This window comes from Engystomops pustulosus, chromosome 6 (genome assembly GCF_040894005.1).
Source record: "Engystomops pustulosus chromosome 6, aEngPut4.maternal, whole genome shotgun sequence".
Taxonomy (NCBI): domain Eukaryota; kingdom Metazoa; phylum Chordata; class Amphibia; order Anura; family Leptodactylidae; genus Engystomops; species Engystomops pustulosus.
In genome coordinates this window covers 178,173,863-178,245,951 of record NC_092416.1, presented here as the reverse complement: position 1 = coordinate 178,245,951, position 72,089 = coordinate 178,173,863, and the positions used below count along the sequence as shown (strand labels likewise).

The 72,089-nt window shown below is 44.0% G+C and overlaps 3 protein-coding genes across 3 annotated transcripts in view; all 3 read left to right on the top strand.

Annotated features, from left to right (window-relative positions):
• The window catches only part of LOC140065094 (uncharacterized), a 20,720-nt gene extending 69 nt beyond the window's left edge, over nt 1–20,651 (top strand). The window contains exons 1-7 of the mRNA XM_072112582.1: nt 1–399; nt 10,186–10,283; nt 11,214–11,525; nt 11,972–12,262; nt 13,974–14,087; nt 19,045–19,080; nt 19,999–20,651. The exon at nt 1–399 is cut by the window's left edge and continues 69 nt beyond it. Coding sequence (XP_071968683.1) covers nt 10,217–10,283; nt 11,214–11,525; nt 11,972–12,262; nt 13,974–14,087; nt 19,045–19,080; nt 19,999–20,057 — 879 coding nt within the window. The 5' untranslated portion in view covers nt 1–399; nt 10,186–10,216 and the 3' untranslated portion in view covers nt 20,058–20,651. The remainder of the gene's footprint in view (nt 400–10,185; nt 10,284–11,213; nt 11,526–11,971; nt 12,263–13,973; nt 14,088–19,044; nt 19,081–19,998) is intronic.
• Nucleotides 20,652–32,806: 12,155 nt separating this feature from the next.
• On the top strand, nt 32,807–50,817 carry LOC140066188 (uncharacterized). Its single transcript, XM_072113724.1, has 7 exons — nt 32,807–33,066; nt 40,366–40,456; nt 41,808–42,119; nt 44,293–44,571; nt 45,937–46,059; nt 47,149–47,183; nt 48,567–50,817. Exons 2-7 carry the CDS (start codon nt 40,396–40,398, stop codon nt 48,642–48,644), a joined length of 888 nt encoding a protein of 295 aa, XP_071969825.1. The 5' UTR covers nt 32,807–33,066; nt 40,366–40,395; the 3' UTR covers nt 48,645–50,817.
• A 1,020-nt stretch (nt 50,818–51,837) lies between these two features.
• On the top strand, nt 51,838–64,919 carry LOC140065226 (uncharacterized). The gene is made up of 6 exons (XM_072112828.1): nt 51,838–51,925; nt 57,830–58,084; nt 58,616–58,639; nt 58,722–58,990; nt 60,908–60,996; nt 64,006–64,919. The coding sequence occupies exons 1-5, from the start codon at nt 51,838–51,840 to the stop codon at nt 60,989–60,991; spliced, it is 720 nt and encodes a 239-aa protein (XP_071968929.1). The 3' UTR covers nt 60,992–60,996; nt 64,006–64,919.
• Nucleotides 64,920–72,089: the final 7,170 nt, after the last annotated feature.

The following is a 72,089-nucleotide window of genomic DNA, read 5'->3' as shown; positions in this document are numbered from 1 at the left end:
TTCTGTGTACTGGATTTCTGGACTTGGATTATTGTGAATTGAAGTTAGGAAGGAATTTCTTTTCAAAGGGGAGAAGAATTTCACTGAGGCTGATTTTTCCTCCCCCCCAGCATCACAGGAAACAGGCAGAACTGGATGGACGTGTGCCCTCGCTAGGGGTAAGTATGTTATTATTGTGCTGCAATAGACCTCCAGCAGCTGCCAACATGAAAGTGAAAGCATCTCCATGTATTACGAGCCGCCTCCTGCTATAACACCCCGAGGACTTTGGATTGCAGAGCATTCCCTCCCTGCAGATCTCACAGCCGGGACCCTCTAACCCTGGTGTGAGCCCCCCGTCACCTCTCCGCTGGTCACACACACCTCCAGGGTGCGGGAAGAGAACACAACGATCCTCAGGTAATCTGCTCATCTATAGCACATGCATGCTATTGTCCCCTGTTATCAGCCAGTCTGCATGTTTCGTATGTGACGGGTTAACGTGTTTTTAAGGTTATAAATTTGATCCGTATACAAAGGGTTATTTCTGAAGAGATCACATGAAACCTGCAAAGAGGTTCATGGTATCTGTGTCCTGGATGGTAGTGTTACCAGAGCTACACGTGTTATAGATGTTATACGACTTGTGCTTACTACATATTTGTCATTCAGGAGCCCGGGCAAGTAGAGTGAGAGGTTAATAATGTTCATAATGTGTGCAGAGAAGCTTTCCCCAGAGAAGATAGACATTACATGTAGAATTATTGGCTCAACCTCCTGCATGAGCTACATTATATTTTTCATCAGAAAAAGAGATAAATCCTGTATTGTATTCCAGAGCTGCACTTACTATTCTGCTGCAGGAGTAGTCACTGTGTACATACATGACATTACTTATACATTACAGAATAGTGAGTGCAGCTCTAGTCTATAATACAGAATGTAACTCAGGATCAGTACAGGATAAGTAATGTCATGTATGTACACAGTGACTGCACCAGCAGCAGAATAGTGAGTGCAGCTCTGGGGTATAATACAGGATGTAACTCAGGATCAGTACAGGATAAGTAATGTCATGTATGTACACAGTGACTGAACCAGCAGCAGAATAGTGAGTGCAGCTCTGGGGTATAATACAGGATGTAACTCAGGATCAGTACAGGATAAGTAATGTCATGTATGTACAAAGTGACTGCACCAGCAGCAGAATAGTGAGTGCAGCTCTGGAGTATAATACAGGATGTAACTCAGGATCAGTACAGGATAAGTAATGTCATGTATGTACACAGTGACTGCACCAGCAGCAGAATAGTGAGTGCAGCTCTGGGGTATAATACAGGATGTAACTCAGGATCAGTACAGGATAAGTAATGTCATGTATGTACACAGTGACTGCACCAGCAGCAGAATAGTGAGTGCAGCTCTGGGGTATAATACAGGATGTAACTCAGGATCAGTACAGGATAAGTAATGTCATGTATGTGCACAGTGACTGCACCGGCAGCAGAATAGTGAGTGCAGCTCTGGGGTATAATACAGGATGTAACTCAGGATCAGTACAGGATAAGTAATGTCATGTATGTACACAGTGACTGCACCAGCAGAATAGTGAGTGCAGCTCTGGGGTATAATACAGGATGTAACTCAGGATCAGTACAGGATAAGTAATGTCATGTATGTACACAGTGACTGCACCAGCAGCAGAATAGTGAGTGCAGCTCTGGGGTATAACACAGGATGTAACTCAGGATCAGTACAGGATAAGTAATGTCATGTATGTACACAGTGACTGCACCAGCAGCAGAATAGTGAGTGCAGCTCTGGAGCATAATACAGGATGTAACTCAGGATCAGTACAGGATAAGTAATATCATGTATCTACACAGTGACTGCACCAGCAGCAGAATAGTGAGTGCAGCTCTGGTGTATAATACAGGATGTAACTCAGGATCAGTACAGGATAAGTAATGTCATGTATGTGCACAGTGACTGCACCAGCAGCAGAATAGTGAGAGCAGCTCTGGAGTATAATACAGGATGTAACTCAGGATCAGTACAGGATAAGTAATGTCATGTATCTACACAGTGACTGCACCAGCAGCAGAATAGTGAGTGCAGCTCTGGTGTATAATACAGGATGTAACTCAGGATCAGTACAGGATAAGTAATGTCATGTATCTACACAGTGACTGCACCAGCAGCAGAATAGTGAGTGCAGCTCTGGTGTATAATACAGGATGTAACTCAGGATCAGTACAGGATAAGTAATGTCATGTATGTGCACAGTGACTGCACCAGCAGCAGAATAGTGAGTGCAGCTCTGGTGTATAATACAGGATGTAACTCAGGATCAGTACAGGATAAGTAATGTCATGTATGTGCACAGTGACTGCACCAGCAGCAGAATAGTGAGTGCAGCTCTGGTGTATAATACAGGATGTAACTCAGGATCAGTACAGGATAAGTAATGTCATGTATGTGCACAGTGACTGCACCAGCAGCAGAATAGTGAGAGCAGCTCTGGGGTATAATACAGGATGTAACTCAGGATCAGTACAGGATAAGTAATGTCATGTATGTACACAGTGACTGCACCAGCAGCAGAATAGTGAGTGCAGCTCTGGGGTATAATACAGGATGTAACTCAGGATCAGTACAGGATAAGTAATGTCATGTATGTGCACAGTGACTGCACCGGCAGCAGAATAGTGAGTGCAGCTCTGGGGTATAATACAGGATGTAACTCAGGATCAGTACAGGATAAGTAATGTCATGTATGTACACAGTGACTGCACCAGCAGCAGAATAGTGAGTGCAGCTCTGGGGTATAATACAGGATGTAACTCAGGATCAGTACAGGATAAGTAATGTCATGTATGTACACAGTGACTGCACCAGCAGCAGAATAGTGAGTGCAGCTCTGGGGTATAACACAGGATGTAACTCAGGATCAGTACAGGATAAGTAATGTCATGTATGTACACAGTGACTGCACCAGCAGCAGAATAGTGAGTGCAGCTCTGGAGCATAATACAGGATGTAACTCAGGATCAGTACAGGATAAGTAATGTCATGTATCTACACAGTGACTGCACCAGCAGCAGAATAGTGAGTGCAGCTCTGGTGTATAATACAGGATGTAACTCAGGATCAGTACAGGATAAGTAATGTCATGTATGTGCACAGTGACTGCACCAGCAGCAGAATAGTGAGAGCAGCTCTGGAGTATAATACAGGATGTAACTCAGGATCAGTACAGGATAAGTAATGTCATGTATCTACACAGTGACTGCACCAGCAGCAGAATAGTGAGTGCAGCTCTGGTGTATAATACAGGATGTAACTCAGGATCAGTACAGGATAAGTAATGTCATGTATCTACACAGTGACTGCACCAGCAGCAGAATAGTGAGTGCAGCTCTGGTGTATAATACAGGATGTAACTCAGGATCAGTACAGGATAAGTAATGTCATGTATGTGCACAGTGACTGCACCAGCAGCAGAATAGTGAGTGCAGCTCTGGTGTATAATACAGGATGTAACTCAGGATCAGTACAGGATAAGTAATGTCATGTATGTGCACAGTGACTGCACCAGCAGCAGAATAGTGAGTGCAGCTCTGGTGTATAATACAGGATGTAACTCAGGATCAGTACAGGATAAGTAATGTCATGTATGTGCACAGTGACTGCACCAGCAGCAGAATAGTGAGAGCAGCTCTGGAGTATAATACAGGATGTAACTCAGGATCAGTACAGGATAAGTAATGTCATGTATCTACACAGTGACTGCACCAGCAGCAGAATAGTGAGTGCAGCTCTGGTGTATAATACAGGATGTAACTCAGGATCAGTACAGGATAAGTAATGTGATGTATGTGCACAGTGACTGCACCAGCAGCAGAATAGTGAGTGCAGCTCTGGGGTATAATACAGGATGTAACTCAGGATCAGTACAGGATAAGTAATGTCATGTATCTACACAGTGACTGCACCAGCAGCAGAATTGTGAGAGCAGCTCTGGAGTATAATACAGGATGTAACTCAGGATCAGTACAGGATAAGTAATGTCATGTATGTACACAGTGACTGCACCAGCAGCAGAATAGTGAGTGCAGCTCTGGGGTATAATACAGGATGTAACTCAGGATCAGTACAGGATAAGTAATGTCATGTATGTGCACAGTGACTGCACCGGCAGCAGAATAGTGAGTGCAGCTCTGGGGTATAATACAGGATGTAACTCAGGATCAGTACAGGATAAGTAATGTCATGTATGTACACAGTGACTGCACCAGCAGCAGAATAGTGAGTGCATATCTGGGGTATAATACAGGATGTAACTCAGGATCAGTACAGGATAAGTAATGTCATGTATGTACACAGTGACTGCACCAGCAGCAGAATAGTGAGTGCAGCTCTGGTGTATAATACAGGATGTACCTCAGGATCAGTACAGGATAAGTAATGTCATGTATGTACACAGTGACTGCACCAGCAGCAGAATAGTGAGTGCAGCTCTGGGGTATAATACAGGATGTAACTCAGGATCAGTACAGGATAAGTAATGTCATGTATGTGCACAGTGACTGCACCAGCAGCAGAATAGTGAGTGCAGCACTGGGGTATAATACAGGATGTAACTCAGGATCAGTACAGGATAAGTAATGTCATGTATGTGCACAGTGACTGCACCAGCAGCAGAATAGTGAGTGCAGCTCTGGGGTATAATACAGGATGTAACTCAGGATCAGTACAGGATAAGTAATGTCATGTATCTACACAGTGACTGCACCAGCAGCAGAATTGTGAGAGCAGCTCTGGAGTATAATACAGGATGTAACTCAGGATCAGTACAGGATAAGTAATGTCATGTATGTACACAGTGACTGCACCAGCAGCAGAATAGTGAGTGCAGCTCTGGGGTATAATACAGGATGTAACTCAGGATCAGTACAGGATAAGTAATGTCATGTATGTGCACAGTGACTGCACCGGCAGCAGAATAGTGAGTGCAGCTCTGGGGTATAATACAGGATGTAACTCAGGATCAGTACAGGATAAGTAATGTCATGTATGTACACAGTGACTGCACCAGCAGCAGAATAGTGAGTGCATATCTGGGGTATAATACAGGATGTAACTCAGGATCAGTACAGGATAAGTAATGTCATGTATGTACACAGTGACTGCACCAGTAGCAGAATAGTGAGTGCAGCTCTGGGGTATAATACAGGATGTAACTCAGGATCAGTACAGGATAAGTAATGTCATGTATGTACACAGTGACTGCACCAGCAGCAGAATAGTGAGTGCAGCTCTGGAGTATAATACAGGATGTAACTCAGGATCAGTACAGGATAAGTAATGTCATGTATGTACACAGTGACTGCACCAGCAGCAGAATAGTGAGTGCAGCTCTGGTGTATAATACAGGATGTAACTCAGGATCAGTACAGGATAAGTAATGTCATGTATGTACACAGTGACTGCACCAGCAGCAGAATAGTGAGTGCAGCTCTGGGGTATAATACAGGATGTAACTCAGGATCAGTACAGGATAAGTAATGTCATGTATGTGCACAGTGACTGCACCAGCAGCAGAATAGTGAGTGCAGCACTGGGGTATAATACAGGATGTAACTCAGGATCAGTACAGGATAAGTAATGTCATGTACAGGTATCTACACAGTGACTCAATCGTACACCTCAAGTTATACCTCAAAGTCATGTGCATAGAGCTGTACAATCTATAAATAATTCTGCCCCAAAATATTCCACAGTGACTAAATATAGAAATGTATAGTGACCTTCCAAGATCCCGCCTCTAAGTCTGGATCTGATGGACTTGAAGTATTGTCTGTGCAAGTGCTATTGGCATTTCCAGGTTCACCTTTATGAAGCCTCCGGGGACTTTCCATACAAGTTATTTTGGAGCTCAGCGTGGCTTCTGTATGTGGGAGGAGAGATATATCTACAGCCTACACCTCATACATAAATGAGTTTGATTACCTTGACCACGTTACACACTGGAAGCTTCTTGCTGACACATCACTTCAATCCCTGAACCAACTTTGTTGACTGATATAAGACAACTGCATTGAACTTCTAGGAGGTAAGTGGAAAAGGATTAGTAAAGATCTGATAGTCCTATCACCTCAAGCCAAGAACATCAAATCAATAAGACAAGAACTAGGAGAACTGACAAGTATAGTCAAGGCCTGGTAGATCTATCAAGTCTATTCAACACCAATTAAACCCATCAAGTGAAGAAGAAGCAGAAGAAGAACCTTCAAGTTTAGGCCTAGAAGATCCATAAGGTCTAACCAATACCAAGTAAACCAATCAAGTCAAGACCAAGGAATCCAATCAATACCTAATAGATCCACCAAGTCAAGACCTAGTTGTCCCATCAATTTCCGTCAGTAGCTAGTAGACCATTGATAAAAGATCTACTAGATCTAACAGACCTTTAAAGTAAGGAACTAGTTGACTTGTATGGTCAAGCACTGAATACTAGTGGTGACCATAGGAAGAATTATGTCTTCTGAACCTCTTGTCTTGAAGTTATGTCTTCAAGGTTGTCAATGTTCTGTTCATTATTGTCTTCTTCCATCTTGACCTTTTAAAACTGGGTATTGAAGCATAATACGTCACTTCTTGTTGTGGGATTTTTATGATGTAGTGAAGAAGAAGAACCTTCACGTTAAAGCCCAGAAGATCCATAAGGTCTAAATAATACCAAGCAAGTCAAGACCTAGGTATCCAATCAGTACCTAATAGATCCAACAAGTCAAGACCTAGTTGTCCCATGAATTTCCGTCAGTAGCTAGTAGACCATTGATAAAAGATCTACTAGATCCATCAAGACTGTATAGACCTATGAAGTAAAGGACTAGTTGACTCTTATGGTCAAGCATTGAATACTAGTGGTGACCATCGGAAGGATTATGTCTTCTGAACCTCTTGTCTTGAAGTTATGTCTTCAAGGTTGTCAATGTTGTGTTCATTATTGTCTTCTTCCATCTTGACCTTTTCCAACTGGGTATTGAAGCATGATACGTCACTTTTTGTTGTGGGATTTTTATTGTGTAGTCAGCGCTTTTTCCTAAGTAGCTTCTATGACCTGATAGTACTTAGCTTTGGGTTACAGTGCCTCAAAATATCTGATAATTTGGATCGTTGTATCAGAACCGGTATGGCAGATCATGTTGTGGTATATATTTATGCTAAACTCGCTGGACCCAGATACACTCCACCACAGAATAGAAAAGGAATAGTCATGATGAAACTCCACCTAGAGTAAATACCTGAGAGGGCTTACCAGAAATGGTAGGCTTTGGCAAGGACTACGAGGAAGCTGATAGATTGGTAAATACAGGAGAAGGTAAAGAGGGTGCGGTAGCTGTATGATAATGTGTTCTCACATAATGTTGCCGGTGGATACCTTCTAGATCGGCTACTAGTTGTAAATAATCATTGTGTACACACTAGAAGCATCTGAAGACATAGCTGAGGAACCAAAGTTGTACTCAGTGATTGTAGGACAGTAGAGTAAATCATATACAAGCAATGGCTGAGAGGGATGGGGGTGCCAATGGGTAAAGGCCCAAATTTCTGGGTGCCTACAAGTCACTTTGCTTTGGTCGGGATATTTAGATACCAGGGCCTCCTGCTGCTCTGTTGTAGGGGATTCCCAGAAGTGTAGATGTAGGGATAGATATCAGGATTCCCTACAGTGAAGACCTGCCACATCCTGATAGTACAGGCCTGTAGGGAATCCCATGACTGTGCCGGTGGAATTCCGTCATGGCTTGGATGAAATTGATGATGTTGAGATAATTCTCAATTGTTCTTGAGGATTCTCCTTGACGGGTCTTGAATTGCATGAGAAGCAAGAACATTAGTCGTGAACCACAGGCTTAGCTGTTATCTATGATCATAACTGGAGCCTGTTATGAAAACAACTGCCGGTAACTTTACGACGTAGACCCAACTGCTGTCAACTTTACTACACAAGTATAACTGGAGTCACCTTACACTATAGTTATAACTTATAACTTATGATTACGTAGACGCCACGGGTGCCAACTTGTCACAGATCGTACGTGTCATGGATTGTCCTCGGACTCGGCCGATGTTAATAATGAGGTTATATTACAGTATTTGCTGAAAACAGCTTTTTTTATGATGATGTTTTTATGGGTTAGCAAATGATTAGTCAGACTTGGCTGGTTGCCCACAGTTTGTCTCTAAAGGGATCTGACATCACCCCTTACATGTAAACATTGTACTTCCCATGAAATCACAATTCACTTTCCTCTGTTTCTGGGTCAGGTGGTGGCTCAGCATCTGATTTTTTTGGTCTGTTTTTGAAAAATGAAAGTTGACCTGTGATTGGTCAGTGTGACGCCCTCGGGTGGCTTCTAAGGACTCTATTGTTTACTTTCCTAGAGTGTCAGTTGGTCGTGTGATCACTCGATACTTGTTGGGTCACTGATATCACAACCCTAAACACTCTGAATCTCTGGTCAGTTGTTGTATCTGTGGGAAAAGGATTTATCATGAATGTTATGTCTGTAAGGAGACGGTTAAACTTCATTAGACTCATAATAACTCCACACACCTACAGCGAGACCTGGCACAACAATAAGACCTGGCAGGAAGCCCGGAACCGGCGTCTGCGTATCTCCAGGTTATACCAAGTGAAGCTTCACTAACGTCTGCAGGTGACCCCATGTTCATGTGAAACCGTATATAGACTAAACAGATGATCACATGTCATGTAGAAGGATTGTTGTTACACCAAATAATATTTACCCCCACCACCACCACCAAGTAGTCACCTCAGAGCCTTCCTATATCATCTTGTGGATGATCATCTTGTGGAGACATTGCTCAACTCACTAAGTATCATAATCTGCTGGCAGTGTGATGAAGAGGAATGCACTGTGTTATTCCCACTGTAATTCGTATGCAAATGAGGCAGTTGGTGCACTCCAGCTTGTCCTCAGCACTGCTATTAAAGCATACATCCTCTTGGTGTCACCACATGCTCCTCACTACACAAATCTCCTGCTTATCTGACAGTGAGGGGGTAGTCCAGGCAGGAATATCAGTGCTCCGGGTGCTTAAGACACAGTTGGGTGCACCAACTGCCTCATTAGAATACGGATTAATATGGGAATTTATCAGGAACGTCTCAATGTACAGAAATAATAAAGGTAGTTTAGAAATCACAGGGAATTACTGTTCAGTTAATTCCAGCAGGGGAGGTGGTAGAATCCCTTTAACTATGCACAATATCCCCACTAGGGCAGAACTGTGCCCTCTCTCTAACCAGTAGTCACTGTAGAGCCCCCTTATTCCTTCATCCGACACACCAGTGACCAGCCCTCAGGAGACACAAAACATTACTTATCATATATATTGGGCCCCATTTAGGGGATAAACTGCTGATTATTGGGGTCTCACTGTAACTATACAGGATGAGTGAAGGGGGTATTCCAGTCACATATAGTTATCCCCTATACATTGATTGCTTTTATGTTATATGTTGTCTTTATGTTATAATATGTTTGACGTAATGTGCTAAAGCTCAGAGAGAGTCACTTTTCCCATCCCGTTATCTAGTAACCAGATTAGATGATCAATTATTAGCTCTGCCGCTGTGTACGTGAAGTCTTAGCTTGTATTCTATGGTTTATGTTGTGTCTCACATAACAAGGGCAGAAATGTGAGAACGAAAAGTCAATTAAAACGTTACGGGTCTTGACTATACAACAGCGATCCTTGATCTCTACACAGTGGAGGCATTTAAAGGGTAATTCCAGCTATAAACACCATTATATAGTTTATTGTTATATGGCCTCCCGGTGGGTGGTTATTTTTTTATTGTCCTTTTCACAACAACTTTCCCAATTTATTAGAGGCTGTAGTCACATGATCCCCAGCCAATCACAGTAATAGCTGAGCGCATGCGCAGATTTATACACAGATTCAGACACAACTTTACCTGGATACTGCGGATGGTCTCTTGGGGAAAAATTGGGGCCAATTTTTATGAATATGCAATAATCTTGCTTTACGTTCTTTAGTAAGATGTAGATGGATATTAAGGGGGCCCTGACCTTTCCCCTGATCCCAATGTATTATTTTTCATTCATTATTGATGAATGTGTTTTGTTTTTTGTGTTCTCTCCACAGTTTCTCATCTACAAAACTAGAAACAGGTGAAATGATTTGGGTGCAAACAGTTGCAGCTTTCCTACTGATGATCCTCCATGGAGTATTCTGCGGTGGCTGTAAGTATACTTATATGGATTGGTTATCCAGGGACCACAGTAGATGTTGTTGGAATTTACAATACTGCAAATGAATGCGATTTGTCTTTTTCTGGGTCTGAAGAGCATTGAGCCCCGCCCCTGAGGACCCTAGCACGACCATCGCACTCATTTCTCATGGGATGCCACCTTTAAATAATTTACAATACTGCGAATGAATGCAATTTATGTTTTTGTGGGGCTGAAGAGCATTAAGTCCCACCCCTGAGGTTCCCAGCACTACCATCACTCATTTCTCATGGCATTACACCTTTAAATAATTTACAATACTGTAAATGAATGCAATTTATGTTTTTGTGGGTCTGAAGAGCATTAAGCCCCGCCCCTGAGGATCCAAGCACTATCATCTCACTCATTTCTCTTGGGATTCCACCTTTAAATAATTAACAATTCTGCACTCAAATAGTCCTAGCTTCCCAGAGGGTAGAGCTATTGTTTCTAGCTTTCAAGCCCCCTTATAAAACTTTCTATTTTTACTGAGAGGTGACCACTTGCTGTTAAAGGATGGGGGGCTGGGAAGATCTTTTAAGACATGGAAATTAATTTACATGATAGCACCTAACGGTCAGTCTTTTGTAGGTGAGATAATTTTCAACATTTTGCTCAAAAGATATAGATATAGATAAGACAATTATCAACCCAAATACAAAAATGTCATGTGGTTACTTTGCTTGCGGCCCCTAGACCTCTTAGACCTTATAGAATTACTGCCATGTTGGATTTTTGGTCTGGTAGTTGGGAAACACTGGCTATTCACACATCACCTGTGGGATAATCTTGGCTGGATATGTTTGTGGTGCTACTGACCAAAAATTCCATCAGTTGTCTTCTTCATGGTGACCATGTAACAATGATGATGTTAATGTTTCACCTGTTCCTCCATTTTTCCAGTGTTTGAAGTCAAATGCAGCCAAAAAATTTGGAAATGTGGAGAGACCCTGACCCTGAATTGTACCCTGACCAAACCACCTGGGGAAATCAGCCTAATGGATAACGATTCATATTTGATAAAAAGCGATTTGCATACTCAGGAGACGCTGATCTCAGAGGATCGGAAATTCTCCATTGTCTGGACAGAAGAATGGGTGCTGGTTACCATCGCCAACGTCAGCTTCTCTGATAATCACCGATATTTACTTATTATAACAGCCAAAGAACGGGCAGGAGGATATCATAGCGGACACATCTGGATCAATGTTTCTGGTAAGAAAGTTTTTGTTTTTCTTCTATTGTAGGAGGAGTTTATTAAATATGCTCTTAAATTATGCTAATGAGGAAGGGGTTACCAGAGTCCCAACTTCATAGGCCGATAGACTGCGCAGGTGTCCCCCCTCCCACTGTGTTAGATTCCATCAGGCAGAGGGAAGGGGAAGTGCAGAGTGAGCAGGCTAAGGTAACGCCCCCAGAGCCCCTCAGGCTGCTTAGCATTATTTTAATAGTTGATTTAAGAAGCAAGGAGGCCATGGATAACAGATATAAGAAGATTACCATAGTCCCAGTGCCTGGGTCAAAGAGTAGGTGTCCCTGGTTGATCTAGATTTTGATGGTTGATGACGTTGATATATGGAAGTTGGATTTGCAAAATTAGGATGACCCCAGAGTAAGTTATCTAATGAGTTGCCAATTTTCGTATATTTTTTATACCTTAGGTATATGTACACCAAAGATTTCTAAAAATAGTGAAAATGAACTGAAATGTGAAGCAGAGAGTGAATATAAAGCATCAATAGACTGGATGGATGAACATAGACGACTGTACAAGAGCCAAAGAACAATGGAACACGAACAACTAACTACTGGTTTTACGTTACGAAGTTTTCTGCAACTGAGAGATGAATATAAGGGCAAGAAAATCTGCTGCTCCGTCTCGTACCGGATAAATGGTAGTTATAGGGTGAAGGAGACATGTACTTCTGATTGGGACCCCTCACATACATCAGGTGACTACCTCTACCCTCTACTTGTTCTATGATACCAGTCTCTCATTACAGATGAGTGAATCATTCCAGATCCGATTTGGTGAGGCCTCGCTGAATTTTTGGCAAATTTTTTTGTTCCTTGGAAATTGGTATATGCCCCCTCTACTCCTCTAAAAGTGAGATTATGTTTAATAAAAAAAAAATCCTCTCTCTTTTTGTTCATTTTCTACAAAGTCTTAGGGCTAGGGTTGGGGTTCCCCAACCGGAATAATAAAAAAAAAATAACAAAAAAATTTAAAAGGACTAGAGGGGGTTATACCCCAACAGGAAGTGAATCATAAAAAAATCTGAATTCGATTTGATGCAGGAAAATCGGCAAATAGATTTACTGGTCTCTACCCGGTCATAATCAGTGTCGGGCCTTGGGGCCACCAGATAAATTATGCTGCAGGCCCATCCCTCCATCAGCTTTTAGAAAACACACTCCAGTAGCCTCCAATTTCGGTTGTCTTCTGCTGTACCTCTGGGATTCAGTACCTGGGCCCCCCGGATCCTCTGCTTCTCTGGTGGGCCAGTCTGACACAGCTCATATTCTGTGCCGTATACTAGGGGGCTCATAAATCCTATACATTGCTAAACAGTGTAGTTGTGAAGAATCAACCATACACGGCAAAAGTAGTGTACCATACATGACCCCGCGAGTAGCAGGGCCCCATAATACCCATAATATTGCATCGATTTCAAATACCTATATACAGTACTAGTTATAATACAGTTTTGTGTCTAAATAATAGTGCCATAAGTTGCCTTCATAGCACATACATAGAGATAACTAAATAGCAATGCAATATAATGTAATGTAATGTAATAAATAATTCAGTGCAAAGTACTGGGCATGTAGCGCCTTAGTATAGGCACCAAAGTACTCAAAAAGTGGCCAAACTTGTATACATTGGTCAGAATAATGCTTCCCTATACTATACAGTGCGTCTACCGCCATATATAACCATAATATATCCCATAGAGAGTATATATGGCCATGGTCTAGCAAAATACTGAGTGGATCCCTTGTACCCCAGTATGAATTCAATCTATTGCAATATTTAGATGCGAAAGACAAACCCTTGTTCTTGTGATTGCATAGAAAACTTAAAAGAAAAAAACCACTTATTATATAAAAATGGATCCTTACTCCACTTCATTCCGATCCCGGCACTGGTCTTCTCTAATCTTGACACACCGACACTTTGATTTAGCAGCCCGGAGCACAGGGACAAGATGTCCGGCGCTCCGGGCTGCTAATAATGTATGGGAGAGGGAGGTGACGTCACCTGAGAAACATGAATTCCAACCTCTCACGTGGTGTATCCTCCCACCATGGTAGAGGGAGGTGCGGGGGTGTGCATAATTAGCAATCCAGAGCAACGGACATCTTGTCTGTGCGCTCCTGGCTGCTAATTTGAAGTCTTATTCTAGGCATTAGAGAAAAACAGTGCCAGGATTAGAATGCAGAGGAACGCAGGTGAGAATGGGTAGTTTTTTTGGTTTTTTTTTATAATAAGTGGTTGTTTTCCTAAATTAGTAGACTACCCCTTTAAGATTTGGCATGGATACAAGTCTTGGTACCATTAAGGAGAAATAGTTGATGCCCCAGAAGCCTTGAGCTATGCCTCTAAACATAAGATAGCAAATTCAAAAAGTTATTAAGTTTTTTTTTTTTTTTTTGATAAAGCCTTTAGCGTCAAGAATACTACTGTCTCGGTTGTCATGATATTCCTCGCAGCTTCTGCGGTGGTTGCCGTTCTCGGTTACCTGTTACATAGGAGGAAGATGACCATAATCAAAGGTAAATACATTCTACGATTTACACAATTTACAATAGTAGTTTCCCTCTACTTATTGACCATTGTAAAATATGTGTCCCAATTTTTCGGCTCCTGGGCTGGACAGGTGGGTAGACAGTAGACATATTCTTCTACAATATTTTTTCTTCTTCTTAGTTAAAATGTCCGTAGATGGCTATTGAATACCCTACGCGTTTCAAGCAATCATTTTTTTCATGTGATTATGATTGTTCGAAATGCATAGGATCTCTTCACCTGAAAAGGTTCCAGATCCGATTATAACAGATGTCTATAGTATAATGGGATAGAAGGTATCAAAGAAATGTGTTACTGGCACCCAGGTGAAAACTTCATCAATCTTAAAGGACGTCTACCACCAGGATGAAGAACTGTAAACCAAGCACACTGACATACTGGTGTGCGCCCCCTCTGGCAGGATCTGCTCTTTTTTTAGGATAACTAGTCCCTGTTCTTAAGGAAAAAAGACTTTAACAATTATGCAAATGAGTCTGAGGGGCTTCAGGCCCCATTAACACCTATGGAACCTCGATCTACTTGGGCTCATTTGCATAATTTTAAAAGCCTTTAAAAAAAAAAAAACAGGAAATAAAAAGATAAAAGAAGAGTGGATCCTGCCAGAGGATCACCACTGACACCAGTATGTCAATGTGCTTGGTTTACAGTCCTTCATCCTGGTGGTAGATTTCCTTTAAGTTTGATAAAGTTTTAACCTAGGTGTCAGGATCACATTTCTTTGATACCTTCTATCCCATTATACTATAGACATCTGTTACAATCGGATGTGGAACCTTTTAGGTGCCACACTCACACAAACCGTGGCAGCTATTCCATGGCCGATATCAGACAGTTATAGAGGAGCGGTATATTCTCAATAACTTGCAGTACCGTACCATTGCAGTGTATTGAGCGAGCAATCAGACCCCCTTGGGTTTTGTAAAAAGTATAAAAAAAAGTTCAAAAATTCTAATAATCCTCTTTCCATAGACAGATAATAACTATATTAACAAATAAAATCACAGTATGTACCCCAGCATCCCAAATACAAAAATAGTTACCCAATATTGTTAACATCCAAAATGTTGAAATCGTAGTTTTCTCAACATTTTGACAACATATTAAAATTTGCATAAGAATGTCAATGCAAATTATATATATATTTTTTTTTTGGGGGGGGGGCAAAATCTAAAAACATTTATTAAAGGTATTCAGACATTAAATTTGTTATCCCTGTGATCGGTCCGACCCAAAAAATAAGGCAAGTGCACAGTAAAAGCCATAAAAACCAGTCCAGTAGAAAATGGCACATTTTTCTTCTAGCTTCCCAGTACATGGCACCGGATATCAAATGGTGCCACTAGGAATTGCAATGTATGAATCTCTATTCTGAAAAATAAAAAAGACATATTTTGCATAAAATTGCAGTGAGGACACTTCTAATAGTTAAATCCTGACAGTCAGAATCCAAATACCTGCCGCAGAACAATATTATAGATTTTGGATTTTTGCATATCCCCTAAACATTAAAAGTACAAGGTGGCTCCATTTACCATGTGCCATTGATGGGCGCCTTCATATACTGTATAATATTCACTGATTCTTTCTTTTTGCGGTAATTACTCTTAAATAATATCTCCCTGCTTGAAACTTCACTGTGATTGGAGGTATTTTTTATAAAAAATAAAACTTGACTTTTATTTTATTAACATTAAAATTGTTGCAGGACTGTAAATACAGATGTGATGTTTTTTGATTACTAACAATCTGTCATTTTGTTTGTTCCAATTGGTAACAACGAATCGTGGGATTATAGCCTGGTTTTAGGCTCTTGATAATCCTCAGGATCGTGTATATGTACACTGCAGCCTTCTGCTGCCGTTGTTTCCCCTAAACTTGGAAGACAGAAAGTTTTGTAGCACAATGTGAGTGTGATCGTATTGCACACCTCACACCGTGTCTATCAATTAGAGCAGCTGATGGATATTGTTGTGCCGCTGGAAACCAGTGTGTAACATTAAAGTATCAGCACTTTCTATTTGTTCTGGCCATTCCGATTTTATTCTAATCTTGATGCGGCTATCTAACATCAGCTGGCGGCTGACAATTGACCCTAGGACCCTACGCGTTTCATCATTGCCAAAGATTCCTCAGGGGTCTGTTATTAGGCATATTATAACTAGGGTTGTGAGACATCCGTGCGGCATGAGTGCCCGGTATGTAGTAGCCGTGGCGCGCGCCGGCAGTGTCCTGTTTATATTCAACTCCCCCTGCTCGTCACCGCTGACGAGCCTCCCTTCTGGCCCAATCAGAGAGCTGAGCGTCACTAAGTGACGTGTAACCGGAGCTGCGGGTGGAATGACCAATCACAGCCATGAGGGAGGGACGGAAGGTTCGCGGTACCTCCCCCTGGTGTGCGTTCTTCATTCCCCCAGCCGTGGTACCCTGAGACTTCAGGTATGTACCGTGGAGTGATATATCACTCAAGTTCCAGTATATCTTGATGTGGGCTATCTCCTAAGGGTGTATCTAATTGGGGGAGGGTTTTTTATAATTTGTTTAGATAGGGAAAACGCTGCTTCCAGCGCCTTTGTTGCGGATCCTCCTGGCAGACTTTTGTGTAGAACACAGTGATACCGCTTCTTCGAGTAACAAAATGAGTGTTTTCTTGTACAAAATAGTGCCTATAGTATTCTGATGTTAAATCTTATTTTAATATTCTCTTGCTGGCTTAAATCATTTTTTGGGGGAAATCAGACGTTTATGACAAGGGATGGTTTGCCTATGGTATGTTCGCACAGTACTACCTGCAAGCTCATTCAGCAGCCCCACTAGATAGATGTCCTGTATCCTGTGTATCCTGCGTATGACACCTTGTGGGTACTGCCACCTAATACTCTATGAGATGAGTTATTCGATGAAACTTGCATATGATATAAAGTCGTTCAGGCCAGATGGTTGGACACAATTGATTTTAAAAGTCCACTGGGCTTCCTTCCTGAGTATCAGCTTGTCCCAGTCTCCCCCTCTACGGGGTGGCCGTACTTCTTCTATGCCTCGGAATGTAATTTCCTTTTGGTTCCCTTGGTGGCGGGAGAGGGGGAGACTGGGACAAGCTGATACTCAGGAAGGAAGCCCAGTGGACTTTTAAAATCAATTGTGTCCAACCATCTGGCCTGAACGACTTTATATCATATGCAAGTTTCATCGAATAACTCATCTCATAGAGTATTAGGTGGCAGTACCCACAAGGTGTCATACGCAGGATACACAGGATACAGGACATCTATCTAGTGGGGCTGCTGAATGAGCTTGCAGGTAGTACTGTGCGAACATACCATAGGCAAACCATCCCTTGTCATAAACGTCTGATTTCCCCCAAAAAATGATTTAAGCCAGCAAGAGAATATTAAAATAAGATTTAACATCAGAATACTATAGGCACTATTTTGTACAAGAAAACACTCATTTTGTTACTCGAAGAAGCGGTATCACTGTGTTCTACACAAAAGTCTGCCAGGAGGATCCGCAACAAAGGCGCTGGAAGCAGCGTTTTCCCTATCTAAACAAATTATAAAAAACCCTCCCCCAATTAGATACACCCTTAGGAGATAGCCCACATCAAGATATACTGGAACTTGAGTGATATATCACTCCACGGTACATACCTGAAGTCTCAGGGTACCACGGCTGGGGGAATGAAGAACGCACACCAGGGGGAGGTACCGCGAACCTTCCGTCCCTCCCTCATGGCTGTGATTGGTCATTCCACCCGCAGCTCCGGTTACACGTCACTTAGTGACGCTCAGCTCTCTGATTGGGCCAGAAGGGAGGCTCGTCAGCGGTGACGAGCAGGGGGAGTTGAATATAAACAGGACACTGCCGGCGCGCGCCACGGCTACTACATACCGGGCACTCATGCCGCACGGATGTCTCACAACCCTAGTTATAATATGCCTAATAACAGACCCCTGAGGAATCTTTGGCAATGATGAAACGCGTAGGGTCCTAGGGTCAATTGTCAGCCGCCAGCTGATGTTAGATAGCCGCATCAAGATTAGAATAAAATCGGAATGGCCAGAACAAATAGAAAGTGCTGATACTTTAATGTTACACACTGGTTTCCAGCGGCACAACAATATCCATCAGCTGCTCTAATTGATAGACACGGTGTGAGGTGTGCAATACGATCACACTCACATTGTGCTACAAAACTTTCTGTCTTCCAAGTTTAGGGGAAACAACGGCAGCAGAAGGCTGCAGTGTACATATACACGATCCTGAGGATTATCAAGAGCCTAAAACCAGGCTATAATCCCACGATTCGTTGTTACCAATTGGAACAAACAAAATGACAGATTGTTAGTAATCAAAAAACATCACATCTGTATTTACAGTCCTGCAACAATTTTAATGTTAATAAAATAAAAGTCAAGTTTTATTTTTTATAAAAAATACCTCCAATCACAGTGAAGTTTCATATACTGTATACCCCAAAGCCGCTGCCCCCTCCAGCATCAGGGCTGTTAATGCTGCTCCTAAGAACCATATTGGCAGCTCGATATTGCACAGGGATGCCTTAAGTATTATTTAAAATAAATACAAAAATAATTAAAAAAATAATGTAAAAGTCCACTTTTAGGAGAAAAATCAAAATTTTTAAATTTTAATATGTTTCCTGGTTATAGATGTCGACGATTAAATGTAAAATTGACTGTAGTAACCCAGATCAACCACTACACAAAGGACGGAGCTATGCTACTTGTGCTGGTTCTTTAAACTTCTGTTCTGGAGGGCCAGGCATTGGACCCCCCAATCATCTGGTATTGGATACAATTGGTCATCAAATCTCTTTTAATAAAATTTGTAATCAAAATACAAGCCCCCCCCCCCCCGACCCCATGACAATACTGTATCACTTACAAGGTGTCTTATTCCTTCTAGATCGCCGCATTTCACAAGGAGCCCTCATAGAGCAAGGTGAGTAAGAAGGGAAACACATAGCCTAAGATTCATTTGTATCCCCAAAGCAAAAGACACAAGGAGAACACGGATAAATGAGATGCAGATTCTTATAATCAAGTAGGAGGAGCTGAGCAGATTGTGCATTGTGTCCTATCAGCAGGAAGTATGTTATAGAGCAGGATGAGCTGAGCAGATTGTGCATTGTGTCCTATCAGCAGGAAGTATGTTATAGAGCAGGATGAGCTGAGCAGATTGTGCATTGTGTCCTATCAGCAGGAAGTATGTTATAGAGCAGGATGAGCTGAGCAGATTGTGCATTGTGTCCTATCAGCAGGAAGTATGTTATAGAGCAGGAGAAGCTGAGCAGATTGTGCATAGTGTCCTATCTGCAGACAGCATGTTATAGAGCAGGAGGAGCTGAGCAGATTGTACACAGTGTCCTGTCTGCAGGCAGCGTGTTATAGAGCAGGAGGAGCTGAACAGTTTGTATGTGGTGTCCTATATGCAGGCAGCATATTATAGAGCAGGGGGAGCTGAGCAGATTGTACATAGTGTCCTATATGTAGGCAGCATGTTATAGAGCAGGAGCAGCTGAGCAGATTGTAGATAGTGTCCTATCTGTAGGCAGCATGTTATAGAGCAGGAGGAGCTGAGCAGATTGTACATAGTGTCCTATCTGCAGGCAGCATGTTATAGAGCAGGAGGAGCTGAGCAGCTTGTACATAGTGTTCTATCTGCAGGCAGCATGTTATAGAGCAAGATGAGCTGAGCAGATTGTACATAGTGTCCTATCTGCAGGCAGCATGTTATAGAGCAGGAGGAGCTGAGCAGCTTGTACATAGTGTTCTATCTGCAGGCAGCATGTTATAGAGCAGGAGGAGCTGAGCAGGTTGTATTGCCTGTCTCTTCTAATGATCTTTTCTTTTTTAATAGAAACATATGAGGAAGAGAAAACAACGTTGAAAACATCTCCTCCCCCACAAGATGTATAACCGAGAGAAATCTGATGACGTCACTTTGTAGCAAGTCAATGTTCGTTATCACTGGACTGATAACTGATGATCCTAAATTATGAAAACCTATTTATGTGAAATTGATACATTCTTACTTATGGACATCATTTCCAGACGCCGTACCTCCCCCTCTGTGGGGTCTCAGCTGATGAAAGGGCTTCTTGGGGTGTGAAGGCGCGTTGCATCTGCCATGTCCTTACAGAGGGCATCAGCATATCCCATGGTATCATTATATACTGGGATATACCCTGGTCTGGCCCCTCCCCCAAAGCCTCCATATATTTCTATGGAGCACCCACATAATGATCTGAGGTAAGTGCCAATCCCTTAAATGTGACTTATTGGGGTTTGTCCAGCATAAAAATCCCAACAAAAAATCATCTTCATTTTGAAAATTTAAAGGGTTGTCTGTAGAAAGAAAAGTATGAAAATGCCAGCTTTTTGCCAAATGAACACTTTTCTATAATATAATATCATTACACATATTGGGACAGATTTACTTACCCGGTCTCGTCGCGACCCCCGATTCGGACGGTCCGACGTCACCTCTCAGTACTCTCACACTGCTCCTCCCATATGTGTTACCTCTCAGTACTCTCACACTGCTCCTCCCATATGTGTTACCTCTCAGTACTCTCACACTGCTCCTCCCATCTGTGTCACCTCTCAGCACTCTCACACTGCTCCTCCCATCTGTGTCACTTCTCAGTACTCTCACACTGCTCCTCCCATATGTGTTACCTCTCAGTACTCTCACACTGCTCCTCCCATCTGTGTTACCTCTCAGTACTCTCACACTGCTCCTCCCATCTGTGTCACTTCTCAGTACTCTCACACTGCTCCTCCAGCACTCTCACACTGCTCCTCCCATCTGTGTTACCTCCCAGCACTCTCACACTGCTCCTCCCATCTGTGTCACCTCTCAGCACTCTCACACTGCTCCCCCATCTGTGTCACCTCTCAGCACTCTCACACTGCTCCTCCCATATGTGTCCCCTCTCAACACTCTCACACTGCTCCTCCCATCTGTGTCACCTCTCAGCACTCTCACACTGCTCCTCCCATCTGTGTCACCTCTCATCACTCTCACACTGCTCCTCCCATCTGTGTTACCTCCCAGCACTCTCACACTGCTCCTCCCATCTGTGTTACCTCTCAGCACTCTCACACTGCTCCTCCCACCTGTGTCACCTCTCAGCACTCTCACACTGCTCCCCCATCTGTGTCACCTCTCAGCACTCTCACACTGCTCCTCCCATATGTGTCCCCTCTCAGTACTCTCACACTGCTCCTCCCATATGTGTCACCTCTCAGCACTCTCACACTGCTCCTCCCATCTGTGTCACCTCTCAGCACTCTCACACTGCTCCCCCATGTGTGTCACCTCTCAGCACTCTCACACTGCTCCTCCCATCTGTGTCACCTCTCAGCACTCTCACACTGCTCCTCCCATCTGTGTTACCTCCCAGCACTCTCACACTGCTCCTCCCATCTGTGTCACCTCTCAGCACTCTCACACTGCTCCTCCCATCTGTGTTACCTCCCAGCACTCTCACACTGCTCCTCCCATCTGTGTTACCTCCCAGCACTCTCACACTGCTCCTCCCATCTGTGTCACCTCTCAGCACTCTCACACTGCTCCTCCCATCTGTGTCACCTCTCAGCACTCTCACACTGCTCCTCCCATCTGTGTTACCTCCCAGCACTCTCACACTGCTCCTCCCATCTGTGTCACCTCTCAGCACTCTCACACTGCTCCTCCCATCTGTGTCACCTCTCAGCACTCTCACACTGCTCCTCCCATCTGTGTCACCTCTCAGCACTCTCACACTGCTCCTCCCATCTGTGTCACCTCTCAGCACTCTCACACTGCTCCTCCCATCTGTGTCACCTCTCGGCACTCTCACACTGCTCCTCCCATCTGTGTCACCTCTCAGCACTCTCACACTGCTCCCCCATCTGTGTCACCTCTCAGCACTCTCACACTGCTCCTCCCATCTGTGTCACCTCTCAGCACTCTCACACTGCTCCTCCCATCTGTGTTACCTCCCAGCACTCTCACACTGCTCCTCCCATCTGTGTCACCTCTCACCACTCTCACACTGCTCCTCCCATCTGTGTCACCTCTCAGCACTCTCACACTGCTCCTCCCATCTGTGTCACCTCTCAGCACTCTCACACTGCTCCTCCCATCTGTGTTACCTCCCAGCACTCTCACACTGCTCCTCCCATCTGTGTTACCTCCCAGCACTCTCACACTGCTCCTCCCATCTGTGTTACCTCCCAGCACTCTCACACTGCTCCTCCCATCTGTGTTACCTCTCAGCACTCTCACACTGCTCCTCCCATCTGTGTCACCTCTCAGCACTCTCACACTGCTCCCCCATCTGTGTCACCTCTCAGCACTCTCACACTGCTCCTCCCATATGTGTCCCCTCTCAGTACTCTCACACTGCTCCTCCCATATGTGTCACCTCTCAGCACTCTCACACTGCTCCTCCCATCTGTGTCACCTCTCAGCACTCTCACACTGCTCCCCCATGTGTGTCACCTCTCAGCACTCTCACACTGCTCCTCCCATCTGTGTCACCTCTCAGCACTCTCACACTGCTCCTCCCATCTGTGTTACCTCCCAGCACTCTCACACTGCTCCTCCCATCTGTGTTACCTCCCAGCACTCTCACACTGCTCCTCCCATCTGTGTCACCTCTCAGCACTCTCACACTGCTCCTCCCATCTGTGTCACCTCTCAGCACTCTCACACTGCTCCTCCCATTTGTGTCACCTCTCAGCACTCTCACACTGCTCCTCCCATCTGTGTCACCTCTCAGCACTCTCACACTGCTCCTCCCATCTGTGTCACCTCTCAGCACTCTCACACTGCTCCTCCCATCTGTGTCACCTCTCAGCACTCTCACACTGCTCCTCTCATCTGTGTCACCTCTCAGTATTCTCACGCTGCTCCTGAGATGACTCAAAATACTTCACTTTTGAGTAGAGCAAAAAGCTGTTACGCATTTTTTTTTCTTGCCAGACAAACCCTTATTTACATTATTGTAAATGTTCCCATAAAATTTGAGACTCTTATGAGGTCTTTATATTCTGTACAGCATCTGTACGTTATAAATCAGTTTTATAAACTTTGCGCCACCCATTTCAGATCATTCAATGGCATTTACCATGGTACGGTTCTATTCCAGGGAATAACCATGAATTTAAGTAAACATGGAAGTCCTAAAATGTGAATTTTTTTGTACAAGACTTGGACAATAGGAAATATACATAACAATAAACAAATAAAATCCTCAAAAATGTACAATAAAAGTATATAATTAAAAAAGCGGGTTTTCTGAAATGTTATATATATATTATATATAATATGTAATAGTCACTTTCCTTTTTTTTGTTTTTGTATGTAAATTTTAATAAAATAATCAAATAGATGAAATATTTCTCTTATTTCCAAGAAAAAATCCTGAAGGAAACCTTAGAAAACCTTGTGGTTTAGTCCCCAAAATCTGTCCCCTACCTGTAATCTAGGACAGTGATAGGATCTCCAGGTGGAAGTCCTTTAATTTTCAGGAAAACTATACACATTGGGGGGGAATGGGGGAGGCTTTTACTGCGACACATTCAGTGTTACATTGATGAATTAACGTGAACTTCAAAAACTTAACGCGGTGGTACATGGTTCCATCCCGATCTTTCTCACGGTACCATCGAAATGCTTGAGAGGCTGTGGAATGGAGGGATCTCACGGACACATATGGTGGCATTGTCCCAAATAAAATGTCCCAAATTAATTTAAAACTGTCCCCGATTTATGAGCTCCTAAAACGGGACCATACCCGAGCTTCCATCCACCAAACGTAGATTTACATCTTGGCGACAAAGATCTCAATTGGCACATCTTGGAAAATGGCCAATATTCCGATTCACTTGGTGAAATCCAAGTTAAATTATACAGCATTACCGGAGCTTATTTTACAAAAGTATGGCAGGTTGGGTTACAACACAATCCAAATCACAATCTAATTCAGTTAGGAGCTCTCTCCACCTCCCCCCTTCGGTCCAATCCCTTTTCTTATCCCCCCCCTCTTCGTTCCCTACCCTCTATAGTTAACTTCAGTATGTGGGGCTGACGAACATCAACTAAGGGTGATGGCACACATGGGGGGTCATTTACTAAGGGGCCGATTCATGTTTTCCCCATGTGTTACCCGAATATTTCCGATTTTCGTCGATTTTCCCTGAATTGCCCTGGTTTTTTGGCGCACGCGATCGGATTGTGGCGCATCGGGGCCGGCATGCACGCGACGGAAATCAGGGGGCGTGGCCGTACGAAAACCCGACGGATTTGGAGAAACCGCTGCATTTAAAAAAAAAAAAAAGTGTCGCTGGACACGCGCTTACCTTCACCAGGAATAGGATCATGCACTCCGGCGGACCTCGGCGGACTTCAGCGCAGCAGCGACACCTGGTGGACGTCGGAGGAACTGCCTTAGTGAATCGCCAGAAAACCTGAATCCACCGCAGAAAACGCGCCGCTGGATCGCGAATGGACCGGGTAAGTAAATCTGCCCCATGGTGTTTTGAATGTGTTTTTAAGCAGTCCGTCAAAAAACGCATGTGTTTTTGACCAGTTTCAATTAAGATAATTGGTCAAACCTGTCAAAAACGTATGCTTTTTCAAAAAACGCATGTGTTTTTTGACGGACTGCTTAAAAAACGGGCCAAAAACGCCACGTGTGCCATCACCCACAGGCTATTATGTTACGCTGCTTTGTTTACTTTGTTCTATTGTTCTTTTCCAGTCTTGACGAGAATAATATATGAGCCAATATTTGTCATTGATAACTATTATTGAATGTCATTCTCACGCTGGTTTTTTTTATATTTCAAAAATTTTCCTTAAAAAAAATCATTAAAAACAAAACTCTCAAGTCCCTTTCCCTCCACGATAACCCATTAAACTTTTGTTAGTGTGTAAATGGAAGAGTAAGGGGTCCAAAGAGATGTCCTAGGCGGGCAGCCCTCACTAGTACCTGAGAAAAATATCCATGGGAGGTCGTTCTGACCAGTCAATGCATTGGTGTTATAGGAACCAATGTGACAGGAGTAGCAAAGTACAAAACATCCCACCAAAATTTGGTTTCCAAAAATGTTATTTAATTTGGAGGTCTGCGGTTACAGGGTTCAGGGTCCAGGACATACGGAGTGGTAAAATTCATATAAAGTTACAAGAAGTCGGGATTGGAGACTAGAACTAGTGAGGAGTGAAGATCATCGGGCAGACCGTACCTATAAAGTGGTCCTCCCACCATTTACCGAGATATTCAACCCTCCGTCATATAGTCCCACATCATACAAGTGCCGACTCTTCATCTCATCCCTGGGTATATGTTGGTTTAATGGTTTGGGGTATTTTATTCTCTCTACACTTTCTACAAATCATAAAAAAAAAATCTGTAATGGTTTGGAGGTAAACCATGCCGTGGTGGTAAGTATACAGGTCTTTTTGGGAAGCGAATCGGTGCAGGTATAGAAGGTGCCAGGTGTATCGGAGACATACCTGCCACCGGATGTCTGATAGGAAGTGAGGGGCCACAGTAGAGGCTACAAATGATATTATATAGGAGTCATGTATAAAGGGAAAGCTGGTATAGATTGTTATCTGAGGTAGAGGAAGTTAAGCCCCGCCCCTGAGGATCCCAGCCTAACATTCACACCCATCCTTCATGGATATACTGTATATGTTAATATTTATTTCACGAGTCGGCAGGAACATTTAGTGAAATAGCGGCAGGTCAGAGACACCCCCCCCCCCCCCCCATGGCCTTGGATGTAAATGAGTGCAGCATTGTAACTCTACTTATGAATCGTCATGAGATACCGCAGGACTTTACCGATACTGGGCCTGACGTGAACAGATAGAATAAGAGATCACAGAGCAATAACATGGACAGATGTAACTATAAGAGTGAGGGGCTCTGTTCACAAGAGCTTACAATCTATGAGGAGGAAGGGGTGAGACACATTGGGGCTTATTTACTAAGGGTCCAGAAGCCGCACTTTCTTCGGATATTCCAACGTTTTCAGGGATTGCGTCGCAGGGACAGGTATTTAGAAGGGGATTTTGGCGCAATCGGGCCAACTTTCATGCGACAGAAATACATTAAAAAAATAGCGCATGCGCGGAAATAAGAAAATCATAAAGAGTGAACTTACTAGCAAATTCCTGGTTTAGATATAAAGGATATATTATAAAATGATCTGGTTATCGGATAATCGATATTATTTACCGCAAATATAAAAACTAAATATTATAAGACTATAATCCAACAGGATTATATATACAGACAGTCCCCGGGTTACGTACAGGATAGGTTCTGTAGGTTTGTTCTTAAGTTGAATTTGTATGTAAGTCGGAACTGTATATTTTACAATTGTAACTCCCCCAGGCTAAATATTTTTGGTCTCTGTGACAATTGGATTTTAAAACTTTTGGGAGTAACAATAATATTTACAAACAAGGCGTTAGCCTCACTGAAACTCATTTGTCAAATTAAAACTTCACTTTTTTTAAAAATCTTTCTAAAAAATCTTATTTCACACTAACGCCCCCCCCCCCCCCCCCCCGACATGTTTCGCCACAACCGTGGCGTCCTCAGGGGTGCTCACTCTAGCCCCGGCACCCCTGAGGACATGAAACATGTCGGGGGGATGGGGGGGGGGGGGGGTTAGTGTGAAATAAGATTTTATTTAGCAGGCAAAGTGTGTGTGTGTGGTGATGTAAAATGAATGTATGACGGCAAGGAAAATACGAGCGCAGCCTATCAAGGCACAGTAATTAATAACAGGCTGAATAGAAGACCCTGAGATATAGTGTATACACATAGAGTGGAGCATACAGAGCCCCATGACAGTGACGTGAATTGTCAATAGAGCAATTACAGCGATACCAAACAGTATTGGAACACATGAGCCTGTAGAGACTAGTGTGCCGCATACATGGTCGGGTGTGCCGCGGGGAAAGTTCCCCAAACTATGGTGCCCCCTGTGTTATGTTTCCCAGCAATGCGCAGTCACGGCTTCTTACAATGCAGGAGACGTGTACAATAACACATGCGCAAGCTTTGAACCTCATGCAACAAAATGACGTCTCCGAGGCCGGCGCATCATCCTGAGAGCGGAGAGACTCTGGCATTTGCCCACCACCAAGGTAATGCCCACCAATAATGCTGACTATATGAGCTTCTGCCTGAGTATATGAACTGTTGTCAGAATACTCAGCATATGAGCTGGTACTTGTAGTACTCCAGCAGTATACTGCATATAACAATGAGAAATACTATAGTCATGAGGCTGGAGCAGGGCCGGTTCTAGACAAATTGGGGCCCTGGGCAAAACTAAAAGTGGGGCCCCAAAATAAAACAATTTTATGACAAGCCAGTGAGTGGCTCCCTTTAGTATGGTAAAACAAACTGTAATATGGAAGGCGATAAACAGATGATAGGGAGATGATAGGCAGCACAGTGGTTCCGTGGTTAGCACTACAGCCTTGCAGCGGTGGTCATCATCAGCAAAGAGTTTATATGTTTGTGTGGTTTTCCTCTGGGTCCTCCGGTTTTCTCCCACACTCCAAAAAATTACTGGTTGGTTGAATAGATTGTGAGCCCCATGGGGACAGGGACTGATTTGGCAAGCGCTGTGTAATCTGTGTGCGCTATATAAAGAATTATTAATTATTATGATAGAAGATAAATATGAAAGATGATAGAGATTTCTAGATGCAGAACCATAAAGTAGATGATATGTACAGGAGATGGATGTGAGAAATAAATACAGTAGAAGAGAAATAGAAGATTGATTGATAAATAGAGAAAAAGCGAGATATGTAAATGTTCAGATTATAGGAGACAGATATATAGACAGGAGAGAGATGATAAGCATCTTCACCCGGGAATTCAACAGTCCGGTATTTCTGGATATTTTGTTGCGTTATTGACCAAAGCAATTTATACAATTTTGGCGTTTAAAAATAAAATCGAAATAACAGCAAAAAAAAATTAAAGTAACCCAACAAACCACATATTTTCTGAGGGCAGACACCTGCCCCATTTTCAAAATTGCATTAAAGAGTTTAGACATAGGCGCGCCTTCATGCAATTTTGATTCAAACATTTTATTAAAAAAAAAAATAGTTAAAATTTGACTTTGATGGCAAAATTTTTTCTCCAAACATAAAATATTTACCTTCACATCTCCTAAATGTAATAGAGTTCACAATATCACTAAAACTGTAATAACTAGATATCTGCTTTTCAACTAGAAATTCCATTATCTGTGAGGTGCAGCAGCTCCTGTGTGCAGCAAATTCTCCCTGCAGCCTGATGCCTAAGAATCTGGAGGGGGGGAGGGGACTTCAGAGGGCTGTATCTTTGGCTTTGTCTCCTATGAAAGAAGAGAGTCTCCTCTTTTATATGGATCCAAATTTATGTTTCTAAGTGTCAGGAAAACGGAGATATTAACTGTTAATCTGCCCTCGGGAGTGATGTTTATATATAAAAATGGCACCTGATATTCTCACTTTAAACCTGAATATCTCTGGATCCCTGGCACCTAGAAACACAATTCAAGATTCATTTGAAAGAAGAGATTCCCCCCTTTCATGCCTACCCATAACGCCGGCCCTGGGCTGGAGTACTACAAGTACCAGCTCATATACTCAGCATATGGCCATAGCACTTCTCATTGTACCCCTTTAATTTGCGGTATATGAGCCACATAATAATCAGCACCATATACTAAAAACAGGGAGAAACTGAGAACTGCTGAGGAAGAGCTTTGTGTGTGTCTTTCCTCCATTCCTGCCAGGCCCAGGATTCACACTGAGTGAGTAAAATAAATTTAGAATCTATATTATTAACTATATGTATAATATGACTGTTTTAGTGTCATTTTGTGCTATTTTGGTTGGTGGTGTGCCCCAGGATTTTCTAAGTATAAAAAGTGTGCCGCGGCTCAAAAAAAGGTTGGAAATCACTGCTGTAGACAAGCAAAAAAGCTAAATTGACACTGTATTTATTTACAAAACAATTATAACAGTGTTGCAGTCTCAGGTTTATTTAGATTAATTGAGTCGGTGAATAAGAGTGACACCTACTGTTAGGACTAAGGTACTATCGCTAATATTACACGTGTATCTCAGGACGCCTCAACAAAATACTCCACACCACACAATAAAAGTTTCCACAACGGCCTGCATAATTTTAATGTTGCACAGGAAATTGTTCACACCAATTTTTGGGACAATATACATGGTTTTTTTTTTATAGAAAGATTTAATAAAAGTGAAGTTTTATTTTGACAAATGAGTTTCAGAGAGGCTAATGCCTTTTTTTTATAAATAAATTAGAAAATTTGGACTGAGACAAAAGAACGTCCACATCCTTTGGTTCAGGATTAACGATAAATCTTAATTGCAGACGCCTGTGATAACTGTTACAGCTGATCATTGTGGCTTGCGAATTAAGCACATCAAATTTCCAACATCGCGAGGTCCGTTTGTAACTAGGGGTCGTCTGTAAGTCGGGTGTTCGTAAGTCGGGGACCGCCTGTACAAGCTTAAATCAAGCACTAATAAAAAGAATCCCAAAAAGATGAGAACTTCTGGAAATAGTCCATAGGGGGCCACAATGTAGAGAAGATAATTCCATTTGGATTCTTTTTGGTTCCAATCACCCCCCGTCCATAGACTATCACCCTATCTACGCCTCCTGCCCTAAGCTTAGATCTGTGGCAGTTACGATAATCATTAAAGTGACGGATGAGAAAGATCTTCTTACTGATCATCAGATAATAGTAAACCTCCAACTAATAACCCGTTCCCCAGATTATCTTAGTTTCTCTCTTTTGCGCCTTTTTCAGTTTAGATTTGTCCTTCTTGTTCACCAAAGTGCATTGTCCATGTATAATGTGCCGCGATTCACTAAGATGGTGCGTCTGATATCCTGCATGTGTCGCTTCCCCGCTCAGGTCCGCCGGAGTTCACCTTCTTCTTCCCGGTGCATGTAAGTGCATTGTCTTGCGATACAAATTGATCCGAATCATTCGGATCGTCTGGCGGCCCGCCCCCTGATTTCTGTCGCATGGAAGCCGGCGCCGCTGCACCAAAATCCGATCGAGTGAGACACAATCCCAATGCAAACCCCTGTTAAATACCTGTCAAAGCTGCTCAAATCCCGAAAACTGTGAACAGCCCGACGAAAGTGCGATCCACGACCCTTAGTAAATAAGCCCCAATATTTCATTTTACTAGTGATTGCTATAAATGCTGAAGGACATAGTTTATAGAAATTCTTCATACATCTTTTTGTCATTACAAAGATAATTGTACCTTTTGTTTTCCAGCCCAAGTGCATCATATTTTACAATCCTCCCCAGTAATATTATATTATTCTCCTCTCTAACTTTATGGGGATGTACACTCAGCGGCCACTTTATTAGGTACACCTGTCCAACTGCTCGTTAACATGTAGACATGGTCAAGACAATCTCCTGCAGTTCTCCCGAGCATCAGTATGGGGAAGAAAGGTGATTTGGGGCCTTTGAACGTGGCATGGTTGTTGGTGCCAGAAGGGCGGGTCTGAGTATTTCAGAAACTGCTGATCTACTGGGATTTTCACGCACAACCATCTCTAGGGTTTACAGAGAATGGTCCGAAAAAGAAAAAACATCCAGTGAGCGGCAGTTCTGTGGGCGGAAATGCCTTGTTGATGCCAGAGGTCAGAGGAGAATGGGCAGACTGGTTCGAGCTGATAGAAAGGCAACAGTGACTCAAATCGCCACCCGTTATAACCAAGGTAGGCAGAAGAGCATCTCTGAACGCACAGTACGTCCAACTTTGAGGCAGATGGGCTACAGCAGCAGAAGACCACACCGGGTGCCACTCCTTTCAGCTAAGAACTGGAAACTGGGGCTACAATTTGCACAAGCTCATCGAAATTGGACAGTAGAAGATTGGAAAAACGTTGCCTGGTCTGATGAGTCTCGATTTCTGCTGCGACATTCGGATGGTAGGGTCAGAATTTGGCGTCAACAACATGAAAGCATGGATCCATCCTGCCTTGTATCAGCGGCTCAGGCTGGTGGTGGTGGTGTCATGGATCCATCCTGCCTTGTATCAGCGGTTCAGGCTGGTGGTGGTGATGTCATGGTGTGGGGAATATTTTCTTGGCACTCTTTGGGCCCCTTGGTACAACGCCACAGCCTACCTGAGTATTGTTGCTGCCCATGTCCATCCCTTTATGAGCACAATGTACCCTGTAACATCTGATGGCTACTTTCAGCAGGATAATGCGCCAGGTCATAAAGCTGGAAGCATCTCAGACTGGTTTCTTGAACATGACAATGAGGTCACTGGACACAAATGGCCTCCACAGTCACCAGATCTCAATCCAATAGAGCATCTTTGGGATGTGGTGGAACGGGAGATTCGCATCATGGATGTGCAGCCGACAAATCTGCGGCAACTGTGTGATGCCATCATGTCACTATGGAGCAAAATCTCTGAGGAGCTTCCAGCACCTTGTTGTATCTATGCCACGAAGAATTGAGGCAGTTCTGAAGGCAAAAGGGGGTCCAACCCGTTACTAGCATGGTGTACCTAATAAAGTGGCCGGTGAGTGTATATTCTCTGTAATGTAATACTATCCTCTTCTGTAATATTATACCATCTTATATTATGCTATTCTCTTCTATAATATTCCTTCTAATTGGAGGAGGAGATGAACATATGTATTATTTTTAATCTAATGAAAGGAAAAAGATTTTTATTGAAACTTATGCTTGGACCTGAATAATCTGGATCGTGAAATGCTGAGATAATGCCCCCTGTTTGTAAAATCTTGCCTTGTCCAGGCGGAGAAAGGTCAGAGTTTGTCCAGGCGGAGAAAGGTCAGAGTTTATCCAGGCGGAGAAGGGTCAGAGTTTGTCCAGGCGGAGAAGGGTCAGAGTTTGTCCAGGCGGAGAAAGGTCGGAGTTTGTCCAGGCGGAGAAGGGTCAGAGTTTGTCCAGGCGGAGAAGGGTCAGAGTTTGTCCAGGCGGAGAAGGGTCAGAGTTTGTCCAGGCGGAGAAGGGTCAGAGTTTGTCCAGGCGGAGAAGGGTCAGAGTTTGTCCAGGCGGAGAAGGGTCAGAGTTTGTCCAGGCGGAGAAGGGTCAGAGTTTGTCCAGGCGGAGAAAGGTCAGAGTTTGTCCAGGCGGAGAAGGGTCAGAGTTTGTCCAGGCGGAGAAAGGTCAGAGTTTGTCCAGGCGGAGAAAGGTCAGAGTTTGTCCAGGCGGAGAAAGGTCAGAGTTTGTCCAGGCGGAGAAAGGTCGGAGATTGTCCAGGCGGAGAAGGGTCAGAGTTTGTCCAGGCGGAGAAGGGTCAGAGTTTGTCCAGGCGGAGAAGGGTCAGAGTTTGTCCAGGCGGAGAAAGGTCAGAGTTTGTCCAGGCGGAGAAGGGTCAGAGTTTGTCCAGGCGGATAAAGGTCGGAGTTTGTCCAGGCGGAGGAAAGTCTTCCAGCCTCGTCTTTGTCTATACAAATACTATGGAGGATTCTTTACTGAAAGAGCGTTATTATCTCCTATTAGACGTCCGGAGTTGGAAATTATTGAGATTCCCAGATTTGGAGTCGGGGGATTTCTTATATAAGTGGAGAAGAATTGGCAGCATCAGGAATAAGCCCACAGGAAGCAGGAGGATCTGGATGGACGTGTGTATGTTACTATTTACTTGAATTACACCAACAGCGGCTGCCAGAATGAAAGTGAAAGTATCTCCGCATATTCCCCGTCCTATTATACTCGGAGGACATTGGATTGCAGAACATTCCCTCCCTGCAGATCTCACAGCCAGGACCCTCTAACCCTGGTGTGAGCCCTCCGTCTCCTCTCCGCTGGTCACACACATCTCCAGGGTGCGGGAAGAGAACTCAACGATCCTCAGGTAATGTGTTGTTGTGTGCAAGCTATTGCCCCCTGTGATCAGCCATTCTGCATGTTTCATATGTAAAGGGTTACTGTGTTTTAAGGCTATAAAACTAATGGTATCCGTCCACATGACGGATGGGTCTTTGCTGCCAACAGCTGCAGGAGAGTAAGAGATCACATGATATCTGCGTCCTGGATAGTAGTTACCAGATGTACATGGGTTATAGAGGTGATTGAGCATAAGAGACTTCAGCTCTTTACAAGTTTTTCATTCAGGAGCCCGGGAAAGTAGAGTGAGAATCCATAGGCTGCGTTGTAGCAGTGTAATTAGGCAAATGTCTTCTTCTCGGCTGTTCTGATGCGTTTGAAAACGAATACGTTAAACGCAAACAAAATGCAACATGTCAATGCAGCATTAAAGAAGTTAATGGTGCTCATAAATGTGTGCAACCCAGCTTTCCCAGGAGAAGGTAGACAGTGAAGATAGGGGTATGAACTCACCAATACTGTATGAGCTGGTCACTTACCTAAAATGCAAGTGTGTATTGAATAAAATTGATTATTCTCTGATATTTCATTTCACTGTGTACATACATGACATTACTTATCCTGTATTATACTCCAGAGCTGCACTCACTATTCTGCTGCTGGTGCAGTCACTGTGTACATACATGACATTACTTATCCTGTACTGATCCTGAGTTACATCCTGTATTATACCCCAGAGCTGCACTCACTATTCTGCTGCTGGTGCAGTCACTGTGTACATACATGACATTACTTATCCTGTACTGACCCTAAGTTACATCCTGTATTATACTCCAGAGCTGCACTCACTATTCTGCTGGTGCAGTCACTGTGTACATACATGACATTACTTATCCTGTACTGATCCTGAGTTACATCCTGTATTATACTCCAGAGCTGCACTCACTATTCTGCTGCTGGTGCAGTCACTGTGTACATACATGACATTACTTATCCTGTACTGATCCTGAGTTACATCCTGTATTATACCCCAGAGCTGCACTCACTATTCTGCTGCTGGTGCAGTCACTGTGTACATACATGACATTACTTATCCTGTACTGATCCTGAGTTACATCCTGTATTATACTCTAGAGCTGCACTCACTATTCTGCTGCTGGTGCAGTCACTGTGTACATACATGACATTACTTATCCTGTACTGATCCTGAGTTACATCCTGTATTATACTCCAGAGCTGCACTCACTATTCTGCTGCTGGTGCACCATCTAGTCTAGTCTATAGCTAGTAGAACATCAAGTCAAGACCTTGTGACCACTGGAAGGTCATGTGGTAGGATCTTCAAGGTTCTCAATGTTATGTTCACTATTTCTTCTACCATCCAGTAGCCAATTTTGATCCTTTTCAACTGGATGTTGATCATAAGAAGTTGATTTTGTCTTGAGATGTTTATGACGTAGTCAGCGCTTTATCCTAAGCAGCTAGTTCTGGGTTACGGAGCCTCAGAATATCAGATATCTCTGAAGGTTCTATCAGAACCTGCAGGGCAGATCATGTTGTGGTAGATATCTATAAACTGCATCACAATACAAATAGTCATGATGAGGCTCCTCCTATAGTAAACACCTCCAGGATTTACAAGAAACGGCAGGCAGAGACAGGAATACGGGGACAGCTGATAAATACAAGGGCAGGTAAAGCAGACGGGTGCAGTAGACTTTGATATTGGTTTCTGATGTAGTGACGGCTGCCAGATCTCCTACTTATTGTAAATAAGACTTGTGCATTCACTAGATAAAAGAGCATCTCAAGATATAGACGGAGAACCAAATGTGAGATCTACAGTAGGTTATATACAAAGGCAAAGGAACAGCTATGGCCAGGGGGAGCCAATGAATAAATGTCCAAATAATGGGTGCTAAAAAGTCACTTTGCTTTGGTCAGTACAGGCAGGGGTGCACCAGATAAAAGGTGATGAGTTGAGCCACTTGCCTCAGGCGGCACCACCTGCAGAAAGGTGGGCGGCAGCATCATGGGCACAGTTATCTGCTACAAAGCAGGACCAATAGTGTTTCTTTACAACTGATGTCAGCATTGGTATGGAGAACCCACTTATAACCGGATACATTACTACTGGATGGGGCAGAGGGGGCGCCGTTCTATAGCTTACCTCAGGCAGCTTTGAGTTTAGGTTGCCACCTGCTGCAGGGGATTCTCAGCACTGTAGATGAAGGGCTAGATGTCAGGATTCCTTGTAGCAGAGATCTGCCGAATCCGGATAGTACAGAGTTATAGGGAATCTCATGTCGGTGCAGGTTGGATGATAATTTGTCTTACTAAAATGATTCTGTTCTTGTGGCTTTCCCCTAATGGGTCTTGAACCGCAGATTCATTTTTGTTAATGATGATGTTTTTATGAAATTGTCTGGATCTAAGTACTTAGTGCAGACGAGGAGCTTGTCCTTAAAAGTCCATTATTTGTTATTTCTGTTGGAGTCCTTGGTGATGGTGGAGGGGGGACAGTATAGGACAGACTGGTGGAATCGGGAATTCTTTCTTTCTAGCTGCCTCCGTTGGTTAAGAAGCTGAATAATTTGGACACCTTTGTCGGACAGCCTAAAATATAGGCGGAAGCCTACATTGTCAGTCATACCAATGTCATCGTGCCAATCTGCTTGGACTCTTAAAGGAAATATACCATCAAAAATCCATCAAACCAGGGACATTACTCCTAGATCCAGGCACCGGGACTGTGGTAATCTTCTAAGTTACCCATGGCCTCCTTGCTCCTAAAATCAACTTAAAAAATTATGCTTATTATGCTCTGGGAGGTGTTACCAGAGACCCTCCATGCTGTAGTTTCACAGGCTGTTGTACTGTGCAGGAGCACTTTCCCCTGCCCACTGTGTAAGAGTGAGACAATGTAACCCCAGGCTCTGGCAACACTTTCTGAAGTCCTTGAGGCTCACTCACATAATTTTAAAAGTTGATTTTGGAAGGAAGGAGGCCATGGAGAAGAAATATAAGAAGATACCACAGTGCCGGTGCCTGGATCTATGAGTAATGTCCCGGGTTTATCAGGATGGATTTTTGATTGTAGATTTTGTTAAGATTCACTCCTCTTTCATCCTGGGCTGTGATCTTGTACCAGACAGGTCAATGATATCACAAACTCGAAAACTTCATTGTGAATGCTATATCTGTGAGGAGACAATTAGACTTATAATGAATCCGCTCTCCTACAGCAAGAATCTGGCACAACAACGAGATCTGGCAGGAAGCCCGGAACCGGCGTCTACATGACTAGAGGTTATACCAAAGTGAAGCTTATAACAATTCCTTAAAGGGAACCTGTCATCAGGGAGGTAATTTTTACCTGGACAGGTTCCAATAGCCCAATGCATTTTCATTTCAAAATGCCTTTGTCAGAAATATGAATAAATCCAGTGCTTTTTAAATGGTTATTCTATATTCCCTGGCTCCAGCGGGTGGCGAGTCCTGGGGGAGGGGCAGTTCATCCGTTTAACAGTTTTATCCAATTATCTAAATTAAGATAATTGTTAAATGGTCAAAAAATGCATGTGTTTTTTAACGGACTGCTTTAAAACGGCCTAAAAACGGGTTCAAAAGGCCACGTGTGCCACCGAACTGCGTCGTCTTCTCCTCCTAATCTCCTTATCTTCTGAACATTCACTAGTATCTGACACATAAAAAGAGATTAGACAGACGAGAGATGATGAAATCCATGAGATGCCTATTACACACAATGACATTCTTAGCTCTGCTACATCTCTGCTCTGCCACAACACACGGCTAGATCTAATGTGCCTCCCTACCTCATATAAAGAACTTATCTGCCTGTAGCTTGTAGCTCTCCGCACGATGTGATGTGTTTGCTGGCAGGAAGTCTCAGTGTGCATCTGTGTGAGCTCGTCCAGAAATGCAGGGGAGAGGAAGCAGAGCTCAGCTCAAGTGTCAGACAAGATGTCTACCGACCCTAAAGTCAGAAGATACACGGTCAGGAACAAAATTAAAATTGTGTACACCAGGACTTATATTTCCAACCTGTCTCTATATCTGTAAAATGCAGTATTTTTGTTAATAACAGTGAATTATAGAATGTGTTATTTTTCTATCCTGAGTATATTTAAGAAACTTGTCTTCGTGGGAATACCCCTTTAATGACTAATACACGCCCCCGGTCTCTCACACCCTTTATAACCAATCACAGTACTAGCTGAGCGCATGCGCTGATTCATCACTCAGATGTTACATCAATACTTTCACTCTTTGATCATAGGTTTCCCATATTGGGGTCAAAAATAGGTTTTGGAGACAACCCCTGCTGCACCAGTCCCACAGATAATTTGATCATCTGTTCTGGTGTCATTTGCAGTTGTGGACCCAGGTACAAACTTCCACAAAATGTAGGATTTCAGCTCATTAGAAAAGTTGGTAGGTGCGTATGGGATCAGTACCCGATGTGCTTAAAATGTGCTTAAAATGAAGTCCAGCCACAAACCCGGACTTTACCAGTCAATGGAAGCCGTGTGCCAACCCTCCATGGATCCACAGCAACAGTAAGTCCTAGATCTCTGAACCAGCCAGGAAGCCTGGCCTTTCCAGATGCAAGGGGCTGGATAGAGACCAAAGAAAAAGTGTAATACAAAAATTCTACTTGTTTACACTTTTTTTCAGCATAATTTAATTAGTTCTGCTTTCTTCCTCTTGGCTTAACTCTCAATCCCATGACGGCTCAGCACAGCATCACGTGACCAGCCTATTGCAGAGATGTACAGTGATCATCCACTACTTCTAGATTCTCCATAACATAAGTATACAGTCAGGGATGCTGAGCTATGAGCTCCTTATGTACAACTGTCTGGTCATTATTATTAACTGTGATAGATGTTTCTGCCCCCCCCCCCCATAAAAAGCCTGTTTGGTAACGACCATCATACACTGTGACTTTATTCTATTCTCCATACATAAGTATACAGTCAGGAAGACCAAGTTGTAAGCTCCGTATGTATAACTATGTGACAGGAACCTTTCTGGTTACTACTTGTAACTGTAGGTTCTCCCCAGGGGAGTGGAAATTTCAATTTGGTACAGTCCATTATACAGAGTGATCCGAGGAGCGACCGAAAGCTCTCCATGGACACCGGTATAAAACTATATCACTGGATGGAATTCACTGTGTTGCTGAGCAGCCATTCCACAGTCCATTTTCTGGGTACCCCATCATCCTAAACCCTTGTGATCCATGCCGAAATTAGATTTTAAAATGCAGGGGAAAATGAGACATCTTAATGAAGATTGGAATGGTGGTATAAAAGCTGTACACTATGGATTGCTATGTTGTAATGGCGACTAGTGTGGCTAAAACAATTATTTAACACAGTTCAGGACCCAGGACCCTACTGATCAGACATTGATGGACCCTAGTGATAAGACAATGATGGACCCCTACTGATCAGACATTGATAGCCTACCATTGATCAGATGTTGAGGGACCCCTACTAATCAGACATAGATGATCTACCACTGATCAGACATAGATGATCTACCACTGATCAGACATTGATGACCTACCACTGATCAGACATAGATGACCTACCACTGATCAGGCATTGATGGCCTCCCTCTGATCAGGCATTGATGGACCCTAGTGATAAGACAATGATGGACCCCTACTGATCAGGAATTGATGGCCTCCCTCTGATCAGGCATTGGTGGCCTCCCTCTGATCAGGCATTGGTGGCCTCCCTCTGATCAGGCATTGATGGCCTCCCTTTGATCAGACATTGATGGACCCTAGTGATAAGACAATGATGGACCCCTACTGATCAGACATTGATAGCCTACCATTGATCAGATGTTGAGGGACCCCTACTGATCAGACATAGATGATCTACCACTGATCAGACATAGATGACCTACCACTGATCAGACATAGATGACCTACCACTGATCAGGCATAGATGACCTACCACTGATCAGGCATTGATGGCCTCCCTCTGATCAGGCATTGATGGACCCTAGTGATAAGACAATGATGGACCCCTACTGATCAGGAATTGGTGGCCTCCCTCTGATCAGGCATTGGTGGCCTCCCTCTGATCAGGCATTGGTGGCCTTCCTCTGATCAGGCATTGGTGGCCTCCCTCTGATCAGGCATTGGTGGCCTCCCTCTGATCAGGCATTGATGGCCTCCCTTTGATCAGACATTGATGGCCTCCCTCTGATCAGACATTGATGGCCTCCCTCTGATCAGACATTGATGGCCTCCCTCTGATCAGACATTGATGGCCTCCCTCTGATCAGACATTGATGGCCTCCCTCTGATCAGGCATTGATGGCCTCCCTATGATCAGGCATTGATGGCCTCCCTCTGATCAGACATTGACGGCCTCCCACTGATCAGACATAGATGACATCCCACTGATCAGACGTTGATGTCCTACCACTGATCAGACATTGATGGCCTAGCCTGCATAGTATATTCTTGTATCTCTAATGATATCGTGATATGTGGAGACTTGTTCTTTGTTATAATAATATTGAGCTCTGGGAATATAGGTCATGTCTGAAGCTTCTCCAGGACACATTCTTTCCAGGCTCTAACCTGCCGCACACACCTGTAGGTTAGCATTTGGTGTTTTCATTACAGAAAGAAAGGGTTGTACCTTCTATTGCTAGTCCTAACCCGATCTAAACCTATCTAATCTATGGCTGAATTGTGTCATGCAGTACAATGGACAACTCTTTACAGTGTGGCCTTCCCTTCTGTATAAATCATGCTATCACAGGGAATAACACACGGACCGTGAGATCAGGGGCTTTAGGGTTCCTTATCGATTAGGAGGAAGTTTGAATCTCAGATGGCTACAGCCTTCAATGTCAATGGAACGTTACGAGCATGACCACAGGACGCAAGCTCAACCTACCCTCAGGTTCTTCTGATCAGAGGAGGTCAATAAGTGATGAGTGATAAGTGATGACCACCCTTATTTCACCTTCAGGTGGGGAGTGACTACCTTCAGGTGGGGGATTTCATTAATTCCACCCCATTATGGGTTGGGAGAAAAAGTTTTTAGAAAATTAAGTACAATTGGATGTTATTATAGAAGATATTTACCTGGATCCTAACTGGCCTCCTCCATGTCCATCCATTCCTACCATATGCCAAGGGTTATCATAGTCAACCAAGGCCAACCATACCTTAACCTAAACTCAAATAGGTTCTGTACAAGCCCGGACCTTTTCTCTGACCATGGAGAAAGTATTAATAAATGTTTGTATCTTTATATTGTTCTCCATACAGCTTCTCGTCTATGAAACCAAAACAGCGGCAATGAGTTGGGGCCAAATAGTTTGCCTATTGATTTTCCTCCGTGGAGTATTCTGCGCTGGGTGTAAGTATACCTTAATGTAAAAAATATTTTTAGGAATAGAATTGTTGCAGGTATAGGAGGTGTCATGCAGTTAATGATTGAAGGGTATTCAGGGATAGGAGGTGTCAAGTACCAGGTGTTTGAAGGGTATCCAGGGACCACAGTAGACATGGGTGGTGGAGGATGGTATTGACTTGCAATAATGATTGTGTAATAATGTTGAAGTTCTAAATCCTATGCAGAGTGTTAAATTAAAGAACACTATTGGTTTTTATGGGGCTGAAGAGCATTAAGCCCCGCCCCTGAGGATCACAGTAATACCATCACACAAATTCCTCATTAGTTCCCATCGTTAAATAATTTACAATATCCTATTTACTTGAATACACTGTAATCTGCGATTTCCATACGTTGCCTAATGCCAGGTCTGAGGGGAGCTTCACTTTTACCTTTGGCCCTCTGTGAGTCATTCTTCCCTGACACAGTACGAGCAATATTAAGAGCCGGCGTTCCATACTTGTTGGTCAGTTAAATTTCCCGGTGGGTAGGGTCATCGTTTCTCATTTCTGACTACTTAGCAGCCTTGAGTGTCTTCCAAGCCCCCGTATTAAAAGACTCTCTCTCTGTGGTGTCAGTAGTAGGTGGCCACGCCAAGACAATGGGGATTATTTACTAAGGGTCCGCGGACCGCACTTTCGTCGGATGTCCCGACGTTTTTGGGTTTCCCACGGCTGGGGCAGATATTTAGAAGGGGATGGATTGTGACGCACGCGATCGGATTTTGGCAAAGCGGCGCTGGCTTTCATGCAACAGAAATGGGGGGCGTGGCCGTCGGACGATCCGACTGATTCAGATTGAGCGCGGGACTTAACTTTAAAATTGTGTCGCAAAACCAAGCACTTACATGCACCAGGAAGAAAAAGGTGAACTCCGGCGGACCTGAGTGGGGAAGCGACACATGCAGGTTATCGGACACATGATCTTAGTGAATCGTGGCACAATACACTCTAGTCGGACATTCCGGATGGGGGAACGTGCCAGAGACTGGTAAGTAAATGTGCCCCAATGTGCTTCCCGTGTAGACATGGGTTGGGGGTATGGCTCTTTTCACACCAATTGGTTCAACCATTAAAATATTTAAACTTTTTGCCCAACAGATACGGAAACGAGACGATAATAATCCAAAATAAATAGGTCAATTTACTTTGGCCCACTAGACCTATTTCCAACACAAGATGTGCAATTTTGGTTTGGCCATGGCTGTACATGTTTGTAGGGGCATCAGACAAAGGTCCAATTAGATGTTCTCCCCGCGGGCGGTGGACACATCCAAATTATTATGTTGATGTTTCTATTTTTTCCATTCTTTTAGTGTTCAAGTTCAGTTGCTCTGAAGAAGCTTGTAAATGTGGAGGGACTGTGAACATCACATGTGACCTCACCCACCCACCCAAGGAAATCACCCTAAAATATAACAATTCATTGTTGATTGAAATTGATTTGCATAAACAGTCGAATCGGACCATAAATTATGGAAATATCGGCATCGCCTGGGAAGAAAAAAAGGTGCAGGTCAACATCTCCAACGTCAAGCTGTCGGATAATAAAAATTATCAACTTTATATGAAAGCAAATGGATTAGCAGTAGGATATCACATGGAAGACATCAAAATGAATACATCGGGTAAGAAAGTTTTTCAATGTTTTTTTAATCTCCAATTGTAGGAGGAGTTTGTCAAATACTTGCCAAAAAGACACCATAATCTGGATGATTACACCGGCCATGACGGGCAATTAGCAAGTGGTGGGTCCCTAGTAACATAGTCAGTCTTGTCACCTCTAGGGGGCGTACGTGTTCTGCAGACTGCAGTGAAAATGAAACATTTTTGGTGACACATGAAGAGAGGGGTTAGAAATATCCTGAAATGTAAAAAAAAATTACTTACCTACTCGTCAACCTTGAGAGTCCTTTGGTAATGGATGATGGAGCCCAGATGGTACTGTCGAGAAGTCGGGTATTTTGAGACTGACCTCAGTAAATAAGCCCCAGTGTGTCAGCCCTAAGGCCGGCGCCACACGTAGCGCTTTGTCTGCGCTTGCAAACGCAGACAAAGTCGCGCCCACCGGGACGGGCCTCGGCCCGATCGCATCGGCGTTTCTATGGAAACGCCTGCGATCGGGAACGAGCCGCCGGTGTTTCGCGTTAAATTTACGCAAAACACCGGCGGCTCGTAAACGCCTGCGATCGGGCCGAGGCCCGTCCCGGTGGGCGCGACTTTGTCTGCGTTTGCAAGCGCAGACAAAGCGCTACGTGTGGCGCCGGCCTAAGGGTCCATGGATCGCACTTTCGTTGGATTTTTCAAAGTAAATGTGCCACACTGTTTTAGAGGTTGTCACCACTCAGGCCACTGATTGGTCAACAGCTGGATTCAGTTGAACGACCCCTTTAAACGCTGGTCCACAAACAGCCTTTACATTGCGCTTTGAAAGGCATTACAACAACTGAGGAGATTTGCCTATTTACATTCCTTTAACACTGTGTTTACAAAACACAAATGTTAACAATGTGTTAACACGTTGGGGGGAATTTTAGTCTTAATATTCCCCCTACTAACGCTCTGGTGCCTATATTCCCTAAAGGGCTGCTGACTAGTAGTGGATACAAGTGCAAAGTCGGCCAGTAGACCCAATCGGAACTGGCAGAGCCTACGCCATTCACATCCCTGCCCGCCCCATTCCCCACCCTGACATACCCAGTGCTGTGTGGGCCGAGAAGCCAGAACACTGGTGGAGAAGCCATAATGAATCTCCTCCTTTGCGTTAACATTGGTTAATGTTGAGTTTTGTAAACACAAAATTAGACAAATCTGTTGTATTGAGTTTCAAAACGCAATTTAAAGGATATTAACCACCAGGATGAAGGATTGTAAATCAAGCACACTGACATACTGGTATGCACCCCCTTGGGTAGGATCTGCTCTTCTTTAAGCTTCTTAACCCCTTGTTTTTAAGAAAAAAAAAGCATTGAACATTATGCAAATTAGCATAAGGGGCTCAAGGCTCCATCAACACCTGGAGCCCCTCAAGCTTATTTGCATAAATTGAAAAGCCTTTTTTTGTAAAAAAAAACCAATATAAGAAGCTCAAAGAAGGGAAGGTCCTGCAAGAGGGGACACACACCAGTATGTCAGTGTGCTTGGTGTACAATCCTTCATCCTGGTGGTAGATGCCCTTTAAATGCCATGTGTGAACGAAGCCTTAAAGAAAATTCACATCCTGATTTGGATCCTTAAAAATCATTTCCGACCCAAGATCGGACTTCTAAATTCACCAGACCTTCTAAACTAAAGGGAAAACTGCAACACAACAGACGATGTAGGAGCCCTGAAGACTAACATACAGCAAATTTTTTTCACGACTGAAAACTGGGAGACGTTAAAGGGGGTGTGGTCTAGAGAGGAAACCAAAATGTTTCTGGTGTAAACAAAATCAACAGATATGAGATTTATCATATAATACATCACTCAGCTTCATACACAGTGATAATTCTGTGATTACTCCTACAACTAGGCCACCTCCACGCCATGTGGGCATGGAGGGGGCATGAAGGGGGCGTGGTCAACGACATAGTGGGCCGGCAATGGGCAGAAACTGAAGGTCTCTTCTGGCCTGAATGTTTGCCATTCTCTGCGCACACTACGCCAGGTCAGACCTGATGTAGATTTGGCCACCAAAATTTGGCACGGTCGTGCACCAGGCATATGAAAAATCTCCCCGGTCCCTCTATACGGTATAACTTTTAACAACTATGTCCCAATTCTTCTGTATATGTATATGTTAATATTTTCTATTACTAGGTATCTGTAAACCAAAGATTTCCACAAATAACACAACTAATGAACTGAAGTGTGAAACAGAGAGTGCAGATAACGCATCAATGGTGTGGAAGGACGAACGTGGACGGAAGTACCACGGAACAAGGAAAGTGGAACCATTAATGATGGGTTTTGGGTTACAAGATTCGCTGAAACTAAATGAGGAACATAGCGGCAGGAATATCTGCTGCTCTTACACGTTACATGATACAGAGAAAGTGGAGGCATGCGTTGCGGTGCGGGACCCCACAGACCCATCAGGTGACTACACCCCAACCTCTACTTGTTCTATGAAATTAGTCTCCAGAGGAGACCTAACATGCATAAAAAGTCATCTGTGGAATGATGTTGAGTGTGCAGGGTCGGCTCTAGGTATCAGTAGGCCCCTGGGTGACAGCGCCTCAGGGGGCCCCTTTCCAGTGAATTCCGGTGGCGGCATAAAAAATTCTGAAACTAAAACAGTCTCCTGTTCCCTAAAATATTCCCTAGTTTATCATCCCTAACAGCCCCCGTCATGGTTATATTATATAAAGCCCCCCTTATCCACTATCGATTCATTAGATATAGTCATCCCTCACCCCTATGGGTTCCTTATGTACGGCCTCATGTGGGCCCCCCCCCCAGCAGCTCTGGGCCCGGTATGCCCAGTGCTGGCGCCGGCCCTGCATATGTTGCCTAAATAACAATACAATATAATAACGACTTCCTGTGTATGATGCATTAAAAATACAGTACACAGCACCACAAATGGCACATAAACTAAGGGCCCGATTCGCGTTTTCCCGACGTGTTACCCGAATATTTCAGATTTGCGCCGATTTTCCCTGTATTGCCCCGGGATTTTGGTGCACCCGATCAGATTGTGGCGCATCGGCGCTGACATGCACGCGACTGAAATCGAGGGGCGTGGCCGAACGAAAACCCGACGGATTCGGAAAAACCGCCGCATTTAAAAAAAAAAAGTGTTGCGGGACTCGCGCTTACCTGTACCAGGAATAGGCCGGTGAACTTCAGTGCATTCCGGCGGGCCTCAGGGAACTTCAGCGCAGCAGCGCCACCTGGTGGACGTCGGAGGAACTGCCTTAGTGAATCCCGGACGGACCCGAATCCACCGCAGAGAACGCGCTGCTGGATCGCGAATGGGCCGGGTAAGAAAAACCTGCCCCAATGAGTTAATATATACTGCAATATGGTGAACATACAGTGAAACCTCTCCAAAATACCGCACCTTTGAGAAGACCCCCTCCCTTAAAGAGCGTCTACCACCAGGGTGAAGGACTGTAAGCAAATGAGCCTGAAGTGCTCCAGGCTATATAAGTGTTATTGGTGCCTGGAGCCCCTCAGGCTCATTTGAATATAGTCTTTCATCCTGGTGGTAGATTTCCCCTAAGCAAGAAGCAGATTCCCCTCCATGACCAGAACAGCCCGGGACAAATTTGTCTTCTCAAAGTGGTTTCACTATATGTATCCAATAGATTCTTAGTATGAGCCCCAAACTATAGTGATCAGTGGGCGTACATTCCTAAAAATACTATGTGTGGGATCTATGACGCCTTGTATGACATCATGGGATAATTACAATTTTAAAAAAAGTTATAAAAAAAAACTCAAAATGTTTCTTTTTAGTGGCCAGACACAACTATAAGAACCGTGAAGTGCGTGGAGCCCACATATCCATACCAGTCGCAGTGCTTGTAGTCTTTATTCTCGGTTTCCTGGCAGTATGGTACAGGAAGTCCATTTTGAGAGGTAAATATATTTTATATTTTACCAAATTCTCCCAAATACTTACATACACGGTATGTTTCATTATTTACATGGGTTTTCTTTAAAAATCAGTGGCCAATCATCCTCAATATCAGATTGGTGGCCGATCAGCTGAAGGAAGGGCCCCCCCATCATTGTCTACCTACCACAGCACCACATATTCTCTAGTGGTAGTGCCCGGTACTACAGCTCATAAGAGGCCTGGTTCTATTGATGAGAGATGTAGTACCAGGATTGGCCACTGACAATATTTGGCGCTGTTCTGACTTAACAACAGACAATTCTGTACATTATACACTGCATATAGTACAATGTCTGTGGAATTAATAGTCAGACGTTGCTAATACTGACAGACCTGACCCTTATACCGGACTCTGAGGTGTCTGGTATATTTAGGGAAGAACAAACTCATGTTAAAATCTGTGGCAAGGCCCTAACTACCATGTGCCAATGATACAAAGGGTTCCTTCAAATATGGCTACAGAGCCACTGGCCCCTGCTGATATCTGGGCTCAACTACTACAGTCATGAAAATGTCCACTAATACTAAGACAAATAAAATCATTGTTAAAGTAAACCTACCACCAGGATGAAGGATTGTAAACCAAGTACACTGACATACCGGTGTGTGCTCCCTCTGGCAGGATACACTCTTCTTTTAGCAACTTAAGCCCTTGTTTTTTCAAAAAACAGTTTTAAAAATTATGTAAATGAGCCCAGAGCCCTTTGGACTCATTTGCATAATTGTTAAAATCTTTTTTTTTTATAAAAACAAGGGCTTAAGTTGCTAAAAGAAGAGCGGATCCTGTCATAGGGGTCGCACACCAGTATGTCAGTGTACTTGCTTTATAATCCTTCATCCTGGTGGTAGATGTCCTTTAAATAATAATCTAAAAGTAAAGATAGGCAATTTCATGTAGCTTCTGTAGGCTGATTGGTTGGGGGGTCGGGTGTTGGATACGATTGGTCAGAAATATCCATAAATAGGAAAATCCCTTCCAATAAAATATCAAAATCCAAGACTCCGGATCAGCAGAATCTGTCACTTACAAGGTGTTTCATTCCTTCCAGGTGCCAGAGCTTTACAGGGAGCCCTCAGGGGCAAGGTGAGTGCGACGCCTCGGAGATACATTGGGTGGTATGTAGACCCTCTACGTGAGGACTGAACGGATATATGAGAGATACACTGGATTCTTAGAAACAAAAACTATGTATAAAAAAAAATTAAAAACTAACCAGACCCGAGACACAAGAGAGAGCCAAACGATTAAACTCATCAAATTTAACAAGCAGTCCAATAGGTATGAGCTCATTATAGAGCAGGAGGAGAGGATTGTACATAGTGTCCTATCAGTAGGCAGCACGTTATAGAGCAGGAGCAGAGGATTGTACATAGTGTCCTATCTGCACGCAGCATGTTATAGAGCAGGAGGAGCTGAGCAGATTGTACATAGTGTCCTATCTGCAGGCAGCATGTTATAGAGCAGGAGCAGCTGAGCAGATTATACATAGTGTCCTATCTGCAGCCTGCATGTTATAGAGCAGGAGGAGCTGAGCAGATTGTATATAGTTTCCTATCTGCAGGCAGGATGTTATAGAGCAGGAGGAGCTGAGCAGGTTGTACACAGTGTCCTATCTGCAGGCAGCATGTTATAGAGCAGGAGGAGCTGAGCAGATTGTACATAGCATCCTATCTGCATGCAGCATGTTATAGAGCAGGAGGAGCTGATCAGATTGTACATAGTGTCCTATGTGCAGGCAGCATGTTATAGAGCAGGAGGAGCTGAGCAGATTGTACATAGTGTCCTATCTACTGGCAGCATGTTATAGAGCAGGAGGAGCTGAGCATATTGTACATAGTATCCTATCTGCAGGCAGCATGTTATAGAGCAGGAGGAGCTGAGCAGATTGTACATAGTGTCCTATCTGCAGGCAGCATGTTAAAGAGCAGGAGGAGCTGAGCATATTGTACATAGCATCCTATCTGCATGCAGCATGTTATAGAGCAGGAGGAGCTGAGCAGATTGTACATAGTGTCCTGTCTGCAGGCAGCACGTTATTGAGCAGGGGGAGCTGAGCAGATTGTACACAGTGTCCTATTGCAGGCAGCATGTTATAGAGCAGGAGGAGCTGAGCAGATTGTACATAGTGTCCTATCTGCAGGCAGCATGTTAAAGAGCAGGAGGAGCTGAGCAGATTGTACATAGCATCCTATCTGCATGCAGCATGTTATAGAGCAGGAGGAGCTGAGCAGATTGTACATAGTGTCCTATCTGCAGGCAGCATGTTATAGAGCAGGAGGAGCTGAGAAGATTGTACATAGTGTCCTATCTGCAGGCAGCATGTTATAGAGCAGGAGGAGCTGAGCAGATTGTACACAGTGTCCTAACCCATATAACTTAAGGCCTAAAGTTTTTCATGCATAAACCATCAAAAACCTTGTGTTACCTGTCTCCTACCTAATTGTCTGTTTCCATCTTTCTCAACAGGAACATAAGAGGCAGCGACAACAAGACAGGGACCAGCACAACGGAGGTGACCTGCTGGAGACAGATCCGGTCACCTAATGGAAATGTCTTGTGAGACCGATGAAAATTTTCTGGGCTGTAGATAAGTCTCTGGTGCTGACGCTAAAGGCTCAGTGCGAAGAAAAGGAATTATTCTTTTTATGCATAGAGTCCTGAGATATATCGGGCCACAGCCACCTCCCAGCACCCAGAGTCAGCTCCCAGCACCCACAGCCGCCTCCCAGCACCCACAGCCGCCTCCCAGCACCCAGAGTCAGCTCCCAGCACCCAGAGTCAGCTCCCAGCACCCACAGCCGCCTCCCAGCACCCAGAGTCAGCTCCCAGCACCCACAGACGCCTCCCAGCACCCAGAGTCAGCTCCCAGCACCCAGAGTCAGCTCCCAGCACCCTAAGCCACCTCCCAGCAACCACAGCCGCCTCCCAGCACCCACAGCCGCCTCCCAGCACCCAGAGTCACATCCCAGCACCCACAGCCGCCTCCCAGCACCCTGAGCCACCTCCCAGCACCCAGAGTCATCTCCCAGCACCATCTGCTGCTTCTTGCCTCCATCATTTTTCTACCCAAAACTGTGAACGTGTTCCCCAAAATCATAGCAAAGAGCACCCAAGCTCCCACCAGTAGTGTCATACATAGATATGTCTCCACTAGAGAACAGACCCGTTCAGTTTCGGTTCAACAAGTTTGTCCAAATCTCAAACAAAGGTTTGGCCCCGAATACCCGTTGGTGATGTGTTTCTGTATGGAGCTTGGTTCTAGTACTGTACTTATGTACTGGACTCCATACTGGTGCTGTATTTATGTACTAAGCTTAGTTTTGGTGAAGTACACAGTACATGTAAATCATTATTTTAATTCATGACAGGCACAATATTATAATTTGAAAGACATTGTACATTTTAATTAAAGGAGGGGGCTGTGTATTTTAGAATTAATTTGGGGGCAATTTCTAAGCCAACTTAGTGGGATAGCGCCACAGACTATAATCCACACATAAATGTATGTCCCTAACATTTTTAATTTGGTGGGGGCTGTTTATGCTAAAATCAGGGAACATTTTATATATTTTAATGTCCTCAGGGGGTAGAGAGATTTTTTTGAGATTCGTCCTGTACATCAAAGTAGCTAGAAGCTGCCCTGGTCGGTGACCATCTACTAACACATCAGGGGAAACTTTGGAGCACATTTACGTCCCTGGAGTTTACCGAAAGTGCATTGTCCGCCGATCATGCACTGTGCCGCGATTCACTAAAATCGTGTGCCCGATATCCTGCATGTGTCACTTCCCCCCTCAAGTTCACCATCTTTTTAGTGATGCATCTAAGTGCTGGGGCTTGAAAGTTAAATCCCGCGCTCAGTCCGAATCAGTTGGATCGTCCGATGACCCGCCCCTTAAATTGTGTCGCGTGGAAGCTGGCGCAGCTGCACCAAAAATCGATCACGTGCGACACAATCCCAGCGCCGACCCCTATTAAATACCTGTACAAGCCGCGCAATCCACGACAGTCTGACAAAAGTGCGATCCGCGAACCCTTAGTAAATGACCCCCATAAAGTCCGGTTTTGTGCACCTGTTTATGTTTTCCTGCAGCTCAGATATAGCTCGCTGGTTTTTCCTTAATGATACATGAGGAATTTGAGGAGTTTCGGTCTTTCGTTAAAATAAAACTTGCAAAAAGTTTCCTGAGCTATTCCTGACACCTTGTACGGGACAGGGGTGGATTTGCGCCAAAAAAAAAAAGTTGCAACTTTCCCCCTGGATCAGGTAATAACTCAGGGAACACGGCAGAGGAGCAGTCAGTGGAGAAAATTGAAGGAAAAGTCACACATAGGAAAGAAAAAGCCAAAAATTAGGTACATGTGCCCCTTTATGTACAGCAGAGTGATGCATCCAGCTCAAGTCCTTATGTCCCAGGACACTGGACAGTGATGGCGAACCTTTTAGGAACCGAGTGCCCAAACTACAACAAAGACCCACTTATTTGTTGCAAAGTGCCAACACAAAAATGTAATAATTGATTCATACTCCCTTCTCTGTCACAGCTTTCATTGATACCAGCACCTGAGGACACCAATAAAGCAGAAAATAGAAGAAATTTGGATGATCAATGTAGCTTCCCTCCAGGGTCCCATAAACAGGAAGAATTGTCAGGCCCGGAGAAGGAGCTACAATGATAATCCAGATCTGTCCACACCTTCCCGATACTCCAGTAGTCCCAGGTAGAACTGTCACTTTAAAATAGCTCTGTGCACAGCAAGTCCTGGGCTGTCTGGGACTGCAGGAAGATACCTGGACTCATCTCTGGTGATGGCCTGATTGCCCACAGAAAGGGCTCCAAGTGCCACCTCCTGCACCAGTGCCATAGGTTAGCCACCACTGTCCTATGAGGTCGCATATTCTATACAGTATCTGTATGTCATGTATCAGTTTTATAAACTGAAGCCACTTACAATGTGTCATTATAAAAAGTATTAGTGGTGGCGGGATGCCTGCAGGGATGCCTGCAGAGGACATGCCCGTGCTTACCAAGGGTGATGCCACATCGGGTGTTTTTGGACCGGTTTTGGCTTTTTTAAAGCATGTTTCCCGTATGTTTAAAAACGCATCAGTTTTTACTGTTTAGTGCGCGTTTGGCGGCTTTGAACCTGCCTATCTATTAAGATAAATAGGTTCAAAGCAGCCAAAAGCATGATAAACTGTAAAAAACTGATGCGTTTTGAAAACACATGCTACAAAACGGCCCAAAAACGCCCTGTGTGGCATCACCCTAAGGGTGCCGAAACCCTCACACACCCAACTTGTGCACTTCTGGTTTTACGCACATCTAGATTATTTTACTCGTCTTTTGGTGGACAGTGTATATATATACACACACACACAGACACAACATATAGCACCAGCCTTCTAATACTTTTTTTTACACTCTATTATATTGTGAATTTTGTATATTGTATTTGGGGGGGGGGTTGTCCCGGATTATAAAACTTTTTAATATATAGCTGGGTCCATGAAAAAAAAAGAACTCATACTTACCTCTGCCCCCCGATCACTGTGTAAGAGTCCAAGCGGTAACGTGGCATTGGCTTGTTGTCTTCATAGGAATTATTGTGATGTGTTTAATTGACTTTATGTCTTTGCACAGCAATGAATGTAAATAAAACGGTTTTAAAGATCACGATTAAGTTTTTATTTTGCAGGAAAATTTTTTTTTAATTTATTTTATGCTGAATAAAAATGGTTGAAATGAAAAAAGATGGAAGGCGGTTCATGGACTGTTGTGGTTCCCCATGTTTTAATGGCAAATATGGGAGCGTGAAGATCAGTTGGTGGACCATCTCATGCGAGTTGGTACTTTAGCCACGTGGCTGCCCTTGATGGATCAAAGCCCGTGGACTTGTGACTGATCCATTCAAAAGTAGAGCGTGTCCAAGTCCCAACCATTTTTGATGCAAATCAGATGTGAAAAACGTCCATTGGTCAAGGAAAATTTGAAGAGTTAAAAAAAGTCAGTGGCATTTGGAGCACTAACGCAATTATACTGTATGTCAAATAGAGACTGGTTGTTATGTGTCCCACATCACCCTATGGTGGCTCTGCTTGGAGCTGGGTCAAAAAAACAAACATGAGCATCATTATTCTCATCTCTAGTGCTCCCACGGCATGGAGACTCATCAATAAAGCTGGGAAAGTACAACGTGGCTTCACTTGTGTTGCACTTAAGGTCCAGTGCATGCGCACTCATGTTTGACTGTACTTCTCGGACTGAACCACCACACAGAGGCCAGGAGCCTTGGACATGGCTTAGAATAAGTGCACCTTGGACTACACTCTTATAGGGCAATAGGCGACTCTAAACCACAGACAGGTCGTAATAGACACGAGTCCCATATTTCCCTGACTGGCCCCCATTTGAGGTGGTATTAATAGATTCTTTTGTGGGATTGGATATTTCATTTTCTGTTGACCAATTTCCTAACACCCATCACTAAATGCTAAAAAAATAAATAAGTGCCCCCTAGTGAATTTATTTTATCAATGTAATGTCCTGCTGGACGGGTCGTTACTAATTCTGCAGTTTGCACAATCTGAGCCGTCATCTACTGTCTGAATGTAACATTTACCTCTATATTGCATCATTCCCGCCACTGGAGTGTATTTATGTTATCTTTCAAATGTAACTATCCAGCAGCCACCAGGTTGGTCATTGGTCGGTGGCCTGGAATACCCCAGATCAGAAAGTCTATAAATTCTCTCTGTTGGGAAATCTAGGTTTCTTCTTTGGTCTTTTGTCTCTGTCATGTGAGCTCTGATCCTGGCCAACTTGGTCTCTATTTATAGCCGTCTGATACAGAGGTCAAGGCTGAGGTGCTATCAAATTCCTACCTCTTTGTGGAATCACCACATTCCGGATCCAACGTCTTGTGTGTGCCTGCAGAAAGGAAAGTCTACTGCCTGTTACCTGCAGTTTCGTTGGACTGTGTGCCATGAAAGAGACCAAGTTACAACTCAAGATTTCTGTCTACAAGTGTGATCCCTGGCTGCTGTCGCTAACAACACGGGACTCCCCTTCACCATCTCCCCGGGGTTCCGATTATATACACACACCGGGAGTGCCCCAGGGGGAACCCTTTGCTATATTTACAGCCACTCCATCTTCTTACATCTTTCTACTGGCCCTGGCGGGCGTGGGCGATGCCACCAGTGACAGACCTCTGGCATTAGGCCGCACTACAAGCCACTCAGATGCCAGGGAATCCAGATGCCCCCACACATAAGGTCATATCAACGATTAACATGACTTGAGGGATTTTGGCAGAAATAGAAGTCACACTTGTGGTTCACCCACAGACTTCCCACTTCTTGCTGTTTTATAGGAAGTTGTGGTGATCACTTCCTCTGTGGGCAGTCACAGGGTTTTGTAGAAGGGTCTGGTGATTTTGCTACCAGCGTCTATAGGATTGGCTTTAACTGGACATAGATTTTTCAGATGTAAAACAGATTGAGCTCCGACCTATAGAAGGGGATTTATGTAAAAATAACCCACAAAATTAGGTTTCAGATTTGTCATTAGATGAGGATGGGTCGTCTTTACTCCATACATCTGTGGTGACAGCGGCTCTAGTATCTTTATTTTGTCACCCAAAAACATCAGTGTTACATACATACACATACAAAATACCAAACCTATTTAATTTACTACATTATTAATATTGTTTTTTTTAAATCATTAAAAAAAATTAATTATTTTTAATAAATAAAATTAATTTTTAAATATTTTTTTTCAAAAATTAATGCTTATAGTATAACAAAAACCAAAAATAACACTTATACATAGTTATCAATTATCAATACTAGTTTCTTGCATTGGTTTCAACTTTATGCAATTTTACAAAAGGCATTTCTATGAAGAACAAGTCAAATTTACTTTACTGAAAATTAGGACCAATCTAGTTTGGGGACAGCTGTGTGGTGACCCTGCATTGGCATCACGTTTTGAAGATGTTATGGTCAGCCAATCTTTTCCATTGTGAAGGGCGAGTCTTCATCTTGTGGATCTCACGTTCCGGACTTGGTTCCTTGATATTTGTCAGTATCTTTTCAGAAGGAAGAAATTGTCTCTTATTGCCATCTACAGGTGACAAACAGAAGTCAATAGGAACCTTCAGTATCGGATTGGTCCTTCGTTCCGACAAACGTGCAAAAGGAGCTAATAGGAAAGATCATTGATGAACCCAAGATGACGGTCACTCTAGACGGACATAGGGAATATGAGAACAGGAGATATACAATGGGGCAGATTTACTTACCCGGACCGATCGCGATCCAGCGGCGCGTTCTCTGCGGTGGATTCGGGTCCGGACGGGATTCATCAAGGTAGTTCCTCTGCCGTCCACCAGGTGGCGCTGCTGCGCTGAAAAACATCTGAACGCACTCAACTTCACCGAGCCGGACCAAGTGAAGATAAGTGCGTCCCAAGCGACACTTTTATTGTTTTAAATGCGGCGTTTTTTCCGAATCTGTCGGGTTTTCGCTCAGCCACGCCCCCCCCCCATTTCCGTCGCGTGCATGCCGGCGTTGATGCGACACAATACGATCGCGTGCGCCAAAATCCCGGGGCAATACCGTATATACTCAAGTATAAGCCGACCAGGATATAAGCCGAGACCCCTAATTTTAACACAAAAAACTGGGAAAACCTATTGAAGCCGAGGGTGGGAAATGCATTGGTCACAGCCTCCCAGTATATAGCCTGCCAGCCCCCTGTAGTATATAGCCTGCCAGCCCCCTGTAGTATATAGCCTGCCAGCCCCCTGTAGTATATAGCCTGCCAGCCCCCTGTAGTATATAGCCTGCCAGCCCCCTGTAGTGTATAGCCTGCCAGCCCCCTGTAGTATATAGCCTGCCAGCCCCCTGTGGTATATAGCCTGCCAGCCCCTGTAGTATATAGCCTGCCAGCCCCTGTAGTATATAGCCTGCCAGCCCCCTGTGGTATATAGCCTGCCAGCCCCTGTAGTATATAGCCTGCCAGCCCCCTGTAGTATATAGCCATAGCCTGCCAGCCCCCTGTAGTGTATAGCCTGCCAGCCCCCTGTAGTATATAGCCTGCCAGCCCCCTGTGGTATATAGCCTGCCAGCCCCTGTGGTATATAGCCTGCCAGCCCCCTGTAGTATATAGCCTGCCAGCCCCCTGTAGTATATAGCCTGCCAGCCCCCTGTAGTGTATAGCCAGCCAGCCCCCTGTTGTATATAGCCTGCCAGCCCCCGGTGGTATATAGCCTGCCAGCTCCCTGTAGTATATAGCCTGCCAGCCCCCTGTAGTATATAGCCTGCCAGCCCCCTGTAGTATATAGCCTGCCAGCCCCCTGTAGTGTATAGCCAGCCAGCCCCCTGTGGTATATAGCCTGCCAGCCCCTGTGGTATATAGCCTGCCAGCCCCCTGTAGTATATAGCCTGCCAGCCCCCTGTAGTATATAGCCTGCCAGCCCCCTGTAGTATATATCCTGCCAGCCCCCTGTAGTATATAGCCTGCCAGCCCCCTGTAGTATATAGCCTGCCAGCCCCCTGTAGTATATAGCTTGCCAGCCCCCTGTAGTATATAGCCTGCCAGCCCCCTGTAGTATATAGCTTGCCAGCCCCCTGTGGTATATAGCCTGCCAGCCCCCTGTAGTATATAGCCTGCCAGCCCCCTGTAGTATATAGCCTGCCAGCCCCCTGTAGTATATAGCCTGCCAGCCCCCTGTAGTATATATCCTGCCAGCCCCCTGTAGTATATAGCCTGCCAGCCCCCTGTAGTATATAGCTTGCCATCCCCCTGTAGTATATAGCCTGCCAGCCCCCTGTAGTATATAGCCTGCCAGCCCCCTGTAGTATATAGCCTGCCAGCCCCCTGTAGTATATAGCCTGCCAGCCCCCTGTAGTATATAGCCAGCCAGCCCCCTGTAGTATATAGCCAGCCAGCCCCCTGTAGTATATAGTCACCAGCCCCCTGTAGTATATAGCCTGCCAGCCCCCTGTAGTATATAGCCAGCCAGCCCCCTGTAGTATATAGCCAGCCAGCCCCCTGTAGTATATAGTCACCAGCCCCCTGTGGTATATAGCCTGCCAGCCCCCTGTGGAAAATATGCTTCATGTGTATGCATCTGGCTTCAACAGACATTAGCTAACAAAAAAAAATACATAAAACCCAAGATACAAAAGTGAAAACGAAAGTAAGGACTGAGAGCTAACCTCTGCTGGGATAAGTCTGCCACCCTGTGGCCAAGAGTGAAAATACACTCCATTTTTGGCAAACATAAGCAACTTTTGCTTAAAGGAAATCTACCATTTGATTTGATGCATTATGAAGCAAACACACCTTGAGACTGCTGTAGCTACACTGATGCAGGAACATATCTTGTTTCATCTCTGTGCTGAGTGGTTTTGCTAAGAAAACAATTATAAAATAATGATAATGAGGTGGTCTTGTTTTCTGGCTTCTCCAGTGCTTCTCCTAGCACATTAGTTATTCACCGCTCCACAGGATGATGTAATCCTTGGGTTGTGCCTGAAGGCAGAATAATCAATTGCCGCACCAATTGCCCCAGCTGTTGTGTATGAGTGATCCAGCTCAGGTTGATTATGTCTTGACTAACCTCAATGTCTAAATGAAAGCTCAGTGCATAATGTGTTTCTGTAGGCATCCAGCCTGACCCAGCTTTCCCAAGGTCCTGAATGTTATAATAGTCTTTTCAGCAAAACCACTCAACCAAAATATGATCCTGCATCAATGTAGCTACAGCAGTCTCAAGGTATGTTTGCTTCATAATGCATCAAATCACATGGCAGGTTTTCTTTAAAGGACCATATAGAAAGATTTAAGGAAGAACCTCTTCCATATAAATGACTGGCATTATAATAAAGCTTAAAGGGGCATTCTCTCCTGGGCATTCACATTCAGTTTGATTAATCTGCCATATATATACATTTCTTCAATTAGATGTTATTAAAAATTTTTTACCTGTGTGAAGATAATTTCTCAAAAATGTAGTCATATGGTCCTTTAGAAACAAGACTGTGTCCTTGGATACGACCACCTCTGCTGGAGGGATTGCACAAAGAAACTAAAGGTTATTGTATATGAAATGTCTGGGAGTTGCTGCACGTCCCACAGCTTTCCTGTGGTAATGATGGCTGAATCCTGGTGGTCAGGCAGGACACGATAGAGCATGTGGGGGTGGTCGTATCCAAGGAAGCCATCTAATTTCTAAGGAACAACATGGCTACATTTATGAGAAATTATCTTCACAAAGGAACATTTTTTTAATAACATCTATGGCAAATGAATCAAATTATATGTGGATGCCCAAATGGGAATACCCCTTATTATAAGTAAACTTATCTGTGCTTCCATATATGGACAATCCCTTTAAATTTGAACAGTGACTTATAAGTAAGATGATCACTTGACATCCTGAAGCCTTGAACTCCATTGATGAGCTGTAGGGCTCTTTCACATTGGGGCTGTTTTTCACGTCCGTGGTTCAGTGAATTGCTCATTGGCATGTATTTTTATTTTCACTGATCCGTTTCACTGATGGTTTCGCTGATGAGAAACCAGGTGTTATGTTTTCATAGCAGTGTTTTTTTTGCTGATCTCTGAGCTATCCAGCATGATCTCCCTATAGCACCACCACTGGTGAATGGAGGTATTACACAGTTCTCACTGTTATTTTTGCTGTTCTTGCAGTGACACCCGACTTGGACATAAACCAAACACCAAGAGAAATACACAAAACATCTGGACAGTCCGCCACAATTTCCTGCTCGGTCAGAGATGACATTGATATAAAAGAAATGCAATTTTACCAGCGGGAGGAAAAACTTTTTAGTTTGATTGTACAATCAAGTGTGGATTCATTTACACTAAAGTTTTTGGGCAATTCTGAAAACTTCACCTGGATTACAGATGGAGAAGAATCGTATGTCTGTACGGAGAAGACAGGTAAGAACTGAAAGGAAATCTGCCATCAAAATCCATCAGGGACTCTTACATCTAGATCCAGGCACCGTGACTGTGGTAATCCATGGCCTTCTACAGTCAACTTTTAAAATTATGCTAATGAGCCAAAAGGGCTCTGGGGGGCGTTACCAGAATGTTTCCATTCCCCTTCCCACTGTGTGCTGAAACATCCTCTGCTGCAGTTAGATTACATCCAGCAAAGGGAGAAATGCTGACGGATCAGCGGAGTGTAACAGCCTGTGAAGCTACATTACAGAGGGGCTTCGGTAACACCAACCAGAGCCCTTCAGTAGATTCCCAATGATAGTGCTGTGTATGGGCCTTTAAAGGAAATCTACGAAGGAATTCTGGACCAGAACGACTCCTGTAATACATTTAGCGATCTAGTCAGGTGGACCAACACAAGTACATACTATGTCCCGGCATATATGAGCAATTTATTTTTGTAATTGACCATTTTAGAGAAAGATTGAGTTTTGTAAAGAATAAATTTGTAATTTCTCCTTTCTTTAGAAACGAATGGATTGAAGACTTCAGGTTTGTCATTAAATGGAGATTTTAAGGAATCTTGTATTTTATATTGTATGTTATTTTATTAAAAACCTTCATTCTGTATTAGGAAGACCTAAGGGATCCAACGAGATATACTGCCCCCCTCCGGAGAAGTCTAATACCACCATGTATCTAGTGAATGGCAGCCAGCAGATTGCATCAATGTGGATAAACGTCACGCGGCACCGCAGCCGCTTACAGATCTCCGGAACTATTCGGAATCTCGAAATAACACTAAATAATCTGCGAAACGACGACCAGGATTTCTATCAATGCAGAGGAACGGTAGGCGGCTTCCCAAATGAGTTAAGAGGAAACCTTACATTTCTTATCATAGTAAGTAAAATCTCTGTTTCTGTAAATTTTATAACGTTTCCCTTTTAAAATTTAAAATTATTATTTTTTTACATTTACTTTATAGCAGAGTATAATCCCCCTCGCTCTCACGTTTACATCGGCACCAAATGTGTATGTTTTTGCCAATATCGGAACAGGCAGTCATCAAGTTACCTACGGGATAGGTTCTATAGGTTTGGTCTGGAGTTACACCTACTAAATATACATCTTCCGACTGACATACAAAGTATATTTTGGTCCCAGTGACAATTTTATTTAGAACATTTTTGGCTCACGAAGCTTCCTAACGTGCTCTATACTTTATCTAACTGATCTGCACATTTTTGGCAGAGAGTGTGTCACGGGTGCTCCCAGGACCTAAGTCTAGGGTCGTGGACTCACCCATGCTCCAGCGCTCCCGCAGCTTCACCCGTTCCTGCTCCGGCTGTTGTCTTCGTGTGTCCCCATCTCCTAGGGTGTGCAAGCATCACCTCCCGAAGATTCAGAGGGCCAGCGCACCGTTGATTGGTGCCTGCCATTCCGAGGTCTCTCCCGGCACACCCCGCCAGATCTTTGTGCTTTATAGCCATTGGGAAAGCTTTTTCCTGATGCCCTTTGTTTACTCTGCAATTTCCTGTTGTGACCACGGTTCCGTTATTGACTCTGATTGTGTGCTGCCTGTCCTGACCTACCGCTACGTCCCCGACTGCGATCCTGTGCTGCCTGTCTTGACCTCCTGCCTGTCCCTGACTATGATCTTGCCTTACAATTCTGTACTACGCCTTGGCCGCCACCATAAACAGAGTCCGGCCTGCGGAGCGTCTTGGTGGTACCATGCCGCAAAAAGTCCAACTCGCTTGGCGGCGGGTGTGACACTTAGACTCCGGTCCTAGGTGTCGGTTTATGTCATCGTCCGCGGTGGTCCAGTGGATCCACTACCCCTGGTGCCTGACAGGTTACTGTGGGAGTAAAGGCTACTCCACACCTCAATAGCCTGTGCTGTCCCACCTCCTCCCGCATCCTCAGCGCCCTCCTTCAGGCCACCGGCTCCTTCGAGCTCTGTGCGTGCAGAGTATCCCCTGCTCAGTGCCGGTGGCATAGCACATGTGCAGCTATCGTAGCAGCGGTCAGCACTGATGGGCAGCTCTGCGTGTGCAGAGCTCAAAAAAGCAGGCCGCGTGAAGGAGGGCACTGAGGATGCGGAAGGAGGTCAGGCAGCATAGGCAATTGAAGCATGGAGTAGCCTGTGCTACCACAGCCCAGACCTGCTAGCCCACACCCCAGTAGCCTCCATTGACAATTTGCATATGAGTTGGATAAAGTTTATACCAGGTTAGGAAGTATAAAGGATTAGGGAAAGATAAATCAGGTCTTAGGATGTTAGTAGGAACCTACCTTAGGGTACATTCAGACAGCCGTCTGGGGGGATGTATATGCGGCCGCATATACGTCCCCATAGACGGCAATGGCGGCCCGACGGCTGTACACGTGTGTGCGGCAGTGCGCCGCTGTTCTCTATGTAGGGGTCACCTCCTCTCCAGCGTACAGCGATATGCCCGCCCGGCATATGGTTGTGTGAATGTACCCTACCTAGGTAGATTCATGATTGTAGGTTTCCTTTGAAGTGCTTGGGTGGGAAATATAACAAAAAACCCTATACTTCCCTATTATGTGTTACACAAGGGTAAACACACTATAGAGAAAGTCTATGTGACTGACCTGGGACTCCTGGAAAAATAAAAAGAGTCCAGGTTGGCTCCACCTCCCATTCAAATGTAAGTTGGGACCTGTATGCCGCTTCTTAAGTTTTGTTAAGCTCCTATTTGGTGGGAAAGTACTTTTCTGATATGGAATCCCCATCCAAGCTACAGTGATACATTATCATGGATTTGTTCAATAACATTTTGTCTTTCTTAGAATCATGGAGTTAGCAGTTTTGTTGGTCATTTGGGATTGACGTTTGTCGTGGCATTGGCCTCTTGTTTGGTTACATTTTATTAGATCTGGTGAGTATATATACTTGTTATAATGCATTTGAGCTATTTTCCCTGTTGTCATATGTTCAGGGTTGGACTGTGGAACCTTAGGCCCTCCTACTGCCAAGTGGAAATATTACCCTGCGTGTTCCTTATCTCCTAAAAGCAACCATGAAGATTTTGATTTCATCCAGACATTGTTAACATGCTAAAAAAAAACACATTTTATTGTGACTTTTCTAAAAAAAAAAAAAAAAAGTTTTTAGTGTTTTAAGGTAAGGGAAAATATGTCTAGTCAGTTGAGAACACATGCAGCATAGCCACCAACTGCAGCTCTGTTAAAGACTGTAACAGGAATCCTGTCACGTAAACTAACCCATACTAACTAAACATATCTTTGAAAACGGCAATTATAAAGCAGCACAACTATCCCTATATCGTTCTGCTCCATGCCTGAAAAGTTCGACTGTCCATTTGTATATTTTATTCAACATTGTTGCAATAGGCCAAGTTTAAGTCTCATCTTCGTCTTTTCTCTGAGCTGTCTCATCGGCCTAGCTGAAGAGAATTCCTGTGGGAGGGTGAGCTCATTTCTCTTTAGCCATTGTCTCTCTCAATCCCCTCAGGAATTATCTTCCGCAGTCACACAGCCAGCATATGTGAATGAGTTAGTAGAGCTGCGTTTACTTGGCTTTAGAGATGTTAAGCCTGTTAATCAGGAAGCTGCATATGCATAAATACGCCTACATGGTGAGTCAACTTTATAAACAGATGCTGGAATTTTTAAGGCATGGAGAGGAACAATATAGGGATAGTTATATTGCAGTATAATAGTTATTTTCAAAGATATGTTTATTTAGGGTGGGTTAGTTTGCAATTAGTTTTTGCTAATGAACCTGAGGGGCTACCCTCTGATTTTGCTTTACAGGTTGTTACATTGTCTCGGCCTCCGCGCTGCTCACTCAGCACTGAGAATACAGCTGTCAGTGTTCCCTGCACAAGGGTTGAGGAAGCAGAAGGGAGACGAGACAGTCTGTAATGCCTGATCATATGCCCCTTACATGGACCTGAAGCAGCGCATGCCCCTTACATGGACCTGAAGAAGCGCATGCCCCTTACATGGACCTGAAGCAGAGCATGCCCCTTACATGGACCTGAAGCAGAGCATGCCCCTTACATGGACCTGAAGCAGAGCATGCCCCTTACATGGACCTGAAGCAGAGCATGCCCCTTACATGGACCTGAAGCAGAGCATGCCCCTTACATGGACCTGAAGCAGAGCACGCCCCGTACATGGACCTGAAGCAGAGCACGCCCCTTACATGGACCTGAAGCAGAGCACGCCCCTTACATGGACCTGAAGCAGCGCATGCCCCTTACATGTACCTGAAGAAGCGCATGCCCCTTACATGGACCTGAAGCAGAGCATGCCCCTTACATGGACCTGAAGCAGAGCATGCCCCTTACATGGACCTGAAGCAGAGCATGCCCCTTACATGGACCTGAAGCAGAGCACGCCCCTTACATGGACCTGAAGCAGAGCACGCCCCTTACATGGACCTGAAGCAGAGCATGCCCCTTACATGGACCTGAAGCAGAGCACGCCCCGTACATGGACCTGAAGCAGAGCAAGCCCCTTACATGGACCTGAAGCAGAGCAAGCCCCTTACATGGACCTGAAGCAGCGCATGCCCCTTACATGTACCTGAAGAAGCGCATGCCCCTTACATGGACCTGAAGCAGAGCATGCCCCTTACATGGACCTGAAGCAGAGCATGCCCCTTACATGGACCTGAAGCAGAGCATGCCCCTTACATGGACCTGAAGCAGAGCATGCCCCTTACATGGACCTGAAGAAGCGCATGCCCCTTACATGGACCTGAAGCAGAGCATGCCCCTTACATGGACCTGAAGCAGAGCATGCCCCTTACATGGACCGGAAGCAGCGCACGCCCCTTACATGGACCTGAAGCAGAGCACGCCCCTTACATGGACCTGAAGCAGAGCATGCCCCTTACATGGACCTGAAGCAGAGCATGCCCCTTACATGGACCTGAAGCAGAGCAAGCCCCTTACATGGACCTGAAGCAGAGCATGCCCCTTACATGGACCTGAAGCAGAGCAAGCCCCTTACATGGACCTGAAGCAGAGCATGCCCCTTACATGGACCTGAAGCAGAGCAAGCCCCTTACATGGACCTGAAGCAGAGCAAGCCCCTTACATGGACCTGAAGCAGAGCATGCCCCTTACATGGACCTGAAGCAGAGCATGCCCCTTACATGGACCTGAAGCAGAGCAGGCCCCTTACATGGACCTGAAGCAGAGCATGCCCCTTACATGGACCTGAAGCAGAGCATGCCCCTTACATGGACCTGAAGCAGCGCACGGCCCTTACATGGACCTGAAGCAGAGCATGCCCCTTACATGGACCTGAAGCAGAGCATTCCCCCTTACATGGACCTGAAGCAGCGCATGCCCCTTACATGGACCGGAAGCAGCGCACGCCCCTTACATGGACCGGAAGCAGCGCACGCCCCTTACATGGACCTGAAGCAGCGCACGCCCCTTACATGGACCTGAAGCAGAGCAGGCTCTATACAGTCTCATTACTGATGTATCAACCTGTGACAAAAATGTAGCAATAAGAGGAAAAAAGTAGAAGTAGATTACGGGACGTAATTTTACATGACATGATAAAAAATACATTCCTCTTAAACCTCCTTGGTTCAGAATTAGGGTCTTCAGGGTGGTAAAGTCACAGTCCAATCTACAAAAGAATAAAAATACACGTATTTAACAGTTACATTTTATTTAGTTCTATTTTAATGCAATTACCATGTCTACCACTGGAGGGCGCTGTTATGGAATTATTTCAACACTCATATTCAAGGTCAATTTTCAAGTTGCTGCTTCCCGCAGAGATAGTGACAGGGGTCAGTGAGAAGGGTCCAGGTAATGAAGCCAACAGTAGGGGGCACTACAGTTCTTAATACATAAATACTGTATAACAAGTTATTTTTCTTTCTCTAATCTTTTTAGATCCTGCAATATCAAAATATCTGAGCCAAAAAAATATGAAGGAATCCGAAGGAAACTTCTGCATCAATTAAAAGCCTGAAATGTAATTTTTTAAGTAGAATGGAGGAAATTAAAATATTTACTAACTTCTTTTTTACTATGTGACAGGGTACAAATAAGGAAGTAAAAATATTTTTTTTTTTCTTTTTTTTACTACTTATTTACTTGTTTACTATAATTTTAACTATTGGAATTTTTTTTGTGTTTTATGTCTGTTTCATATTGGCTTTTAAAATCATGAAATGTAAAGGAATTGTTTTGTTTCCAACTTTTAAATATTTTTTTTACTACTTTTCTAACTAATATATTGGGACCTTAGGTTTGATGAACTGTAATTTCAATACTATTTCTGTTCCCCCTGTGAAGGATTTGGTTGTTCTTGACCTTTTGTTCTTATTAAAAGAAATTTACCATCAAAATCCATCATAATAAACCAGCAGCACTTACTCATAGATCCAGGCACCGGGACTGTGGTAAGATATGTTATCCATGGCCTTCTAACTTCTAGAAGCAACTTTTAAAATTATGCTAATAAGTCTGAAGGGATCCTGGAGATTCACAGGTTGTTACACTGTGCAGGAGCACTTCCCCTTCTTCTGTGTGCTGAAACTTTCTCTGCTGCAGTGAGATTACATCAGGTAGAGGGAGGCTGGAAGTGCTGAGGGAAGAGGGGAAGACCGTGTAACAGCCTGTGAAGCTAGCATAATTAGAAAAGTTGATCTATGCGTAAGTAGTCCTCGTTTATCATGGATAGATTTTGATGGTAGATTTTCTATAATGTGGCTATAAAAGTTTTTTTTTTTTTTTTTTATGCTAAATTTTGAGTTAATTTATTAACATCTGTAGGTGAACACTGGAAAAAAAATAAATTAACCTTAATTTATTTTTCAAAAAGGTACGTCATCTATATTTATTTGATTTTTTTTAAATTGTTCAATAAAAAATTTTTTTAAAAATTTATTTTCATTTGACAATTCTTTTTTTACTGCTGTTTCAATGCATCTATTTAGAATTTTCTATATTGCACACAATGCCATTGGCTGAGTACAGGTCACATGGTTCCCTCCAGGTATTCTTATATATCTTTATATCTTCTATCATGTCATAACATATTGGGGGTCATTTACTAAGGACCCGAATCGTTTTTTTTTCGACGAGTTTCCCGAATTTTTCCGATTTGCGCCAAATTGCCCCGGGTTTTTTGCGCACGCGATCGGATTGTGGCGCTTCGCCGACGACAAGCAGGCAACGGAAATAGGGGGTGTGGCCGTCTGAAAACCGACGGATTCGGTAAAAAATTGCAGTATTTAAAAAAAAAAAAAGTGTCGCTTGACACGCACTTACCTGCACCAAGAAATAGAAGGTGAACTCCGGTGAACTCCAGCGGACCTCGGCGCAGCAGCGACACCTAGTGGATATCGGCGCACGGACCTTAGTGAATCCTGGCCGGACCCGAATCAGCGTCGGAGAACCCGCCGCTGGATCGCGACTGAACCAGGTAAGTAAATCTGCCCTAATGTATTATAGTAACACTACTCACAGTGATAGACACCAGGGAGAGGAGAGTCAGGATGAACAGTTGCACGCTCACACTCAGGTTAGAACCTGCAAAACAAAAGCAAGTCACATCAATACAAAATCAGTCTTCAGAATATCCTGCAGAGGACTTTAAGGGTCAATAGATCTTGTATTTACTAAAATGCCATGCCCAGTGATCAGCGGCCCAGTTGGCCCTTCTGGGAACGGCTGCCTTAACCCCTGAGCTCCTGTGCAGAGCTGCACACACACTCCAAGATGGCTGCCGACCACGTGGGCCTCCTGCCGGGAGACGGGCTGGATGGTCACCAGCAACTACCTACAAGTGGCACCCGGTTTTCACCAGAGCCAGCCACACAGCAGGTTGGACTTGCTTCGGCGGGGTACCACCAGGTCTCTCCACAGGCGTCGGCGGCCAAGGCGAAGTACAGAATCGTCAGGCAGGAGGTCAGAACAGGTGGCACAGGATCGGAGTCAGGAGCAAGGCAAAAGGTCAAGGCATGCAGCGGAGGATCGGAGTCAGGAACGGAATTTATCAGGGCAGGCGGCCAGTCAGCAGCAATTATCGGCGCACTGGCCCCTTAAATGTTACTGAGCCACCGTGCGTGTGCCCTAGGAGACGGGTACGTGAACGCTGGAGTGCGGCGAAGGTGAGTGAGACTGCAGGCTGGCTCCGGGGGCACAGGGAGGCACACTGGTGCACTGCGAGTCGCAGGAGCACCCGTGACAAATACCTGACAAAGAGGGGGATAATAATTACTGTATACACTCGAGTATAAGCCGACCCAAGTATAAGCCAAGGCCCCTAATTTTACCACAAAACCTGGTAAAACCTATATATATTTTTTTACTCGAGTATAAGCCGAGTTTGGGTTTTCAGCACATTTTTTGTGCTGAAAAACTAGGCTTATACTCGAGTATATATGGTAATCATTTATATTTCCTGTTCACTATAGCCATCCATAAGGACGTCCAACTGTGTTACATACGTTACCAAAATAAGCCATAATTACCTTCATTAACAACTATCATGGACCCAGGAGACTTCAGATGGGAATACTTCCCATTAATCTGCACACTTGCTCCACAGAAATAAGCCTCCGTTTTATTCACATTTTTGACCGTAATTGTGAAATACTTTAAATTTCCTGAAAAGTCAATGTCCTCGTCGGAGGTGAAGTAAGTAGATGAGTTCCGCTTCATCAAGATTACATGGCTACTTTCTACAGATATGATGTCAACATCACATTTTCCTTTGATGCTGCAGGAGAACTGGACAGAGGTTTTTGGCCGCACATCTGGGACCGTTTTAGGTTCCTGGTGAATTTCTGAAAGTGAAACAGAAGAAATGGTAAGAATATAGTATAGTATTGGGTAAGATCCTTCCAGTCCTAGCTATTCCCAATACAAAGGGGATTTGTGGGCTCATGTCCCGTGGCCTGCACCACCAGGGAAGAACCTAGTTCCACCACAATTTTCAGGTTGAAGCCTACTGCCTTTGGAGTCAATGCCCTGATCTGTGAGGTTACAAGTAGGCAATGGGGTATATTTTTCTATAGTCAGTTGAAACTATATATAAAATATAAAATAAATTTTATTTCAATAAAAGATTTTTAAAAATAAAGCCTAGAAGCGATACTTCTGTGCGTGCGGGAAACCCCCCAGCCATGTGCAGGGAAGGCGAGTGTCTCTCTAATCTCAGAGGAACAAGTCAGGACTCGGATAACCCCTTTCCACCTGGGAAAGGAAGAGTCATATACAGAGTTCTCTTTACGGAGACTTTGCCGCCTTGCAGGTGTGTGGAGACTTATAGCCATTGATTCTCCGCTAGGGAATTTTGGGAAATATGCAAATACGTTTTCCAGGATGGGACAATGAAAATAATGCCTCTTTTTGGTTCCTTTTAAGGCAGCCCCCTTAACTTTAAGTATGACTTTGAAGAAGCCTAATGACATGATGTGGGGTGACTGCACCGATTACTCCAGAAACTGTTCAAAACACCTTGATCCCCAATTATGAAGAGTTGTGGACAGTTTTAGACACTTTATTAGACACTTTATTATTTAGCATGAGATAATGGTAGTGCTCCATAATTTAGTGGAGATGTTCTTCGAATGGTTAATTATGACTTCCACCTCATTCTGGACACAGATAGCGACACATCCTCCTCTTCTTTACAAAAAGGTCTCCCAATCCAAGGGACTGATCCATCAACTCCATATGCCAGTCTCAAGCAGATGGATTTACCAGCGTCCGCTTTCCTGTACAGGTAGTCCCCGAGTTACATACAAGATAGGTTTGTTCTAAAGTTGAATTTGTATGTAAGTCGGAACTGTAGATTTTATAATTGTAGATCCAGACAAAAAAAGTTTTGCCCCAGTGACAATTGGAGTTTCAAAATTTTTTGCTGTAATGAGACCAAGGATTATGAATAAAGCTTCATTACAGACACCTTACAGCTGATCATTGCAGTCTGGGACTATAGTAACATCCAGAGAGGTCACCAGCAGGGCCGGCGCTATGGGTAGGCAAAGGTGGCAATTGCCCAGGGCCCCCATGGAGAAAGGGGAGAATCTCTTCTTTCAAATGAATCTTGAATTTTGTTTCTAGGTGCTCTGGATCCAGAGATATTCAGGTTTAAAGTGAGAATATCAGGTGCCATTTTTATATATAAATATCACTTCTGACGGCAGTTTAACAGTTAATATCTCCGTTTTTCTGCATTTTACAAACACAAATTTTGATTCATATAAAAGAGGAGACTCTCTTCTTTCATAGGAAAAAAGAAGTCAGGTTCTATGTGTCACAGAACCAGAGATACAGCCCCCTGAAGTGTCTCCCCCATCTCCAGATTCTTAGCCATCAGGCTGCGGGAGAATTTGCTGCACACAGGAGCTGCTGCACCTCACAGATAATGGAAATATTCACTTTATATGTTACTAGTACTACATTTTGAGAAGGGATAATATCAACTAATATTCATGTTTTTAACCCTTCTCTATGCAAATCTAAGAACACACTTTGGGCCACATGTATCAACCGTTTTTTTCTGTTGTTTTTGCGCCTTTTCATTCAGGCGCACCATTTTTTGTGCCATTTTTGCGACTAATGTGACTAAATGCTAGCTGTGCAGCAAAAATAACCAGCTTTCCCTCATTTATCCTAGCAATCCAGATGTTTTGCTGCGCCTAATGATATTCATCACTTGCGACTTTTCATTTAGGCGCAAAAACGGGCGCAAAAACACTCCAGCCCGGAGCTGGCGTTAACTGAGAAGAAAGCACTGAGCCCCTTTGCAGAACAGCTCATTTCTAGCAGCAAAGCTCAGCCAGACACTGCAGACACTAGAACAGATCATACAGACATGAGATACTCTGCAGACACTAGTACATATAATACAGTCATTAGATACTCTGCAGACAGGAGCTGCAGACTCTATTTACACTTCATCACCTTCTATTTACAAAACATTCTGCAAACTCCTGAGCTCAAAGCAAGAGAGAAGAGAACGTTACAGAATGTTGCACATAGTACTGACAGGTGTCCCCCATGTCATTCTGCACAGTATCACCAGTGTTTCTGAGGGGGATACTGTGCAGAATTACAGGGGTGCAGCAGGAGACCAGCACTGGGGGATCCCCTCCAGGAGAAGCCCCTGCTGAGGAGGTCACTGGGTGCTGGGTGTCACACACCTGGGTGCTGCTGTGAGTGTTATCTCCATTCTGGGCTGTGGGAGAAGCAGAGAGGAGTTTGTAGCAGGATCACATGTAAGTGCCTGAATCTAACATTACGCCGAAACTGCGCCAAAATTGCGCCTAAACTGTGTTAAAGTAAAGTGATTAATAAGAGGCAGAAAATATACTTATCACAGATGGTTGTAGCTTGTGATAATTCTGGAAAACAGTGCGCCAGAATTTAGGCGCAACTACTACACTTAGGCGCACAAAAGTGATAAATGTGGCCCTTTCTCTCCTATTCCCTTTTATTTTGTGATAGTTATTTTTTGTTGGGAAAATTGACTGATACGATGAACATTCGATCCTCTTCGCTTAATGTGACTACACCGCGACCAGAACATGTCCATAAAGTTATATGTAACACCAAAAACACACACATGTCCTGGTATAAAGTTTTTATTTCCCATCATCCTCCATTATTTACACCTATGTTATGACATTCTCACTCTCATTCTTATGCATCATGGAGGGTTCTGTTATTGTGCGGCTAATACAATGGCGACATCTAAACGTGACTTTTATTATCTAATTAGAGAGGTTTATGGATATATAGTTATTTATTTGGGTCACCATTATGTAAGGAACAGACAATGATACATCTGTGTGAATTGTCTGCAGTTCCCTTTGCTGCATATTTTGGTGAATATATTGGTGTGGGGTATGTATGCTCTCCTCACATCTTACTTTTTTAGGAAAGTAGATTTTCTTTATATAAGTGTCTGGATTTGTACATATTTTAGAGGAAATTTTGAATGTTAATTGCCAAATGCATCGCCTGGTTGTCTGCTTTCAAAATTCTATAGGTTTTATGGCGCCTTTACTTTTTATTCTGTTTTATTGATATATTTTGCAGGTTGTGACTGTCTAAAAATGTCTAGCTGAAAAGCAGATATCTAGTTATTACAGTTTTAGTGATATTATGTGGATTTATTCATGTGAACATATCAATAGGGCACATTTGTGAACTCTACACATGTCCATCTATTACATTTAGGAGACGTGAAGGTAAATATTTTCTGTTTGGATCAAATTTTTTGCCATCAAAGTCAAATTTTAAGTATTTTTAATAAAATGTTTCAATTTGAATCAAAATTGCATGAAGGCGCCTATGTCTATAAAATCTTTGATGCAATTTTGAAAATGGGGCAAGGGTCTGCTTTCAGAAAATATCGGTCCCCCTCCCCAAATTTTTTGGAGTGTGTCATCTATCTATCTCCTATAAAATTCTCCCATATTACAGTTTGTTTTACCATACTAAAGGAGCCTCTTGCTGTCTGTGACTGGTCATAAAATAGTTTTATTTTGGGGCCCCACTTTTAGTTTTGCCCAGGGCCCCACTTTGTCTAGAACCGGCCCTGGTCACCAGAGATGGGGTCTGTCTTTAACTAGGGGTCGTCTGTAAGTCGGGTGTCCTTAAGTAGGGGACCGCCTGTATTTGTGTCCAGGCTACTGATACAGCCTTAAAGGGAACCTACCACCACGAATCTACCTATAAAGGTAGATCGGGTGGTAGGTGGATGTATGGGACGTGAGGATAGCCCTTTTTAGAGCTAATCCTCACGTCCCCGCTAGCGTAGCATAAACTTTATTGCCCTAATATGTTAATTTAATTAAGCGGCTACCGGGGCGTGGAGTAGCCGGACACGAGGCTACACGGCGCGGCTACTCCACGCCCCAGTAGCTGCTTTCCCCCGCCTACCCTGTGATCTTCGGCGCGCAGCTCCTGGCAGCTGCGCGCCCTCGTCCGAGAAGCCGGAGTTCTGCGCATGCGCAGTAACTCCAGCCTCGTTCCCGAGATCGTGCATCTTGACCGGAGTTACTGCGCATGCGCAGAACTCCGGCTTCTCGGACGAGGGCGCGCAGCTGCCAGGAGCTGCGCGCCGAAGATCACAGGGTAGGCGGGGGAAAGCAGCTACTGGGGCGTGGAGTAGCCGCGCCGTGTAGCCTCGTGTCCGGCTACTCCACGCCCCGGTAGCCGCTTAATTAAATTAACATATTAGGGCAATAAAGTTTATGCTACGCTAGCGGGGACGTGAGGATTAGCTCTAAAAAGGGCTATCCTCACGTCCCATACATCCACCTACCACCCAATCTACCTTTATAGGTAGATTCGTGGTGGTAGGTGCCCTTTAAGTCATCAGGTCACTGATTAGAAACTTGGGAAAAAGTTGGAAGAGGTACAAGTGAACCACAACTGATGATTTTAGCGAGACTGGTCAACCATCAGACATGTATGTGGTCCTCTAAAGATGGATTTCAGGGATGTCACTGCCTAAAGGCCTTAACCCTGCCGGTTATATTCAAGATCTGCTGAGCTAAGAGTGTGAGCCTAAGCTGGGATAGATAATTATCTAGTATGTGTGGCCAGTATAAGGGAGGTGGCGTCTGCTTCTGATATTGCTTTAGGCATTACACTCTGTGACATCACATGACCATGGACACATTTCTATCCACTGGAAGTAAGCATAGAAGCTTTCTATAGCAGGACAGCAAGCAGAGATCTAGGAAACCATGAGGAATTGACACAAAGTATATTGGAAAATTTGATAACGTTTCATTACACAAACAATATCAATTATTTGCTGAAAGTGGACAACCCCTTTAAGACAGTGTGGATAGTGCGTCCAATCTCACCGTGTTTTTACTGCATTTTATTCCACTTACTGCACGGACGCTGCAGTCCGTTTGATGTTGGATCCTGATGTTCCCCCCCCAGTTACGATGCATTAAACACAAGGTTGCATCTTTTATCCTTCTCGGCCTTTGATTATG

Bases quoted from the DNA above. Each gene is read 5' to 3' on its own strand.
- LOC140066188 (XM_072113724.1), top strand. From the start codon at position 40,396: ATGAGTTGGGGCCAAATAGTTTGCCTATTGATTTTCCTCCGTGGAGTA. The intron at 46,060-47,148 runs GTAAATATATTT...CATTCCTTCCAG, and splicing joins CAGGAAGTCCATTTTGAGAG to GTGCCAGAGCTTTACAGGGA. The intron at 47,184-48,566 runs GTGAGTGCGACG...CTTTCTCAACAG, and splicing joins AGGGAGCCCTCAGGGGCAAG to GAACATAAGAGGCAGCGACA.
- LOC140065226 (XM_072112828.1), top strand. From the start codon at position 51,838: ATGGTTGAAATGAAAAAAGATGGAAGGCGGTTCATGGACTGTTGTGGT. The intron at 51,926-57,829 runs GTTGGTGGACCA...CTGTTCTTGCAG, and splicing joins ATATGGGAGCGTGAAGATCA to TGACACCCGACTTGGACATA. The intron at 58,085-58,615 runs GTAAGAACTGAA...TCCTTTCTTTAG, and splicing joins TGTCTGTACGGAGAAGACAG to AAACGAATGGATTGAAGACT.